General features: G+C 34.6%; 2 protein-coding genes across 3 annotated transcripts in view; one reads left to right on the top strand and one right to left on the bottom strand.

Moving 5' to 3' along the window:
- Positions 1-3,877: 3,877 nt before the first annotated feature.
- il11ra (interleukin 11 receptor, alpha) lies at positions 3,878-54,916 on the top strand. Its single transcript, XM_051121540.1, has 11 exons — positions 3,878-4,005; positions 26,490-26,586; positions 36,257-36,323; positions 36,738-36,898; positions 39,093-39,207; positions 43,378-43,544; positions 43,728-43,897; positions 48,621-48,768; positions 52,487-52,576; positions 54,615-54,716; positions 54,837-54,916. The coding sequence occupies exons 2-11, from the start codon at positions 26,490-26,492 to the stop codon at positions 54,914-54,916; spliced, it is 1,197 nt and encodes a 398-aa protein (XP_050977497.1). The 5' UTR covers positions 3,878-4,005.
- Positions 54,917-70,601: 15,685 nt separating this feature from the next.
- tmem267 (transmembrane protein 267) overlaps positions 70,602-72,089 on the bottom strand; it is a 4,793-nt gene continuing 3,305 nt past the window's right edge. For both annotated transcript variants that reach the window (XM_051121537.1, XM_051121538.1), the window contains exon 3: positions 70,602-71,920. In XM_051121537.1, the coding sequence (XP_050977494.1) occupies positions 71,585-71,920 (336 nt within the window). In that variant the 3' untranslated portion in view covers positions 70,602-71,584. The remainder of the gene's footprint in view (positions 71,921-72,089) is intronic.

A 72,089-nucleotide genomic window follows, 5' to 3' on the forward strand; every position in this document is an offset into this window, starting at 1 on the left:
CGTGATCAAAGCTGTTCACTGATTTTTAAGTTGTTGTTTTTTTAATCTTTGTTTTCTACAGCTGATTAAAGGATATCCATTAGATTGTATAATGCAGCCAGCAAACAAACAAAAGACCTAAATATCTCACTCCACAAACAAACAGTTTTGTAACCATTCAGTATTTTTATGTGTGCACTATAGACAAAGAAAAAAAAAACATAATGTATAAACTCTATATATATATATATAGATATATAGGGCAATCAAGGTATTCAGGTGTGTTCAAGCAGGATTGTGACTAAAACCTCTTACCACTCCTATTAATTTCTTTAGGTCTGGTATGCAATTTGCAGTCTGCCATTAACACTATTTTATTACGATTATATGTTTTTATTTTCAGCGTAATGCAATAATCCTTATTAAATTGTCATGGTACTGCACTTTGATTCTTTTATTTTATTTTATTTTATTTTTTTCTCTGTGTCCATGAGAGAATTCCTTTGGGGACAATAAAATATATTCAAGATACAAATCAAGCTTCTTGGTACTATTTTTAAAGTATATTCAGGACTTACATTTCCTAAGACTTTATAGTTCACCCCAAAAATGTATAAAAAACATAAATAAATTTTAAAAATCTGAAAACTTACTAACCATCTGGCTATCCAAGATGCAGATGAGTTTGTTTCTTCATTAGATTTGAAGAAATGTAGCATTGCGTCAATTTACCAGTGGATCCTCTGCAGTGAATGGGTGCCGTCAGAATGAGAGTCCAAACAGCTGATAAAAACATCACAATAATCCACAAGTAATCCACAGACTCCATTATCAGTTAACATCCTTTGGGGATTTTGATGGTAAACTGATGCTTCTGGCCCAGATTGTCCATACGAGTCTATAATAATATAATAATATAATAAATAATCCATAATAATGCTTCCTTGCTTTCCTCTCACATCAAAATCCACCCACACATTTGTTTTGAACTGTTTTTGACTGTTTTCTCTTGTAAATGGTGCTTGATCTGTGCATATTTCTCACCTGATTCAGATCAGACGACTTTTTCACTAGAGGAAGCATTATTATGGATTATGGACTTTAGCCAAACGTTTTCACTTTACAAGATGTTAATTGATGGACTCAATCGGACTTTATCATCTGTTTGAACTCTCATTCTGACGGCACCCATTAACTGCAGACGATACATTGGTAAGCAAGTGATTTAATGCTTATTTTCTCCAAATCTGATGAAGAAACAAACTTATCTGCCTCTCAGATGGCTTGAGGGTGAGTACATTCTCAGCAATCATTTCTGGGTGAACTATTCCTTTAAAGGAGAAGTCCACTTCCAGAACAGCAATTTATAAATAATGTACTCACCCTTTTGTCATCCACAATGTTCATGTCTTTCTTTCTTCGGTCGTAAAGAAATTATGTTTTCTGAGGAAAACATTTCTGCATTTTTCTCCAAATATTGGAATGATGGTGCCAAAATACAGTTTAAATGCGGCTTCAAACGATCCCAAATGTGGTTGTAAACAATCCCAGCCAAGAAAGAAGGGTCTTATCTAGTGTAACGATCGGTTATTTTAATAAAAAAATAATACAATTTATATACTTTTTAATGTCAAACGCTTGTCGTGTCTTACTCTACCTGGACTGTTTTTGTTCCGGTTCATGACAGTTAGGGTATGTCGAAAAACTCCCATCTCATGTTCTCCGTCAAATTCAAAATTGTCTTATATCGCTGTTTTACTTTTTCTCTTAAGGGTTCACTATGCAAACACTGTGTCTGTACTTCTGCAGCAATGTAGGATGATTTTGAAATCAAGCTGAGGAAGAAAATATGATTGCAGTTTTTTGACATACCCTAACTTTCTTGAGCCAGAATACACAGATGACTGCAAGGTAAGACAAGCGTTTGAGAATAAAAAAGTATTTAAAATGTATTGTTTTTAATGTAAATAACCGATCGCCTCACACGATAAGACTCTTCTTCCTCGGCTGGGATCGTTTGAAGCTGCATTTTGGAAGTGCAAACTCGGGGCACCATATCAGTTCATTATATGGAGAAAAATCCTGAAAAGTTTTCCTCAAAAAACATAATTTCTTTACGACTGAAGAAAGAAAGACATGAACATTTTGGATGACAAGGGGGTGAGTAAATTCATTGTAAATTGTTGTTTTGGAAGTGGACTTCTCCTTTAATATACCTTTAGTATACCTGATGCTAATTCACAGAGTGTGACGACATGTAAACTGCTATGAGCAAATGATGATATGAAGAAACGCATGATGCATAACAGGATGTGACAACTTTTCATCACATCTGGGTGTTGCTGGCACAGCGACTTATTAGAATAATTATTTGTGGATTACACTTAAGTGCCATCATCAAAACTGCATCATTGTCACTGCAGTGGCATCTCTGAGAAATGCCTTAAGAATACACGTGATGCCTTCATCAAAAGTTTACCATTTACCACACCTAAAATTTAAATGTCACTTGTCAAACGAGTTGTGAAAACAAAATATGAAATATAACATTTTTTTGAATTGCAAAAACAAACAACAGTGTTGGTGGAATGTTTTATTTAGAATTTAAAATAGCAAAATCTAAGAATTCCGAATACTTCGAAAACAGCGAAAAAACACCAAAATAACACAAGGCCACATTAAATTTCACTGAAAAACAAACATTGCTTACAGTGTAAACAACAGGCAATTTATCACAACTTCCAAACAGTACACCAAAGTGATTATCCATATTCTTTCAGCTTTGTGAATGGAAGAGCTTTTTTCAGTGGCCAAACTGACTGAACAAGTTCATACACAGGAGCCTAACAGGAAACATGTTTTGTGACGTATGACACGTCTACCTCCTGGCAAATTTTAGCTTAACAAAGGTTATAAAATAAGACAGTAATGTAATAATAACATTTAAGAATCTAATTTTATTCAAGCTTATCTGAAGTTAATGTACTCACACATGAGATAAAATAAGATTCCTAAAACTTCACAAAGGAATGTGATAACATCATAATAACATTTTGCAATGATGTGAAATTACATTATGTAAAACGCATCCTGCCATATTCATGGCTAAAGTTACACACTGTATAACTTTGCTTGTTTTTCTTGCTGTTGTGATTGTTCCTTTTGTCAGATTGTGAGAAACGACACCGATGAGATCTTGGGTGCAAGCCAAAACAAACCGTGCAATATCAACTGTATTTCATATGAGACTCTACAATATACAAACGTCTATCTAAAATGCAAAATTAAGATTACCCTACACAAACCCAAACAAATCCTTATGCTAACATGTTGGTTCTGATTGGGAAAACCTCACACTTTTATTAAAAGAAAGAAACCTGCATTGAGATAATATTTATATTAGAAAATGTGTATGTAAATGCAGATATTAATATCACTGGTCAAGCACTTTAAATATAATTGCTCAGCGCTGTACATGAATCATAGCAATACTCATCATGTAGTATTGCTTTCATGGTGGCAAATCACACACAAACACACAAAAGTAATTACTACATTACTCTTACTACTACTACTACAACTGCCACTGCTTATAAACTCATTTAATGAATACAGGGTATTTTATTTGTGGTGGCTACACCGAAGTTTTATAGTAAACCTAGTGGTAACCGTTTTTTGAGTAGGGGAAAAAGAAAAAGAAAATCAAACACAACAACAATGACTTTTTCAGGAATCGTCGGCGTATTCCAGACGTTACAGTAAAATACAGTGCAGAAGACAAACTGCATACTTCAAAAACAGTGCGTAAAGTATGGTCGTATGCCATTGGAAACACCGCCCAGGATTCTTCGGTGACAGGAAATGCTGGCGCGAACGCGCGTGTACTGACAGAGCTGTTCTCCAATGGGAACGGCGGAGGGGAAGTCGCAGCTAAATCCTCTGACTTTACTACGAAGGTGAAGCGCAGCCAAGGCAATGGAGAGGAACCGCGTCAAAATGCTCGTTTAATGTTTGAAGAAAAGTAAGGTAAGGGTTGACAAGAAACTCTTGAAAAGTCGCAGTGTGGGGAGAAGGTTAAATGTGTTAGAAGTGGCATCATCCTGAAAGTGAGAGGAAAGTTTTGGAAATCATAAACTGAGCTCTGGGAGCTGCGCTTGGAAATTTGTCCGCTGTAGGGAAGATAAACAGTTTCTCTCGTTAAAAAATACGTTTTGGGTCTTCACATTTGAAAAACTGAAATAACTTGGAAAGTAACTACAGCTCGGTACCTGTTGAATACGGGATGATGTTTTCCGTACAGTATCGCGGAATAGAGGAACGTAGTAACTTGTGTACGTGAAAAATGTTTATCTTACAGCTGTTAAAAACGGGAACATTTACTCGATTACTGGAAATGAAAAAATAAATATTTTTAAAGAATAAACACCTTTAGAATTTTTTAGATTATTTATTTATTTATTTTTTAATTTTAAAATGTTTTAAGTCTTTAATATACTTTTAATATATTTTTACATTTACATTTTTAACATTTAGAAGTAGTTTTCTGGTAAACTAATGTATACAATTAATTACCAGCTTAAATGTAACAAAAATATCAAAGATTGTGGAAAACCAAACAAATTTACAGTTCACTCAATGAAAAACATATTGATATGTCATAAGTCTGAATGTTGGCGCTGGTTGATGTCCATAGCTAATTTTTATTTATTTATTTTTTTTTACATTGAAACTGGATACTTTTGTTTTATTGAGGTGTTTAGGAAAAAAGTAACTACGCTGACAAAAGCAGGCTGTGCACAGGGCAATGTTGTGTCCAAGCATTAACTGGGCCAGTGTCACATGACTAAATCCCTGCTGCATTATTGAAGAAAGCATGGACTGTAACAGTTTTTGTTTTTTTGTTACTGTAGGATTTTGCCTTGAACAACTTATTAGCAGTCATTACCTGTGTCAATTAAATGCAAAACACACAGTTATACAGTTAAACTAAATGTACACAAAGGCCAGTGTTACGTTTGTAGCGCTAATGTTCTTTAATTGTAATAGAGACTGCGATAAATGTAACAGTGTAACACTTAGTGTTATTGCTCATTTTAAATACTCATTCTAAATTAGATTTCATTCAAAAGTTTAAACAGTCAGAATTCATCCTGCGAGAATCGTTTTGAAATCAGACATTCTGTTACCATGGAAATGCTACTTTAAATCATTTTAGCAGGCTGCCTCCCCTAGTGGGCGGTGCCAAGTGTAATATTAAAAAATTTACTTTAGAATCAAAACTTTTTCTAATCTTGACAAAACACATATGTGACCCTGGACCACAAAACAAAAGTGTATTTTTTATTTTTTTATAATTAAGATTTATACCTGATTTATATCTGAAAATCAGCTGAATAAATAAGCTTTCCACTGATGAATGGTTTGTTATTTGGTTTGTTATTTGGCCAAGATACAACTATTTGAAAATTTGGAATCTGAGGGTGCAAAACAACAAAAAAATCAAAATACTGAGAAAATCACCTTTAAAGTTGTCCAAATGAAGTTCTTAGCAATGCATATTACGAATCAAAAAGTCTTGATATATTTACAGTAGGAAATTTATGAAATATCTTCATGGAACATAATCTTTACTTAATTTAATGTCCTAATGATTTTGGCATAAAATAATTTAAATTTTTAACCCATACAATGTATTTTTGGCTATTGCTACAAATATATCCATGCTACATATGACTAGTTTTGTGGTCCAGGGTCACATATTATTGAAAAGGTCAAGTGTCAAGGTTCCATATGTGATGTTTATATTGTGATAGAAGTAATACTGTGACAGAAATTAATAATACATTTGTGACAGAAAAATGAGTTAATTAAATGGCTATTTTTGGTAAAGCGCCTAAACAAACTCTTGGGAACCTCATTTTTGTAATATCAACTTCAAATTTGGAACATAACTCAGACATATGGCTTTGATTTTTTTTTTTTTAATTATTATTATTTTTTTTAATAGCTGTTTTAGATAACATTTTACAAAATACTTATTAATATGCATTGTAATATTTATTATAAATGTAAAAATAGTACATTTTTATTTACAGTAAACTTAAATGTCTACAACTTTTTTTTTTACACTTTAATTTTATTTGAAATGCTTTCTTGAATTACTACCATGTAAGTTCAGACAGTGCATTTTAAAGTCTAATGGACATATTTTACCATTTAAAAGTTATACGAGACTACGTAAACAAGCAACTTGTTATGGAAAATACTTTACAAAAAGTACTTTTTGCTTTTTTGCTTTCTCTTACTCTACTTTAGTGTGTTTTCATAAGCACAACAGCTTGTCAGTTATGGTGGACTTTTAATATAATTGTTTGTACATGCATAAAACAGAGTGAGACATTTAATGCTTCTAATCTTCGAAAGGTCTTTGTTTTTAAACTGTTTGGGAACAGTGTCTCCAGTCATTTGTGTTGAATCTCATTTGTGTATTTTAACCTTGGATAGAGTGTACACTGGTTGCAACTGCACAGATTACTCTTGAAAAAACTCCTTAAATACAGACCGCTTAGTTTCCGCATGAAGTCTTGCTTTAGCCAGGTATTAGGAACATCAACTTCTCAAGAAGCTGAACCCTACATGGAGAACGTCTGCCCAGATGTGCATTCCTCAGGTCAGGAAGGTTTATATACAGTAAATACTAGAAAGCGGAATGCTAACACGAGAAAAACACGTAAAAAAAACTCTAAATGCAGGAAAGCGATACGCCTGCAAAGTTAGTTTGGCGGTGGAATGTGTGGCTCCAACCCCTCTCGCCAGTCTAGAACTGAATCCTCTCTGGTTTTTCGACTCGCCAAGTTCTGTTCCTCATTCAGCACATTCATTTCCAACGCATATTTCAGCATGCATTATGAGTGGCTGTAATCAATTTCAAATTAAACTTGAGTGCTCTTTGTTTTGTCAGGGGAAAAGGGCCTCAGAGTAGGGGACGTGGTCGACTATCTCGCTGGCACACCGACCGTGTGTTGGCTCTTGGCTGCTCCAAGATTTTGCTTGCTTGAGGCCCTAGATGGGATTCATACATTGTGCTTAGGCTGCCTAAATGTTCTCATATGTATTTGCTAAAGACTCGGTTCCCTATGAATACATTCTATATATATATATATATAGTTACCGGGTGACTAATTATGCAGCATGAAGCTGGAGTTTTTGTCATTTTCCATGAAACTGTAATGTGAGGGCAGTGTGAGTCATTGCAGAAGAGTTCAAGTTCGTTAGGGATTTGTTTGTGAGTTGAAAGTGTCAAGGCCTGGTAAAGCCCTGCAGTTGGGAAATGCTGTAATTGCACTGAAATAGAGGCCGCTCGTCCTGGTCTTTGATGTCCACTTGGTGTAATGCAGGACATGGCACGTTGCGCAACAAGTGCTTTATTCTTGTGTTTTCAATATCAAATTCACGTTTTGTTCTTTCAGTGAACATTTAGTTTTTTCTCTAATGAAACGATCCACATGCTCTGTCCGTGGAAACCACAGAATGACATCAGATATGAGAGTTTTTGCATGTGCGCTCGATGGTCACCTGAAAACATTTCCATCTGTATTTAAATTGCGTAATCTGTAGTGATTGCTCTATATGTTGGATATGTTGTATCACTGTTTCCACAAAAAACATATTAAGTAGCACAGCTTCAACATTGATTATAATCAGAAATGTTTCTTGAGAATCAAATCCGCATATTAAAATGATTTCTGAAGGATCATGTTACACTGAAGACTGGAGTAATGATGCTGAAAATGCAGCTTTGATCACTGGAATAAATTACATCTTAACATAGATTCACATGGAAGACAGTTATTTTAAATTGAAATAATATTTCACAATTTTACTGTTTTTCCCATTGAGTTGACAGTATCTTCTCTCGGTTCTCCAAAGATGTTTTGAATGTGTATATCAGCTTTTGGGAGTGCGCTTTATAGATGGTTTTAAAGCTAACTGAAAGCCTCAAACTGCCAGTCTTTAATAATAGGGTTTATTCTCGCAAATCTTTCGTTCTCCTTTGGCTTCAGTTTGGTTGAAAACAAAAATCATTAATTTAATAGTTGGAATTTTGTTAGGGAATCAAATCTGCAAAACATTTAGTGGTTAAAATAGACCCAACACGCTCCATTTAGTTTGTTGTCCACTGACCGCACATTTTATAATGTATTTCATTTTTCTCCATTTTATATAAAGTCTAAACGCTTTTTAACGAGAGACAGATCTTTTCCCCAAAATGGTATCTGGAGGGACTTTGCTTTTTAAGTTTCGGTTTAACATGCTATCCATGATATTTTTTCTCAAAAGGGAGTAAAACAGCCTTCTAAATATATATATATATATATATATATATATATATTTATTTCAAAATTTCACTGCACTGATCTGACAGAAATTTGATCCACTAAAATAAAAAAAATAAATAAAATAAAATGTAAAATGATGCATTTATGTTTTAAAATATGTTTATAACATTTTCAAATTCTTATAAAGGGTTTGGAAGTCTGGGTGGGGGACAAACACTTCTAAAAATGAGCAAAACAATAGACTCAACAGAGTAAATATATATATATATATATATATATATATATATATACATACAACAGGTAAAATAAGTGTTGAACACGTAACCATTATTCTCAGTAAATATATTTCCAAAGGTGCTGTTCACTTGAACTTTTCACCAGATGTTGGTAACAACCCAGGTGATCCGTATAAGAAAACAAAACAAATAAGTTCATAAATTAAGTTATGTATAATAAAATGGAATGACACGGGGAAAAAGTACTGAACGCATGAAGAAAGGGAGGTGCAAAAAGGCATGGAAAGCCAAGACACTAGCTGAAATCTATAAGGAATCCTGCCCCTTGTCAGTGGAAATTAATATTAGCTGGTTCGGTCCCAACACGTACAGTACTGGGATGAAGAAGATGAAACAAGGGTGGACATTTCAGCAAGACAGTGATCCCAAACACAGCCAAGGAAACTCTCATTTGGTTTCAGAAAAATAAAATGCTGCTAGAATGGGCCAGCCAATCACCTGACTTGAATCCAATAGAAAATAAGAACTAAAGATCAGAGTTTATAAAAGAGGCCCACAGATCCTTGAAGATTTGAAGACTCTGTGGAAGAATGGGCCAAAATCACACTTGAGCAATGTATACAGGAAGCATCTTGAAGCTGTCATTACCAACAAGGCTTTTGTACAAAGTATTAAATAAATTTAAGTAGTTCAATACTTTTCCCCCATGTGATTCAATTTTATTACACATAACCTAATTTCTAAAATGATTTATTTTGTTTTATTTGTATGTATGTATTGCTTGGGTTGTTACAGACATTTGGCGAAAATTTCATGTCAACAGCTATTTTAAAAATATATTTATCGGGAAAAATGGTGATGTGTTTAATACTTATTTTACCCGCTGTATTATATATATCATCCATTTTTTAAAACTAGTATGTTTTTTTTTTACTTGAAGAATTTGTCTCTTAAAATCAAGAGACATAAGGGCTCTAATTACCGCGTAAGTGTTGGCAGTTTGATTTTAGGCGGTAAAAAAGCTCGGGCCTGTCATGGCAACTCGCTTTGATTCCGCTAAAGCCTTTTATCTCTGAGGATCTCTTGCTGCCACTCAGATTTAATAAGGAGTTTCAAATGGTTGTAATCTGTGTGAGGAATGGCCTCACTATGTACACAGTACAAAGATAAATGTTTGGTAGACGTATGACTTCTATCAATAAGGATAGTCAAACAAAGTTCTGTTTGCAGAGGGTTCGATTGTGCTGCAGCGCTTGCGTCTTGATGCTGTACTTTTTTTTTCTTTTTTTTTTCTTTCCTCTCATGCCAAAGACCGGCACTCTATGAGACAAGCATGTTGGAACAGTGGTAACAGAATATGTGTGCCGTTTCCCAGCAGGTGTGAGTCATAGGCACAAAGAAAGTACTTTATCTTCTGGAACGCTACCCTCTGTTTGGGAACCATATACAAATACATATACCTGCAGGCAACATCTGAAACTCTATGCCGTTTGATGCTCGGCAAACCTTTTACCGGCGGATCATCTTCAGTTGTCGTAAGATCATGTGTAGCGGGTCAAGCGGTATCACCTCCGCAGGGAGTAGTGTCAACCTTCAACCCGTCTGAGACCGTCACCCGTTTGATAAACAACACTGGAAAACGTTCAAGAAGCTATTCAGAGCACTTCACAATTCACTCCTGGGGTTTATACTCCCCGTGACTCACTTGGCACTGATTGGACATTGAAATCGAGACTCTGCAGATCCAGTCTCATGTTCCTCATGCCAGATACAGGACTCAAGAAGCAGGCTGCTGGTCTGGGCTTAGTGTCGCTTGACATTTATTTGCTTTTGCTCGTTTGCTGAAATGACATGTTGGCCTTGCGGAGTTTTGCGCCGTTCAAGATGTGGTAGATTGTCAAAGTGAGCTTTGGCTCGTACGGCCTCCATAATTGCATGCAGCGGGACTGTGGCGCCATTTTAAATGCCAAGCAACCCAGGCTGGTGTTGAGCTGTCATTGTCAATAAGGTCTTTCTGCTTGAGAAATCTTCTAATTCCTTGAGCGCAGCGACGGTCTGCTTTCGAAGAGCAGGTAGCGGCTTTCACGTGATGCAGAGGGAGGTTGTTGGGTCAGTGAGCGTTTCCAAGTTTGGTTGTAACCATTACTCACGACTGCGGTACACGGAAACCTCTCGTACAAGGTAAATGACTGGTGTTCTTCTCCGTGAACGCTCCAGAGTGCGACTTCCTTGAAAGGCGCTGCTTCCAAGAGAAAGTTTGTGCCATACCAAGTTGTAATCAAGTCTTCAGGCCATGTTTGGAACTCAGAACTAGGCAATCCGTCAGCTGATGATGCTTTTGTCCTTTTTGTTTAATCCTGTGCTGAGTAAAGTGAGGGTAAGTGTTCACGCACAGTCTACCTTCAAGCAGAACTGGCTGAGGCTGCAGTTCTCCCGGGAAACCAGCCAAACAGCTCAGTGAATAGCTGGCATCTGGTAGCCATCTTATTCTGGCCAGTGCCTGAGGAAATTCCAGCCTTGAGTGGCTATGATAGCTCTTGTGTGGAGGGCTGCTTATCCCCCTTTCGCGTCAAGCTGATGTCTGTTTTCAAAGCAAGGTCCAAGACGTTTGTAATTTGCCTCTTTTGCAAAGACTTTTAGCTGTATCTGTCAAACTTCACAAACATTGACTGTGAGAAGTCCACAAACAGATGCCGTTTTCTTTCTTTGACTTACAGTATTAGATCGGGGGTCTCCAACCTTATTTCATTCAAGAGCTACTTTTTAAAAATGAAAGTGTCTGAGAGCTACCCATTTTGGTACTTAAATCTCTTAAATAATGTATCAATCTGAACTGTTACACAAGGTATTGTTAAAATGTGCTGGAAATGTTCCAGTGCTGATACACACGCAAAAATAATTTCACGTTTCAAGTTTTGTGTCAAAAAAAAGCCTGTTTTCCATCTTTGGTCAGTTTTTTGCATTGGTTTGAATGGAAACAGCAGACAGGCTGAACAAAAATGTAAATCCTCTGTTTAACAGCAGGTGGTGCTTATGGAGCAGTAGAAATACAAATGTTTCCAAGGTAACCACTGTAAACAAAGCAGCTTTGCACTTATAAGCGCTGCTTTACACAGTTGGAAAATGAAAAGCAAATGCCATTTGAATCATACATTCTTTTATATAATTCCCTCAGCAGTCTGCTTTCAGTAATGTTTCCACACTAAACGAAACCTACTCTGCTTGTTGAGCTTGCAGGACACTCTTACTAACTTTGCTTAATGCTGAGCAGTATTTACCATGGGTTTTTCAAATCATTAAATGGTTTAAAGATGATTAAAAAAAACAAAACGGGATAATTACAATAACCTCATGGCCGATATGTCAAAACAATTCATTTGCATTGGAGATTGTGGAACACCTGTCTATATGAGCTCACTCTGATTGGATGAAAAGTTTGTCTTGGCGAACTGCTTCCAATCAGCCCACAAGCTACTGTAGCTCCTGAGCGAAGTGTTGGAGACCCTGGTATTACATCATCAGCTTGCTCCATGTAGAAGGTTGGGCAACTCCAAATATGCATCGGCTCGCTTGTTTATTTGCTCTCTGTGTCGTTACCCAGGCTAAATTTACTTCTCTACTTCCTTAGAGACACTGGAGTACTTGCAGAAAGGTTCATGTCTTTTGAGCATCTTGATGATTACTGCATTGTGGATTTTATCTAGTTTGCCTGGTTCGGCAGAGTTTTTTGCTTGAACGAAATCTCAAAGGATTAGTTTACCAAAAGTTTACAGTTCTGTCATCAGTCACTTGCCTTTCCAAACCTTTAAAACCTACTTTGGGACAAACTTTGAGTTACTAGTCAACCTTTTCTGGGGAATTTACAATGAAAGGTGACTAGAGCTTTCAAGCTTCAGAAAGAGCACAAAAGCAGCAAATTTGATTTCACAAATCTTCAAAAAGTCATTTTTTTTGTGTTTCATAAATAAATTGGAAAATGTTTGGAATTACATAAATGTAAGTAAATAACAATGTACATACAGTAAATTCTGAAAACGGATTGACTGGCTGATTTGTGATAGTCAAAGTTACACCAGGTTTTGCTTCCAGAGCCAGGAGAAGTTAAAGTCATTAAGTCTTTGCCTCAGGCAGGCTGGCAGAACGCACAACATAATTTTAGTGTTGTTCCCATGGTATCAGAAATTCCAGAGCGTCTTTGTAAGCCTGAAATCTACTAGTTGTTGCCCAACTAGACTTCATCTTATATCTAGGCTTTACATCTGGACGAAGCCCATATCTTTCCAACTCGTTCTTCCTGAAATGGGCAACGTTTCAGCAGAGCTCTACCTGTCACCATTCTCCTAGACTAATGCTGTATATTTGGGCTCAGTTTCTGCAAGCCCTGCCAGTCAACTATCTGTAAACCACACCTTTATCTGAAGGACCCTGGGTGGTCTGTGTTCAAGTTACAAAGAGAGAACACAAGCCACGGTCCCCTGTGTATCCACATCCTGGACTGTTTAGCAAACTCTGCCCATCCAAACAACAGGGGAAGATTACTTGCAGCTTTATTTTCCTTGAATCCCTTGAAACTCGTCTCTCGTTGCGAAGATGTGCTTGAACCGATCTCTTTCTTTTTCTGAAGACCTGCAGTGGCCCTGCACCGCAGGCAGCTCTGGGAAAACGCGTCCAGTCATCTCGGACTTACAAGGACACGAGTAGGAATCAAACCGTTTCTTCAAAATGTAGCTAAATGGCTTTTAAGAAGGGTGTGGTTAAACTACGTTAGCCCGGACATTAAAGAAATGTTTGTTTTTATGCATTTCATTTATTTGTTTATGGATTTCTTTGATCTTTCTCGGTTATATTTCAAGAAGCTAAGCTTTGCCAACATAATGCATTAACAATATGTTTAGACATCATTAACTATTCACAAGTGAAAACAAGAGCCACTGCATTATAGTCATGAGGAAGGAGTGTTCTAATAATAATATAATAAATGATTAATCTGCCAACTGAAATAATGTTTTATGGTCTTATTGTTTACTTTTGCTGGTTGGATAGGAATGGGTCAAAGAAAAAAAACAAACAAATCTAATTTAAAATTCTTAGATATGTAATCTTTGTATTTCACATGGTCACAAAAGAAAATATATATATTTTCAAGAAAAGTTTAAATGTAATGCCATGTGGTGTAACCATAACGTGAGAAGTAAAAATGTTTCTTTCACTTAAGGCAGTTTTTGGCCAGTCACACCACATTGTAGAGCCTCAGCTGACCTTGCCTTGATATAAAAAGGTCAAATTATATGATACTTGAGGACAGATTTCCCCAATTTACTGTGAATGCACACACACACACGCACGTACAACAGTTATTTCTGGTTCTCAAATCTGATTGGCTGAGAGGAGTGCAATATTCTAGTGATATCTGAACTCCAAATGTTTCACGGTTTGTATCACTCCGCTTTCAGTATTCCTCACAGTGAGTGTCATGGTAGACGCCCAAATCTACTATCATTTTATAAACAATACAGTTTTGTGTCAGAGAATGTAGTTTTAAGAGTTTTTAGGTGAGAATGTACGTGTTTAGACTTCAAATATGCGGTTTGTTAATAAAGAAAATGTCTTTTTTTAATGTTTTTATTGTGTTTTATTGTGCTAGTTAGTCTGTTTTTGCAAATAAACTCTTCTTATATATAGGGTTGGGTATCGTTAGAATATCGTTAGAATTATTATCAATTCCGATTCCAATTCTGCGTATCGATTCCGATTCTTTTCAATTCCCAGTTTCGATTCCAATGTGAATAAAAGATGATATCAGGCATATTTATTCTGTTTCTTTTTTTGCTTAACATTTCATTGCAGTTGAATACCATGAACAAAAATCAACAAGCTATATAAAAACAAGATTCACTTAAGCCGCGTGATTCTGGATAAATTGGTTTTTTGTTGTTGTTGTTGTTTAAATGGAAGTTATGGTTCTCTTACGATTCTAAAGAAAAACCCATTAGACAACTAAACAAAATCACATGTAGCCTAATGTATTTTTTCCAAGTAAATTCAGCGATTCACTCACGATTTACTTGGCTCATTACTGGATGAATCAGTGTTTCTGAATGAATGATTAAAGACAAATACATTATTAAGAGCCCCGTTTCACCATCTACTGGCATAACAATGTAATCGATAAATCTTTAACATTATTTGGAATGTCAAATTAACTTTCAAAAGGATACCCAACCCTACACATATGTATGTATATATATATATATATATATATATAGTAGAGTTACTATCCATCTGATGTTTTTCTTTAAAATAAGCATTTTTATCAGGCTCCTATTAAACAGTAATTTGCAAAAACAGTTATCTTCTGTAATACTTTTGAAAAATCATATATATTTTTTATTTTGTCATTAGTTTTCAGAATTATTTTACTTCAAAATAACCCAACCGGTCAGTTGTACAGTATCACTGTGACATTTTGACCTTTTTGTCTTTATGCTCCAAAAAAATATAAAAATAAACTTTAATACAGTAATGTGATTCCAGTTCCATTCCTGAAAAATATCAAAGAAGCCAAAGAAAATGCATAAACAAATAAATGAAATGCATCAAAACAAACATTTCTTTAAAATAGCTTAACCACACCCTTCCTAAAAGCCAATTTTGAAAATACATTTTAATGCCGTATTTCAAAACATGGCTTATTTGTTTTGATGTGATTGCAGTGACATTTAGAGGTCTTTATAGTCCTACCTGTATAAACAGCTGTGATACCATTCATTGATTTAGCTGTCTTTAATGCGATTAAGAGCAACTACATTTGTTTTCCGTTCCACTAGTTTCAGCTTCCGACAGGCAGCTGCTGGCAAGTTGAGATGCTGCCAGCTCAAGTGTTAAAGTTCAAAGACATTTTATTTTCCTGTTGACCAGCCTCATTAAGCACAGGAGATTAACCTAAATGTCAGTTTCGTCCAATGCACTATCATCACCGTCAACCCGACGTCAGAGTGTAATTGTGCCCTTTGTAAAGCGATAAATAGAGAAATGTCACTCACACTGATTATTTGTTTAGTCTATTTAGTTCACGGTGAAGTGCCCGTGCATACATGTGGGATAGGAAACGACTGACACAGAAGAATGCATCAAAACCAGGGCAAAAATGCATCGCATTCCTCACGTGAGCGTCTCCATTTGTCAGGCTGTCAATTTTCCATTCAGGCGTGTTGGATGAGCTGGAATGTGCCAAAGAGGGAACACTGTCTATTTGCAGCCGTCCTCTCTGCATTTTCCCTCATAAAAAGGCTGCGTGTTACTTCATGAGTCATCTTTGCGATCGCTGCTCAGACTTGCATGGCTCTGAATGGATCCTAATAATTAGTGCTGGAGAGAAAGACAAACAACCTCAGAAATGAGTGAACTTGTTTCTTGACTTTACAAACAGAAGATGCTGCGAATCACGTTTATGTAGCAAAAAGTGTACGTGGAGTTGGCGAAAGCGTTTCAAGAAGGTATTGTTCTTTTACAAAGCGAATAACAAGGCCACAGGATGTCTTTATTTGTACGCCTTTTATCAACAATGCCTTTTCAATTTTCCATATACAAACATTGGCAGTGGCCGATAAGCTTGTGAAGCAGATGGAGATAGAATTGTCGCTGCTCAGCTGACACTGAAAATGATATTATATCAGAAAAGACTTTCATAGCAGTCTTATCTCTTGTTATCACAGCACTTCTAGAGTCGGCCTCGCTATTGGCAGGCGCAGCAGCCCCAACGGAGCAAACGCTGGAATTCAGTGGAAAGAAACATAAAATGTTGGCGAGACATGCGCATTCCTTCGCATTTTCTTGGCTGTCTTTTCTACTTTGAGGCAACTTGCGTCCCCCGAGGTTCCCCTACCCTTTTTAGCCCTCTTGTTTTCTCTTCTGGTCCATTGTCTTTTCTGTTAAACGATTAGTGACTAAGTACTGAGGACTTCATCTGACCTTTAACAAAGTGTTTTAAGAAATCGCACCAAATAAGTAAGACTTACGTAGTTTTATAGACTATGGTAGTATTGAGTGGTCTGATGGTATATTTTGTGCAACAGAACAGAAGTACCACAGCATTAGCACAGTCAGTTACACATAAGATGGCAAAAAACAAGTCCAAATTGAGGGTTTTTATTAGGAACAATCCAAAAAGGAGTTTAAGTACAGTGCAACTTGCTTCATCTTTTGCTTTTAAACTCAAGTGTTTCATAATGTGAGGTTGTTTTAACAGTGACGCCAAACTGTCATTTGTTTGTTAGGAACAGTCTTTTCTTTTGGTTTACATCCATTAATGGTAATGATGGTGTTTTAACGTCACACCATTCAACACTAGAAACTTAGAAATAACCAGTAAACTAATATACCTTAGAAACTCACTACTCTACCTTGAAAAACTATTGTTCTGTACAAAAATTTAAACCTATTAAATATCATTTGTATCAGTTGAAATCAAGCTTAAATAAAATATAAATACGGTCACACTTTATTTTAAGGTCCAATTCTTGCTGTTAACAAACTATGACTTTTCCATCAATAAACTCATAGTTTGCTGCTTATTAATAGTAAGATAGTTGTTAAGTTTGAGTATTGGCTAACATGAGTTGTGTAGAATATGCTCTTTATAAGTAGTAATAAACAGCCAGTATGTTAATAATATGCATGCTAATAAGCAAATAGTTAATAATGAGAATTTGTTCCTATACTAAAACGATACAATAAATACTACATGAAAAAAGAAATGTATGAAAAATAGAATGTTGTCTTAGCAACTGGTTATAAAATGATACATTTAAAATTCTAAATAAATTTTGTTTAATTTGAAGTGGTACAATTTATGGAAGCCCATTTCTGCTACTGGAAAAAAAAAGAAAAAAGAAAAGGTAATTAAAACTTTTTATCTCACAATTCTGACTTTTTTCTTGTGAGACGTAAACTAGCAATTCTAAGAAATGAAAGATATAAAATTGTGACTTTTTCTCAGAATTGTGAGTTTATATCTCGCAATTCTGACTTTATGACACGCAGTTAAGTCGGAATTGTGAGATATAAACTCGGAATTCTGAGAAAATCCTCCAGGGGAGAACTTGCAATTGTGTTTATATCTCTCAGTTCTGAGGAAACAAGTCTAAATTGTGAGGGGAAAAAAAAAGTCAAAATTGAGAGAGACAAACTCACTTTTGTGAGAAAAAAATTGTGAGTTTATATCTCGCAATTCTGACTGAATTTCTCATATTTTATAACTCCAAATTGCAGGTTTATACAGTATCTCATAATTCTGAGAAAAAAAGTCAGAATTACGAGTTTGTATCATGCAGTGCTGAGAAAAAAAGTCCGAATTTTGAGATATAGTCACAATAACCTTGCAATAAATAAAATATTTTTTATTCAGTGGCAGAAATGGTCTTTCGTGAAAATGACAAAAACTAAAGCTGAAATAAGAATAAATTAAAGATTAAGAGAAATATAAAAATAGTAAACAAAAAACTTTAACTACCAAAAATACACCGCAACAAATGATTTTCTTACTTAGATTTTCTTATATTTTTACTTGTCTAGAAAATCTTTCTTGATTTGAGAATTTTTAGATATCTTTGCTGGAAACAAGACAAAAAATCTAAGTGCCGTGTATAACAATAAAAGCTCATTCAAAATAGTAATAAATACTATAATAGTATATAAATAATACTAAACAAATACTACTCTGTTTCAAAAATTAGTTTGATGACTACTTAGCATTATAAGGTTTTAGAGATGAAAAATGTAAGCAGCAACCATATGGTGCCTTATAAAAAACACTTAATTTGGCCAAATTTTGTATTTTTATGGATATTGAAGTATTGTCATTAACAGCAACATGCTGTTATGTGCCTTAGTCATTCATTCATTCATTCAGTCATTCAGTCATTCAGACATTCATTTACAGTTTTAGTCATTTTAGTAGTTCAACTTAAACTTATTTTGATAACACTTTAGTTTGGGACAAATTTACTCTATTAAATAGTTGTTTATTAGCATGCATATTACTAGCATATTGACTATATCTGATAACTTTATTTCACTTCAGCTTTATTTCAATTAATTTTTTTTCTAAGTTTTAGTTAACAATGACAACACTGTGTTCACTTATAGGATGCTATCTTAGGAGCAGCAGTCTATGTGTGTCGTAGAAAGCAAGGCTGTTCTCTGTGTTTTAGAACAGAGCCGCAGTGTCAGTGAAGATTGGTGGTTGGATTGGTGTGGTGATGAGATGTGAGCCTCATTCTGATGGTTGAGTAGAAGTACATTTGTACATGTGGCTGTTCTGATGAGTCAGTTTTTGGGAAGGTTATCCTAATGTGTGTGCTTGCCTTCCAGAACCTGATATTTGCCATTAATCCTCAGTTTTGCCCTTGCGTTAAAGTCGTAAATTTTCATTTTTTTCACTTGCTCAAATATGCAAACTCAACATCTGGTTGGCATATGTGCGTTTGTGTGTGTATGTGTTTGTTTTGGCGCTGAATATTCATATATGAAATCTTGCGGTTGGAAAAAAAAAATCTCCAAAACCATCAAATTTTCATAAATGGTAATTTTAGGAACATTTGGTACCGCTGTCCTACGGTCTTGTAATGCCGTATAAACAGAATGTGAAACTGTGAATGATAGCCTTTCACACAAGAAGTTTGGCTGGAGGATATTTATAGCAGATACTATCATTATTTTTGTGTAGTATGTATTGTATTTGCACTTAGAGCACAGACAATGGTTATATGTGTGACTAATGTTGGATGTTACTATATGAGTCACTAGTTTTAAAATATGTAAAAGGGTGAAATATATAACCTAAGGTTAAGCACAGCAGTAGTTTGTATTAATTTCTAACAATTTTCTTGTAGTAACTTTTATATTTCTTTATTTAAGGACCATTAAACCTGCGAGAGTAATATCGCGCTGTCATACCAGCCGTATTGTTGGGAAGCGCTGAAGGGTGTTATGGGTACCGAGGGGCTGTTTTTAACGTGGATTAGCAGCTCTATGTTTATCTCCACCAGATGCGCCATCGTTCTGTTGCGTTCGAGCCAGCCGTCCTGAACAACAACAGGCAACAGACTAAATAATATATAAGCATATGGCCCTGATATATAATTTACCACTGGCTTGTGGTCAGCGTTTAGCTCTGGGTTTTTCACGCTGTGGCTTTGACATGTGGAAGGTAGAGGGTTTGTGTGGAGGTGCATTTTTGTGGTTAAGGAAAAGTCGAAGCGTTTAGGTTGGGAGGGGGCTGATGAAGCTGGAATGATAACTCTGCCTCTTTTGGCTCCGTCACAAAGAACCACAGGTGCATCTACTTTGTAAGCGGCTCAAAAGGCAGACGTGTGTTGAGCGTATTGGTATGATTCTGTCTACAATGTAATATCTGTGCCAATGCACTGGGTAAAGCATTTTTATTTGTAGAATTTAGCAATTTAGTATCAATTCGGAATAATTAAACTTTTTTTGCATTTTATATACAATAGCATATGCAATTATTCTTACTGTTATTTATGATTAATATAAATACTATCTCATTTAGCTGTAATTAGCTTATTACAATATTAATTAATAAATCATACATTATACTATCTGAAGTGTAAAACGTAAAGACTGTTTAAGCTGTCTATTACTAGCAAAGCTTAATGACTATCCTAGGATATTGTTAAATCATGCTAGAAAACTAAAATAGGTTAGCAGTGTGGTAATCATGGTAACAATATGTTAAATAGGTTAACAACATGCTAATAATTTTAAAAAGATCCTAACAAAAATGCTAATTGTGCTAAAAACATGGTAACAACATGTTAACCATGTTAGAAACATGTCAGCAACAAGTTAATCACGTTCAAATGTTAACAACATGCTAATCATGCTAAAAATGTTAACATGCTAATAATGTTAGCATTATGTTAACATGTTAATAATTCTAGAAGCATGATTATCAACATGCTAAAACATGCTAACAACATAAATCATGCCAGTCATATTAATCATGTTAGAAACATGATTAGCAACAAGCTAGCAGCATGTTAATCATGCTAAAATATGTTAATTCTGTTAGAAAGATGTCAACGTTAATAAATTCTAGTGACGTGATTAGAAACATGCTAGCAAACCATGTTGATCATGCTAAAAGCATGGTAACAACATGGTAATCATGTTAGAAACATGTCAGCAACAAGTTAATCTTGTTCAAATGTTAGCAACATGTTAATCATGCAAAAAATATGTTAACATGCTAATAATGCTAACGTTATGTTAACATGTTAATAATTCTAGAAGCATGATTAGCATCCTAATCATGTTAAAAACATGATTAGCAACAAGCTAGCAACATGCTAATAATGATAAAATATGTTAATCATCCTAGCAAGATGTTAACATTTTAATGATTCTAGTAACATGATTAGAAACATGCTAACAACATGTTAATAATGCTAGCAACATGTTAAAACATGGTAATCATGCTATAAATGTGATTATCAACATGCTAGTGACATGCAAATCGTAAAACATGCTAACAATGCTAACAACATGTTAATCATGCAAGAAACATGAGTAGCAACATGTTAAGTATGTTAAAAACATGCAGGTCATGCTAAAACATGGTAGCATCATATTAACAACATGGTAATCATGCTATAAACATGTTAACAATATGTAACAACCTATGTTAGATCAGAAGTTAGTTCAGAAACATGATTAGCAACATGTTAGAAACATGCTAATGGTAGTCATGTTTTAAATGTTATTATCAACATGCTACAACATGCTAATCATATTAAAACATGTTAATCACTTTTAAAAAATGCAGACATGTTAATCATGCTAGAAACATGCAAACAATAAGTTAGAAACATGATTAGCAACATATTAATCATGCTACTAGCAACATGATAACATGGTAGTCATGTTTTAAATGTGATTATCAACAAGCTACAACATGCTAATCATCTTAAAACATTAATCACTTTAAAAACATGCAAACAACATGTTAATCATGCTAGAAACATGCTAACAATATGTTAACAACATGTTAATAATGCTAGAAACATGATTAGCAACATGGTAGCATCACGTTAACATGTTAATCATGTTAGAAACATGCTAACAAAATGTCAAAAACATGCTAATCATATTAAGCAACATGCTGGCAACATGCAAATCATGTTAGAGACCTGTTAAAATGTGCTAATCATGTTAGCATCAAGTTAACAACATGCTAATCATGCTAGAAACATGTTAGTAACATCATCATACTAATCATTCTAAAAACATGTTAGCAACATGTTAACAACATGCCAATCATGCTAAATCATGATTAGCAACATTCTACCAACAAGCAAATCATGCTTGAGAGGCTAGAAACATACCAATCATGTTAGCATTATGCTAACAACATGCTAATGCTAGAAACATGTTAGCAAGATGTCAGCAGACTAGCAGCATGCTAATCATTCTAACAACATGTTAGCAACATATTAACAACATGCTAAGGACATGCTAATCATGCTAGCAACATACCAGCAACATGTTAATCATGTTAACAATGTGTTAGCAGCCTCATGCTAGAAGCATCTATCTAATCTATCTAAACGTTCAAACTTCAAGCTTTTATAACTGCTTTAAACTTTAATGCTAGGCTTTAAGCCAGTTTGTTCACAGACTTTACCCTAGTTGTTTATTGTTGTTTAATGTTATTTCACTTAGCAATAATTAGGTTTTTACATTATTTATTAACACATTTTAGTCTAGCGTTGTTGTTGTAGTATTGTACTGGCAGGTAATAGATTTTAAGTACTTTTACATATTGTCAACAGTATATTTTGCTTAAAGCGGACAAAACTGTACAGATTTATACAATAGGTAATAAAATAAAAATAGCTATTATTATTATTATTATTATTATTATTATTATTATTATTATTATTGACCAAAATTTATCCCTGAAACAACTGCTTTACACAGTCCCACCACAGTAGAAATAATCATGCAGCCTTTAAGTGGTTTTAAGGTCAGTGTCCTTTATCAGACCAACAGAAAAACACGACTCGAGCAAGTGCTTGATGATAACATGCAGAAGCTCTTTACTGACTGTGAAAGGAGCTGCACCTCACTGATGAATTTGACAGCCGCTTGAGAGTAGAGAACATGGAGGCCATCCAGATAACAAACTACGTCAAATCAGAGAACAACCACTGCTGCCCTCAGGTTTGGCACTATAAGACACACGTGTACAGAATTGACTTCGCATACTGTGAGATTAAAGTTGAAGCGCACATTATGAGACTTTTAAGAGATTATTAGCCTGTGTTTCAAATTAATAGTAAGCGAAAACCATTACGGACTGCAGCCCTGCTATAAAGCAGCATAAAAACTGGTGCTAACAACTCCAGCATGTGGTTTCGAGAAGTCAAACGCTTTAGACGTTTTGTGATGCAGTGAGGAAAATTCCTATGTTCCCGATTACCAAGAGATGTCAGATAATAATGATGGCTAAACCATGTGGAAATTAAAATCAAGCGTGTATTGACTGCTCTGTAGGTTTCAGACTTTTGCCCTCTGAAAACTGATTTACCGTGGAGGATTGATAATTATACGTGTTGTTTTGACTGGAATATGCGTCCCTTGATTACTACTACACATAATCTTCTACAATCAGGCTACTCAGTTATAGGTTACAGCTGCCCGGAATGTTGACAAACTCTGAGTTTCTCTGAGCACAGCCTCTAAACGTGGAGAAACGCACATCTCAAGATGCTCAAGGAGTTTTTCCATGCAGGGTGCATGTTATTGATAATGATTAAGTACAAACAAAACTTAGAGCTTAACAACCTCAGGGTTAAAGGGATAGTTCACCCAAAGAAAATGAGGAAATTAACTCATGATTTACTCACCCTCAAGGCGTCCTAGGTTTATATGGCTTTTATCTTTCAGACGAATAATATCAGAGCTATATTAAAAATGCCACGCCTCTTCCTATCTTTATAATGGAAGTAAATGGGTGTTGAGATTTTGAAGTCTAATAAAAAGCATCCATCCATCATAAAAAGTGCTCAGCACAGCTCCAAATGGTTAATAAAGGCCTTCTGAAGTGAATCGATGTGTTTGTGTACGTGAACGGACGTACAAAAGTTAGCGTAATCTAGAGGTTACGGTTTATAAAGTTTTAAATATGGATATTTTTCTTACACAAACACATCGATTCACTTCAGAAGGCTTTTATTAAAGGAGAAGTCCACCTCCAGAACAACAATTCACAAATAATTTACTCACCCCCTTGTCATCCAAGATGTTCATGTCTTTTTGTCTTGAGTTGTAAAGAAATTATGGTTTTTGAGGAAAACATTCCAGGAATTTTCTTCATATAATGGACTTCAATTGTGCCCCCAATTTTGAACTTTCCAAAAGTAGTTTAAATGCAGCTTTAAAGGTCTCTAAACGATCCCAGTCGAGGAAGAAGGGTTGTGTATATGGGATGTGTATACTTTTTAAGCACAAAAAGCTGGTGTAGTACAGGTTCTGGCATGCACGTTCACGACACTACATATTGAATCATGTCGAAAGGTCACGCTGAATGTAGGCGGAACTACAGATCCAGTGTTTACAAAGCGAATGCGCAAAGACTAAGGAAGTGCAAGCAAGTCAAACGCTGTTTACTAACAAAAAGGTACAACGTGTCGGACGATTCTGAAGTTGTAGGAGAAAATAAGATGGAGTTTTTCGCCATACTCCACCTTTTTGAGCCGGAGTACACAGACAATGAACGTAGACGTGATTCGTAGTAGTGATGGGCAGTTTGGATCATTTTACCGACTCGGGCCTTTGAGTCTCATTCAGCAAAATGAACAAATCTTTTTTTGAGTCATTTCATTCATTTTATCACGTGACAGCCCAATAAGATGAACGAACAACACGAAAAAGCCGAAGACTCAAAACAGGTGAACTAATTCCAGTACAGAAACTAACAGGATGTTGTGCATGCGCGACTGAATGAATCACTCCCCGAGACTCGTTCTTCGCGAGTCACATTAAAGATTCGTTCAAAATGAACGAAGCATTCAAAATGAACGAATCGTTCAAGAACGACCCATGGACGCACATCCAAGAGCCTGTGCTACCCAAGCTTTTGTGCTTAAAAATTATACAAATTTTTTCGAAAAAAATGACATTTCGAAAAAAATGACACACAAGCTGCATTTAAACTACATTTTGGAAGCACAATTGAGGGCACAATTGAAGTCCATTATATGAAGAAAAATCCTAAAATGCTTTCCTCAAAAACCATAATTTCTTTACGGCTTAAGACAAATAGACATGAACATCTTGGATGACAAGGGGGTGAGTAAATTATTTGTAAATTGTTGTTCTGGAAGTGGACTTCTCCTTTAACCCCCTGGAGCCATTTGGAGTACTTTTTATGATGGATTGATGCACTTTTTTGGCCTTCAAAATCTCAACACCCATTCACTGCCATTATAAAGCTTGGAAGAGCCTGGAGATTTTTTTTTTTTTAATATAACTCTGATTATATTCGTCTGAAAAAAGAAAGTCATATACAGCTAGGATGGCTTGAGGGTGAGTGAATCATGGGGTGATTTTCATTTTTGGGTGGCCCTTTAAAAACATGTTAATTCTTGAACCGCCATTGCTATGTTGAGTAAAACTCAGTTTAAAAGTTTTCTTAACAAAAATGTAAAAAGTTGTCATTTGTTTGTTTTGATTATGTGTCTATCACCAGCACACGTTGTGGTCTTGGTGCAGCACTTGTCCAAACTGACAGCAGTTGATGTGCCATTATGTGTGAGTCATTGAGACAGACTGATTTCATTAACAAATTTATGTTTGGAAGTAAAAAAGTTTTACGGCACTTGTTGATCTTGTTGATACTGTAACTTTATTATAGTTCTTACACAAAACATTTTAGCATCCTTATTTCTTGTTTTTATTTCTTTGAGATGTGTAGTATTTCTGTCATTAATACAGCAATACAGTTGTTAGTCTTTATTAAATAATATAAATAGATACTAGAAAAAAACTTAAAAAAAAAAATAAATAAATGAATAAACACTAACTATTCTTAAGCAATGCTCTAGAAGTATGGTTTATTGTTAGTTTATGTTAACTAATGTAGTATATAATGTAACCTAATTATACAATTTTTCAAACATTTCCTCTCTGTATTTTCCCCCACTTGTTATTGTTTTGTAATGTCATATGAAGTTGAGATTTGTGACTCAGTTACTTAATGGTCATAACTTTCACTTTCATTTTTTTTATTTGCCGATACTTTTCCACTGTTAATGAATTAATGAACTCTCCAGAGTCTTGTTGGGAGGTTTAGTGACTTAACCTTTTGGATTGTGAGGATGTTTCCTGCATTTGCTTTGGTTTTCATCGGGCTTTAGAAGCATCCGCTCGTCATAAAACGATGCCTGCCAGGCAAATCCCAGCTGCACGTATGACAGATGTATCCTGTCAGTTATAGTATTTGTTTAAAATGTTTACAGTCTGTTGATACAAGGCTCCCCAAGGCCATATTTCAGATAGCGGACCTTTTTCATTTGACGTCATCACCCAAAATGTCCTCAGCAGTTAATGAATGCGAACAGACTTGCAAAATAACTTCCCAGAATTCAGCAGAGCTGTTAAAATCAGTTATCATTCATGGGAAGTTTTGAAGAGATGTTGATTCTCTGTGCCGTTTATATGGAAATATCCGAGGCCATGCACGTATTCCCGTTGTGTCTTATTTGCCTATATCTAAATTAGAACGGTTAATTGTTATGTTGCTTCACAACCTGGCTGGTTGCTAAGCAGGTGGACCGTTTACACAGAATGATACTCATTAACTCTTAAAATGGGACTTCCCCTTGAGTAACTCTTGTTTTATTCTCCTTCGCAGATGCCCGGTTTAGTGTCATGCCTTGGCGATCTAATAGTCACTGGAATCATCATCCTCTTCTCTGAGCACGTCACATCAGAGATATGGACCAATGAAGGTACGATCTGATTTTATTCCGGCCAAAGTGCTCCAGGATAGCAGGCCACGTTAGCATTCGCTGCTAGTATGTGGATATGCATTTCAGCATATGGAACTTGTCAGAAGTCTCTGTAGCATGTCTTTGTTTAGACGAAGCAGGATGAAAATATACTGAACAACTACACCCATGTGCAAAGAGATTTGGCATGTGCAAGTTTTATTTTAATGAATGCAAGAACAATAGTGACAATGGAGTAATACAAAAAGCACACTTTTGAAAACACCTGTGTGTATGTGTGTAAATATGTAAACTGATATGTAAATTCATGCCCCGTTTACACTTGTTGTCACATTTCCCTGGTTAAATAAACATTACTTACAGTTACTGTACTTTTTTTTTTTTTTTTTTTTTTTTTTTTGGTCAAATAAATGCAGTCTTGGTGAGCAGAAGAGACTGTTCCCAAAACATTCTTTCATATTTTCAAACAGCTTTCAAATATTCAAAATATTCCAAACCTCCTCAGAAGAAATGGCGCTAAATTAAGATCTCGATTTTCCCACAACTCCAAAGTTTCTGGCATATTAATGTATTTTTGTCAGAACCTCTAGTAAATTACATGCTATTTTGTTTTCATGAAACTTACACAATTTAACAGCAATTTCTTAAAAGTTTAACAAAACGTAAATTTTAAGACCCTATGAAATACGTTTTTATTATTTTTCTCAAATTCAGTTTTATTGTGATCAAATCAAAAATAATTAATTCATTATATTATTTACTTTTTTTTAGAAATTTAGAATGTCTCATAAGCAATGCAGGTGTTTTGTATTTGAATGTAAAACTGAACATAAGAGTCTTCATTTTCTCGTGACATCAGAGCCACTGAAGATGCAGTGGTTTAGTTTTGTTTTTGATGGTAACGCATCACTGAATACATAAAAAATGGAAGAGAGGGGCAGGGTAAGCAGCAGCAGCTCATTATTATTTAAAGAGACATGCACTGAAACGGCTGAAAACAGTGCTGTTATTAACAAGGTAAAGAAGGGTGTTGTTTTACACAACCATTGATGAATTTTAACCAAAGTATGTTGCAGACATTACATGAAAACGCAAAAGAATCATATCAACTTGTGGAAAATAGGTATTCGATGTCTTCTTTAAAAAACTATTTTAATGAATGAGTCGATGTTGCTTTCATAAAGACTTCACTGTTGGGTGAATCAGTGTTTATGAATAAATCTCTTGAGTGATTCATAGTGATTCATTGGCAAATACTTTCTTTAAACAGTCATTTGTTGCCACCTACTGGCATACCGAGCATTGTGATGATCATACTTTCAAAAGTTTAACCAAAATCAATACAGTCTTTGGTACAAAGTCTGTTTCATAGATTTTTGAAAATATTTTGGTAAAGGCAGCATTATGAAATTGTATAACAATTCTGAATAATAGAACTATGAAACGTGGTTTATTCCTGTGATTGATAACTTTAGAATAGCTGGCCCTTTTAGCATTTATTTATTTGGCCCCTTTAATCATTTTAATAAATGAGTTAATGTCTCATTCATAAAGACTTGTTTGTTTATGAATGAATCTTTTGAATGATGCCTTGAATGATTCATGATTCATTGACAAATACTTTCTTTAAACAGTCATTTGTTTCCACCTACTGGCATACCAAGCATTGTGATGATCATACTTTCAATAGTTTAAAGGGGTCCTATTATGCTCTTTTACAAAGTCTTGATTTTGTTTCGGGGCTGTACTAGAACATGCTTTCATGCTTGGTGGTTCAAAAAAATGCATTAATTTTAACATAATTTACATTATTACAATACATTTCTCCCAGCCTGGCACAAATGGCTTGATTAGTTCTGGGTTTAATGAAGGCCCGCCTTCCGAAAAACAAAATGTGTTGTGATTGGTTAGCTGTCCCACTGCGTTGTGATTGGTGAACAGCTTAGACTGTGTTTCAGTACTGACACGCCCCTTGCCAAAGAAGCTCCAGGTACAACAGTTAGCACAGGCTAGATTAAAGTGATTCTTACGTTTTAAATATGGATATTTTTCTTACAAAAATGCATCGATTCACTACAGGAGGCCTTTATTGACCCCCCGGAACCGTGTAAGGCACTTTCTTCTATTATGGATGGATGCACTTTATTAGACTTGTTTTGGACTGATGTAGAGAAACACCCGTCTATGCCGTTCTAAAGCTTGGGAGTGCCAGGATACATTTTAATATAACTCTGATTGCATTCGTCTGAAAGAAGGAAGTCATATAAGTCATATACTAGGATGCATGGAGGGCGAGTAAATAATACACTACAGTAGTGTTGGGTCCTATCGTCAGCCTGTGAGATCGCATATACGTAATATTATTATGTTAATGTTTTTAATTATTTACATATTTAGTTTCTTTGCCTGAAACCAGCTCCAGCATGAGGCTAAAAGCAGCCTAACATTATCAAAGAACATCATCACTGATTAGCCTAGCCTATTCTAGTGCAAGTTCATGAATTTTAAAAAATACTTGCATTATAAGTGAAGCTAACATTATCTACACTGTATGATGAATAAATCACTGCACACATCTGCGGCGCGTTACGGCTCCGACACGGCCACTCTAGTCACTGCTTGTGTTTATATCCGCCGTGCTGCGGCTCATTGAAACGGCTCTCTGCGCTGCGTCACTAAAGTTAGGCTAATCCCCCACCTTGTCCCTACCCTCCCTCCAACAATTCAAATTTATGTAGGCGGGATTTAATTTGATGATATTCTAATGGACCACGTTGTGACATCATTGCATGTGGAAACAAACGTTGTAGTCCTAAGGAGCCGTTCGTTGTAGGTCTTGAAAAGGAATTTTTTTAAAAGCGAAATATCTCCTTTTGGAGTGGACTTTGAGATTTGTAACTTTGTAGATCTTTTTTTTTATGTCGAAACATACACACCACACACTGACTAAAATTCAAAAAGTGAAAAAGCATAATAGCACCCCTTTAAGTCGATAAAATCTTTGGTATAGGGCCTATTTCTTCAGATTTTTTAGCAAAAGTCACCACGACTGCATTTATTGGACTGAAAATGCAGTAAAGCTGCAGTATTGTGAAATTTTATAACAATTTACAAGGACTATTTTCTGTTATGACATCGTTTAAAATGTGACTGATAACTTAATGTGTGGCGCAGCATATGGAGCTCATCAAAAGTCTTTGCAGCGTTTCTTTGTTGACGATGCAGGATGGTATATACAGAACAACTAGAGCAGATAGCATAAAGTTTGATCATGTGAAAATGTGATTTTAATCCAGACCAGGATCATATCCATTTCTTTGTTTTGTAGAACAATAAACATCTCTGTTTAAAGTCCCCAGTTCCCCATTGCCCCATATATGGATTGCTCAATTAATGCATGCAGTTTTGGTCTGTGTGTGTTATGGCTGCAATTTCGCTGGCCAGAGAGGGAGAAATTTGAGAAATGTGGTGGGATTTCAAATAATATGCTTTTGCCAATATTTCCTGAAAGCCGACATTGAGCACGAGTGTTTCTTGAGCGCAGTTAGACTCTGGGCACTGGATCGACGCCACTCGCAGTGTGTGTGTGACTCTGTGCATGTGTGTTTGCTCTTTGTTTAACTCTTGGCAGTAAATGTTTGATATAAATACTGAAATCTGACTAGGCAGAAAAACACAGTAATGTAAGCACCTTGATTCTCACTATAGGTTCACTGCGAGCCTTATAATGATGAACGGATGATGCAGTTTTAAGCGACTCCTGTCAAGCTGCATAGAATTTCAAGTCGTTGAACTATAGTCAAAAAATAATTGCATTATAGTCTCACGTAGCCTGACTTTTAAATGTCAGCACAAAGTCTGCTCCACTTTTCAACTCGTTCTGGCCAAGAACAGGCCTGGCTGTTTTTTGATGTCATCAACCACAGTGTTCCAAATGGGATAAATTCCCGTTAGGGGCACTTTGTAGTGAGAACAATCATGGCCGCCATATTGAAGGGTCGTGCTCAAAACTGGCCACTGCAAAAGAGCTCTTTTAGAATTAAGCATTTTAAAGAGTACAACTGACGGACACTTTTCGCTCCCATGATTCTTTGCACAGGTATTTGACACAGATAATACAAGATGACACAGAAGTGTATTCCAAGTAATAATTAGAACATTTAAAATGTGAAATAACAGTGTATTTTACAAAAAAAATAAAATAAAATAAAAGTAAAACATTTACGAATCTTTTATATCATTAAGATATTTTTATCAATGGTTTTATATAATTTTATCGGTAAGCGATTTAGATTTTTAGACCTCTTAACCTACCCCCAAACCTAAACCTACCTATTTTATAGCAAGTATAAAAAGATATAAAATGTAATAGAACAAAATATGCAAGGAAATGACCATTTTAGTAACAACGTAGCATTAAAAATATATTTTATGGTCGCTAATCCCACTTAACCTTCTGGGCCTCTTCGCTTAGGAGTCACACTACCGAAGCCTTGAAATGTAACTTTTTGTTTTTTTTTCAGGAAAATCTTTGTAAAATATTTTTGTTCAATAATATTTTTTAATTATTATTTAGACTTTTGAGGGGATTTTATGACAATATGCAATATTTATGCAATTTTAATGAGCTATTTTTCCCATTAGAATTATTATTATGTTTAGTTATATAATTATTTTTATTGTTTTTCAATAAATGCAACATTTCATGTTAAAACCATTTTTTTTTTTAAAGTGGTAATTGTGCCATTTGGTGTCATTAAAAAAATAAAAACTTGTGTAATGTCATGTAAGCTCATAAGACTTTTTTTGTGACCCTTTATCATGTCCGAATCATGTCCATGATTTTTTTGTGTGTTCACATAGGTAATGCAACAAAAGTCACCAAGTGTCATCTCATTTTGATAAAGCTATAATTTTTCAAATTTCAAAATATAATTTTTTTCGGTCAAAAATGACTGAAGAGGCCCAGGGGGTTAAATGACTTTTGTAATTATGTTGCATTGTGGTGTATTTTATGGTTCTATTGTCAGTCACAGCATGTCTGAGAAAATGCCTTTTGTATCCCATGGCAAACAAAGAAAATATGATGCAATATGTATTGGTTAAACAATTTCAGAAATGGTATTTATTTTAAGGGCTTTAAAGTGTAGTCTTGTTTAACAGTATGTATACTTTTGAAACGAGTTGGCAGCAGAAAAGTTTTACAGAACAGAACGAAATGTTATCATTTTATATTAAATAAATAAGTAAACTTCATTTAATAAATGGGTCATTTTATGAAAATGTCTATTTTTTTTGTACCTAGCGTTTACAGAAATATTACACTTGAAAAACACTTTAGGGTTACAATTTCTTTATATTTTTAACCCTTTAACTGTCATCGTCCTGCTAGCGGGATGCCTTCACTTTATTACAATTAAATCTAATCATGACTAACTGTATCATTGGAAAGGTCTAAGACTAAGACTAAGAGTGTACCTCAAAAAAATCTACATCATAACAGGAGGCTTTAATTTTATAGCAATTTTGGATTTATAACTATTTTGTAAAATATTTATTTTATATAAAAATATAAAATAGTACAGTACAATTTCTTTACAGTAAATTTAACCTTCTATAACTTTTTTTTTTTTTTATAGTTTCATTTTTTAAATGATTTTTTCTTAATATTCTGCTGATTGTCTTCTTTAAAAAGAGACCAACTTTAGGTATGTATTAAAAAGCATTCATGAATTTAATTTAAGTTTGGATTGTGCACTTTCATGTCAAAAATGGGGGTTGACAGTTAAGGGGTTAAAATTAAACAATGTGTTATGTCATTATGTCTTGAGCCATCAATGGCAATATATATATATATATATATATATATATATATATATATATATATATATATATATATATATATATATATATATATATATATATATATACATATATATATATATATATATATATATATATATATATATATATATATATATATATATATATATATATATATATATATATATATATATATATATATTTTTTTTTTTTTAATTATTAATTATATAAATTCCAAGCACCACAAAACCGCTCGCCCCCACGGACATGTACAGAGGGAACTTTTTTTTTTTTTTTTTTTTTTTTTTTTGAGGTCAAAAACTGTTTTTTCTCCTATTTAAAATGCAATAATGTATTCATAACTATCAAATATATGATATAAATGGCATAAAAACTAAAACAAAATGCTGAATAAATATTATAAAATATATGGAAATAGTGGTCCCCTGGAGTTGTCACTGGTGTTTAACAAAAGCGTTTAACAAAAGTCTTTTATTTTGAAATAAAAATCATCAAAAAAATTAAAAAATTCTATTACCTAAAGCTCTATAAGAAAGGCTCATGATAAGCCCACTGTCTGATTACAGTTACCAGAAATGTTCTCATTTATCTCATGCTTTCATATGAAGCTTTTACTTGAAGTCACTGGTGTGACCTACTTTATTGTTAGGGAATTGTAAAAAGCTAGAATACAAATGGATTAAACTGCTATACCATGATTGATTACATGTGGTTTGATACCTTGCAGCAGCCATTTTCTAAAATGAAAACTGTCACTCGTGTTACTGTTACTGGTGTCACCTTCTTTATGGGTAGCACCAGTGAAGATCAGTATATCAGGTCCCTCAGTTGTCCTCAGTGTGACAATATGGATCTCAAAATCATACGGTCATTGTTGGAAAGGGTTCAAATACATAAAAATGCTAAAAAAAAACAAAAAAAACAATGAATTTGTGGGACTCATAAACAACTATCACTAAACCAAAATGTTTATTAGCCTGCGTGTATGTGAGTCTTTTGTGGTATATGCATATGTAAACTGTATAATGACAGTGTAATTTTACATATCTAAACATAATTACATTTTATGTTTCTAAAGTACACCAAATCATGCAAATCAGCAACAAAAATGCATTTTCCCCACCACTTTTTGATCTTATTTTTACATGTATAAGGGTGTTTATACATGATGAAGATGATGTTTCACTCGTAGGCAATATTTCAGTTGAGACCCTCTGTGAATTAATTATGAATCAATACATGTATAAATGTGACCCTGGACCACAGCCATGAGGGTCAATTTTTCCAAATTGAGATTTATACATCATCTGAAAGGTGAATAAATAAGCTTTCCTTTGATGTATGGTTACATGCTATGATAGGACAATATTTGGACGAGAGACAATTATTTGAAAATCTGCAATCTGAGGGTGCAAAAAAATCAAAATACTGAGAAAATCGCCTTTGGAGTTGTCCAAATAAAGTTCTTAGCAATGAGTATTACTAAGCAAAAATTAAGTTTTGATATATTTACAGTAGGAATTTTACAAAATATCTACATGATCTTAACTTAATTTCCTAATGATTTTTGGCATAAAACAAATATCAATAATTTTGACCCATACAATGTATTTTTAACTATTGCTACAAATAAACCCCAGCGACTTAATACTGGATTTATGGTCCAGGGTCACAAATGTAGGGCCCTATGATTACCGATAAGGAAAACGTGGACGGAGTCTTGGAATCCAGTCATAAAAACGGAATTTACTGAATGATGCGGAGTTTGAATGTTTGAAAGTTTGAATGAATTAATCAAAAGTAGGTCATTACACTGAAACCAAACCGCAATATGGACTAGTATCTGTAAATATTACGCTGCAAAAATACCATTTAAATGTGAATCCTGCACGTTCTGCGTGTCTCTGTTTTAATGAATGGAGCAGACGAGCGGTTTTGTTTACTACACACACTGAAGCGCGCATGACGCTCACAGTGATTTCAGCATCTGTCGTCTCACTAAATGAGGACATAAACACATGAACAACATCTGCTGAGAGTCACTTCATGAGCATTTGACCGTTCCATTTTAGGAAAACTAGCGTCATATCATATTCACAACAAAGACACGACAACCCGTCAAAATAAAAGTCTGGTTTAACTTTGTGCCATAAATATATCACTACTAGGGATGTGATGAGATCTCGTGAACCAGTCGGATCTCGCGACGATATCTCATGTTTACATTAGAGCTGCACGATTAATCATTTTCCTGAATGAAAACGAGTTATCTATGTCTATTAGGACTGTTTCACATCGCCAGTGTCAGTGGAGCGTGGAAAGCAGGTTTTGTCGCTGCTCATGTTAATGAATCAGAGGGTCGGGGTAAATGTGAAAGCAGAAAGAGCAACACAAACAGTCTTTTTTTGTTATTTATATCATGTACCACATTATAATCATTATTTCTGTGTTACAGACATTAAATAATAGAAGTACAGGGATAAAAGTTTATAGTTTGGGTATAAACACTTATTGTCTACAGTAGACATCAAAACAAAAGTATCTTAACACCTGTATGTATTGTAACGCTTATCCAACAACTGCCCGTTTAAAACATGTCATTGAATCATTCATTCAGGAGATTTCAATAGTCAAACAAGTCTTAATGAAGTGAGACACTGACTCCATTGAATGTTTTTTTTTTTTTTTTAATGAATTATGTTTTTAAAAGACTTAAGCAATGAACAGTTTATCAGAACCACTAGTAAATTACGTTATTTTGGTTAGTTTTTTTCTCCAGAATCGTGAGAGAATCATGGTCTCCAATTTATTAAAAACAACTGGGAATCTCAATTTATCCAGAATCGTGAAGCTCTTGTTTAAATGTTGTTTATTACTGCATATAATTCATTAAAATGGAAGTTTAATTTCATAAAGTTCAAAATGCACCTACATTTTTTTGCATTTTGTCTTTTACAGTTGAATAAAAGACTATTTTCCCTATATATTTCATCATTGAGGATTTCTTAAGAAAAGTTTAAAAATCTCTTCTCGTCTCGTGGGATAAGTGTCTCTTGACACCCCTAACTGCTACTACTACTAAAATGAAACAAACATGAATTTTTAGGGTATAATCACACAACGTTTCTTCCATGTTTTAATTTTAATAGTAAATTCTCATTGTTTGCCAAAAAATGCCAATTAATGTTTTATGCCTTCATTTAATAACCAGAACATTTTAAATACACAACACAGAATTTCTGAGGGTAAAAAAAAAAACCTTTCATAAGGCTATTTTAAGAATGCATTTAAATAAATTAAGTATGCATTCAAATAATTACACAGAATTTGATAACAATAAAACATATGGTGAGAAAAAATAAAACCTATCATGGGGCCCTAAACATGTCATTTTTGTCAAACCTTTATTAAATTGATGTGAAATTGTGTAAGTTTCATGATTTTAATTAATTAGACATGCTCTTTGATTAATAAGAAGAATAAAACAAAGTTGAGAAAAAATAACGGAAAAAAACGGAATTTGGGAAAAAATAAAACGGATTTCACACGCTCCTACAAATGGTGTACTGCCATTAAAATGCCAAACTAATACATACATAATAGTAAATTGCATGCGATTAACAAGTTAACATTGATTGCCCTAATTATGTTCTTTTTATTTGACTTATTTTATATAGATTACAGCAGTGCATTGTTTACAAAACCTACTCCTCCAGTGCTCCGTCTAAATCCCAGCACCATTGGCTGGTTGATAACCTAATGACTTGATGAAATGCCTGTTGTCACTTCTGGAATAGCACACAGCTCACATGTCTCCTGCTTTCAGTTTCAGACGTCCAGTTCGGTGGACTGGGCTCCAGGGTCACGCTGACATGCGGAGGTGCTCACGGCGGGTACGTTGTCCAGTCTATATTAAGCCTTGCTGAAGCTCCATTAGACTCCAGGGCTAAGCTTTCCTGTAAAGAGTGATAATAGTGTGCTTAACCACCCTCTGTTGGGGCACGGGGCCAGTCCTTATAGGGTTTGGACACGTCGAGGCTATTTACTGTGGGAAGGGGGGCTCGATTCCCCGGCCTCAGATTTTGGCCAGCCTCGTATTTCATATAAATGCACGTTTCTTGCCAGCAAAAACGCTATCCAAGAGAATCCCAGTGCCAGAAATAAGATTTGCACAACCCACAAATGAGTAACACGATACGCAGGTCCACTTGAGGTTGATAGCGGGTATTTTGCAGGTCTGTTTTTGATTAGAGCAGGTTTGCAGGTGAAGGTGGTTGTTGACTCTGAGTTTTGGATGGGTTCGACAGGTCTCCGGTGGAATGGCGGTTCAATGGGAGCTCAGTACCGACGTGGCAAACGCACAAGGGCTCGCTTACGCTACTGAACTCCACACACTCCATGGAAGGCAACTACAGCTGCCATGATGAACGGGGAACTTTACTGCAGTCCATCAAACTCCGTCTGGGCCGTAAGTCAACTGCAATGATACAAGAGTCCCTTGTTTCGTGTTTTGACTCACAATGTGATTCATTAGATGTAATATTTGAGAATAGGGGTTTAAGGAATTGCGCAAAAGTAGATGCCATATTAAATTTAGTGTTAAGGACAACTATAGGTTACAACATGATGCACCAACCCCCCACAACACAGAAAAAAAAAGAAAAACATACATCATTTATTGTAATGTTTCTGGGGGCCTAACTTTGCCTATTGTGAGAAACAGTGCTTGCTTTTATTGGAAAGGTTTTACTATAACTTTCTTTATTTCTGCATTTCTGCATTTTGCATTTATTTATTTATACTTTTAGTTATTATTTTATTTTATTTTTATTTATATTGGTATTTATGCTTAAGTTTTTATTTATGTTTTGGTGTAATTACACTTTTATTTGCTTATACGTTCTTATTTTTTATTTGTAGTTGTATTTATGCTTTTTATTTATACTTTATTTATTTATAGATTTTTTGTGTAATTATGCTTTTATTTGCTTATTTATTTATGCTATTATTTACGGTTTTGTTTTTATTTGTTATTATTTATTGTTTTTTTTTTCGTTAGTCAATGCATCAATCAATCAATTAATTAATTAAATTTATTTGGCATTTATTTGTTGATACTTTCTTATTTTTATTTATAGTTGTATTTATGCTGTTTACTTATACTTGTAATTATTTAAGCTTTTTATTTAAGGTTTTGTTTAATTATGCTTTTATTTGATTTTTTTTATTTATGCTTTTATTTAAAATTTAGTTTTTTTTTTTATTTAAGATTTTAGTTATTAAAGTTTTTATTTATGTTTTGGTGCAATTATGCTTTTATTTGCATATTTATGCTATTATTTATTGTTTTTATTTTATTAATCAATCAATAATTTAATCAATCAATTAGTTCATTAATTAAACATATGTATTTGTTTATACTTTCTTATTTTTATTTATAGTTGTATTTATGCTTTTTATTTATGCTTTATTTAAGATTGTTATTTAAGTTTTTGTGTAATTATGCTTTTATCTGCTTATTTATACTTTTATTTAAGATTTTGTTTTTATTTATGCTTTTACGCTTTTGAATTCTGCTATTTATTGTTTTTATTGTGTTTTTTTTTATTTAATGATGCTTAATTAATTCATTAAATGTTTTATTTTTATTTATGCTATTATTTATTTTAGTTATAATTTGTGTTTATTTAATGATAGTTATTAATTTTTTATTTACTTATGCTTTTTTATGCTTTTATTTAAGATTTATTTTTAAGGCTTATTTACTTGCATGTGATTCATTATTTTATTTGATTTTTTTGTATGCTCTTGACTGACCTCAAGTCGTATTGAACCAGTCGAATTGAACAGACTGCATGTTTATCCCTCACAACCTCGTTTTTATTATCATTATATTTAATGTGGCATCTACCATGACTAAGTTCAATTACTTCTGATTGAAAATGTCATCTAACGAATGGTTTTGGCTTAAACAAATGACGGTGTTGTAGCAACATAAACATAAAGGATCTGATAAACTTTGACTCAAGCTCTTGACTCATCTTAGATCATACATCCAAGAAGTGCATCTGTGTGCTTGAGGCCTCTAAAATCCTGCTTCTATGCAAACGTATCACATTTTTAATTTAAAGTACATTTTAAATTATTATGTTTCATAATCCTTTATAATGCTTTAAATAAGCACACTCATTCTGATGCATTGACTAACATAGTAAAGAGCTTGAATATAATTGTAACTATATAATTGAGCATTATTGGCATCTGTGTTGAATGTGTCTCACAATCCCTCAGGTTGCCGGTAGTGCTAAAATGGTGAAACGGTGCTGGAAATGGTGGATAGTTCTAGTAAAAAGGAAACACTTTGTACCCTGGGAGATTAAGAAAGTGTGCAGTTGTACGCCCTTTCTGTTTAACTCAAGGCACTTCCTCTGACAGGAAGTCTCCGCATCACAGCTCCACAGTTTCCTGATAGGAAGGGTGAGATTGCTGGTTCTAGAGTGTGTTGAAGTTTAGTCTTCCGCACCACGTTTCCTCATGTCCTAAAAGGCAGTGCTTGAGTTAAACAACTGTCTTGTGCAGTCAGTGCGTTTGGATGTTCACAGATAAATCGTATTGTATCTAAAGTTATCTCATGAGACATTTTTGTCTTCCTCTTCTGTTAGATCCACCTCATTTTGTCAGAGTTTCTTGCCGTGTGCCGAGTCATATGAACATCTACTGCTCCTGGGTACAAACGAAGACAACACACCTGCCCACATTATACAGAACGTCCTACAGGTGCGCTCTCATCTCGTTTTATGTAGAATAAACTGCTTATTCATTTATTTATTTTACAGTGCCTTCAAAAGTATTCATACCTCTTCATTTTTTTTCATGTTTTATGTTGCAAACTGCTTTAAATTACCTTTTTTTTCCCCCCCACAACAATCTACACTTCATAAACCATAATGGCAAAGGTTGTAGATGTTACTACACTTCGAGTGGAGTTAACCTGTGGCGAATTTAATTAAATGTGTATGATTTGGAAAGGCACACGTCTTAATAAAAAACTCTAACAGCTGTAAATACATATCAGAGCAAAAACCAAGCCCTAAGGTCAAAAAAACTGTCTGTAGAGCTGAGAAACAGGATTGCGTCAAGCCACACATCTGGGGAAGATTACAGAAAACATTCTGCTGGATTGAAGGTTCACATAAGCATGTAGTCTCTGTTACCCTTAATGGAAGAAGTTTGAAACAACCAGGACTCTTCCTAGACTTGGCCTGGAAATGTGAGACACCTACAGGACAAACATCACTGATATTAAAAGTTTGTTGCATCCTACCCAAATAGATTTGAGGCTGTAAAGGTGCTTTAGGTATTAAATACTGAGTTAATGGTATAAATTCACATTTTTGAGGTGCTTGAAAACATGAAACTTTGCACACATGCCAAACGTGGTGAAAAATTTCAGAATTTTGAATAGCGCCACTTATAAAACATCAACGAAGGGCCTCTTGAGCTGTGTTTCATATGCATGTATGAAATTTGGTAGACACATGTAACACACCAGTACCTACAAAAAAGTTCCCCGGCACGGGAATTTTCTCTGCAAGATTTGTCATGTTGCAGGTGTTGTATTTAAACAAACTCCTCCTAGAGATTAAAACAGATCAACACCAAATTTGGTCAGTGTAATCTAAAGCCCTTTGTGACATTAAATTGTGAAGATCTTGAGTTTTCGTTAAAGGGCGTGTCCGTGGCCTGACAAATTTCGATGTTATAGCGCCACCTGCTGGCAACAGGAAATGACTTGTTTTACACTAACTTAACGGAGAAGTCCATTTCCAAAACAAAGATTCACATATAATGTACTCACCCCTTTGTCGTCCAAGATGTTCATGTCTTTCTTTCGTCAGTCGTAAACAAAATATGTTTTTTGAGGAAAACATTTCAGCATTTTTCTCCATATAATGGACTGATATGGGGTCCCGATTTTGAACTTCCAAAATGCAGTTTAAATGCGGCTTCAAATGATCCCAAATGCGGTTGTAAACGATCCCAACCGATGAAGAAGGGTCTTATCTAGTGAAACGATTGGTTATTTACATTAAAAAAATACAATTTAAATACTTTTTATTCTCAAACGCTCGTCTTGTCTTTCTCTCCCTGAACTCTGTGTATTCTGGTTCAAGACAGTTAGGGTATGTTGAAAAACTCCAATCGTATTTTTTCCCTCAACTTCAAAAATCATTTCAAAATCATCCTACATCGCTGCAGAAGTACAGACACAGTCTTTGCAAAGTGAACATGCAAAGAAGATCAAACACCCTTAACAAAAAAGGTAAAACAGTGATAAAGGACGATTTTGAAGTTGAGGGAGAACATGAGGAGTTTTTCGACATACACTAACTGTCCTGAACCGGAACAAAAACAGTCCAGGCAGAGTAAGACACGACAAGCGTTTGGCATTAAAAAGTATATAAATTGTATTATTTTTATTAAAATAACTGATTGTTTCGCTAGATAAGACCCTTTTTCCTCGGCTGGGACCGTTTACATTTTGGGATCGTTTGAAGCCGCATTTAAAGCCCATTTGGAAGTTCAAAGTCGGGGCACCATATCAGTCCATTATATGGAGAAAAATGCTGAAATGTTTTCCTCAAAAAACACAATTTCTTTACGACTGAAAAAAGAAAGACATGAACATCGTGGATGACAAGGGGGTGAGTAAATTATTTGTAAATTGTTGTTCTGGAAGTGGAGTTCTGCTTTAGACATGCAATGTCCAATCTGCACCAAACTTCACATGTTTGGTAAGAGTCCTGGCCTGAGCGCCAACTATTGGCAACAATATATGTCATGCTTTACACTACCATGTTCAACATACCATGTTCAATCTGCACCAAACTTCATATGTGGCCCTGTACCACAAAAGCAGTCTTATGTTGCACGGGTATATTTGTAGCAGTAGCCAAAAATACATCGGATGGGTCAAATTTATGGATTTTTATTTTATGCCACAAATCATTAGGATATTAAGTAGATCCATGAAGATATTTTGTAAATTTTCTACCGTAAATATATTAAAACATAATTTTTGATTAGTAATATGCATTGCTATGAACTTCATTTGGACAACTTTAAAGGTGATTTTCTCAATATTTAGATTTTTTTTGCACCATCAGATTCCAGATTTTCAAATAGATGTAAAATTGTCCTATCCTAACAAACCATACATCAATGGAAAGCTTATTTATTCAGCTTTCAGATGATGTATAAATCTCAGTTTTGAGAAATTTACACTTATGACTGGTTTCGTGGTCCAGGGTCACATATGTTTGATAAAAGTGCCGACCTGAAGACATCTACATGCCAATATCCAGTTATAGTTATAGCGCCACGTTAGGCACATATAAATGATATATTCCTTCTATATTTACCACTTTAAATGCATACTGCCCACCATTCGCTGTTTTCCTAAAGCTTCCAGGTGGTGGTGAGCCTGTACGCGACGGCTCTTTCAACGCTACTTGCAAGTTGTGACAGTTCTTTTTTTGCTTTGTTATTATGTTGTATCAGGCGTAGATTGGCACCTGATTTGTTGCAGCCTTGTTAAACTGCTTTCAATTACTTTTTTTCCCCACATCAATCTACACTCCATACACCATAATAACAAAGCACAAATCAGGTTTGTAACAACTGCAAATTTATTAGAAATAAAAAACTGAAATTATTCCATTTCTGGGACACTTGAAATTGCTACACTTTGAGTAGTTAAACTGTGGCAAATTCAGTTGAATGAGTATGATCTGGAAAAGTACACACCTCTCAGAAAAGGTCTAACAGCTGAAAATGCATGTCAGAGCAAAAACCAAGCCCTGAGGTCAAAATAACTGCTTGTAGAGCTCAGAGACAGGATTGCATTAAGGCACACATCTGGAGAAGAGTTCAGAAAAATCTGCTGCATTGGAGGTTCACAGAAGCATGTAGCCTCCATTATCCATAATGGAAGACACTTGGAACAACTAGGACTCTTCCTAGAGCTGGCCTCCTGACCAAACTGAGCAATTGATGGAGAAGGGGCTTGGCTAGACTGGTGACCAAGAAGCTGATGGTCACTCTAGTTGAGCTTCATGATCATATATGCAGATGGGAGAAACCTACAGAAGGACAAACATCACTGCACTGACCTGGGCTTTATGGCGGTGTGGCCAAACCCAGTCTTCTCCTCAGTGAAGACAAGATCGATATTGCAAAAAAAACACCTAAAGGACCCTCAGATCCCCCCAAGCACTGCTCATCACCTGCAGAGTACCATCCCAAACGTAAAGTGTGGTGGTAGCAGCCTCATGCTTTGGGCTGTTTTTCAGCAGCAGGGACTGAGGGACTTGTCAGAGGAGAAAGAAAGCTCATTGCACTAAAATATAGAGATAGCCTTAATAAAAACCCAGTTCAGAGCATTCAGAACCTCAGACTGGACAGAAGGTTCACCTTCCAACAGGACATTGACCGTAAACACAAAGCAAAAGTGGCTTATAGACAACTCTGTGAATGTCCTTGAGTGGCCCAGCCACAGCCTTGGCTTAAACGCAATCAAATACTTCTGGAGAAACCTGAAAATGTCTGCCAGCCCACATCCATGCTGACAGAGCTTGAGAGGTGAAGGGGTGAGAAGAATGGTGGATAATTGCAAAATGCAGATGTGCAATGCTTGTCGCAGCATACCAAGAAAAAACGTGAGGCTGTAAAAGTGCTGAGTTAAGGGTATGAATACTTATGCAGTGTACTTATTTCAGTGTTTATTTTTAATACATTTGCAAAGTTGTCACAAATCTGTTTTTATGCTTTGTCATTATGATGTATGGAGTGTAAACTGATGTGGGGAAAAAAGTTATTTAAAACAGTGTGTATGAATACTTTTGCAAGGCATTGTATTTACTTCCTTCATTCTGCTGCTTTCTACAGAGTTAAAGGCGGAGAAGTGGAGCCCTGTGAGCAGGAGCACATTGGGGTAAATGAGTGTACAATTAATAACCCACCATTCTGGACCTCAAAGCTCCTGGTGAACATCACCGAAATCAACCCACTGGGATCCAACTCCACCATCATCCAGATAGACGCTCATGAACTCTGTGAGTTTATATGCCATCATAATGTTATCAGATCCATTCATCTTTCATATATTTTTGTATTATAATAGAGTTTTGAAATTTGTTTACACATGTCCACTTATCCACCTCAACTTTCTTACAGATTTCTTCAGAGTAGCATTTAGTTAGCAACACAAATTGATGTCTGTAATTCTGTGGTTTCAGTGAAACCAGATCCTCCAGAGAATGTCATAGTTCTTCAGGTGGAAGGTCAGCCCACTCAGTTACTGGTCAAGTGGAGCTGTCCTTCATCCTGGCCGGATGAAATCATGCCCGGTTTTCCTTTAACCTACTTACTACGCTACCGTCCGATCGGCTCCAGCTACTGGTCTGAGGTAAGAACCTTACACAAACAATCAACGTCAATAATAAGTTATTAAAGAGGTCATGAACTTCCCTTTATTATTTTGCACTGTTCCCTGAGGTCCACTTATAATCTCATCAAGATTTTTACATACAAAAACATCAAAACATAGAAGTAATAGGCTATTTTCTGTCCGGTTTTGACCCCTCTCATTTCAACACTGTTTGCATAGGCATGGAGGATCATGGACTCGAACGTAAATGCCCACTGCTATGATTGGCTAATAGTTGTGCATGTTTGCCAGCCTACATCCCTCACAGATGAACACATAAGTACTCAGTACATATCAAACGATTTGTAATAACAGACAAAGCAGTACTGACCATGTAATAAAAACAGTTATTCACACGTGTGTGTTGCAACATTACAGTCGGATCCAATATAGTCGGCACAGCATCGTCTTTTAGTTTCAATCTTTCTGAAAATCCTGTGTCGAATTGTGCCTTGTTTGTAAACGAATCCGTGGTAAAATGAAGTAACAAAGGACCAAGTTCTTACTGACGGTCTCTTTTCTAACATTGGGACCAGAAGGAAGGCGATGCAATGACTGTTTTTCCTCAACCTGGCACTGCATAGCGTCTTGTCGTATTCAGATCTTTATTGTTTGGTTTCTGTGTAGACCTGCCTTCGCTTCTTGTCATTTACACTACGTGTGCAAATTGGTGGGTGGGACTAAACAGTCAGTGATGTCGAATCGGTGGGTGGGACTAAAGGGGTAGTGATGTCGAATCGGTGGGTGGGACTAAACAGGCAGTGATGTCGAATCGGTGGGTGGGACTAAACAGGCAGTGATGTCGAATCGGTGGTTGGGACTAAACAGTGATGTAGAATCGGTGAGTGGGGACTAAACAGGCAGTGATGTAGAATCGGTGGGTGGGGCTAAACAGGCAGTGATGTAGAATCAGTGGGCGGGACTAAACAGGCAGTGATGTAGAATCGGTGGGTGGGGCTAAACAGGCAGTGATGTAGAATCAGTGGGCGGGACTAAACAGGCAGTGATGTAGAATCGGTGGGTGGGGCTAAACAGGCAGTGATGTAGAATCAGTGGGCGGGACTAAACAGGCAGTGATGTAGAATCAGTGGGTGGGACTAAACAGGCAGTGATGTAGAATCAGTGGGCGGGACTAAACAGGCAGTGATGTAGAATCGGTGGGTGGGACTAAACAGGCAGTGATGTAGAATCAGTGGGCGGGACTAAATAGGCAGTGATGTAGAATCGGTGGGTGGGACTAAACAGGCAGTGATGTAGAATCAGTGGGCGGGACTAAACAGGCAGTGATGTAGAATCGGTGGGTGGGACTAAACAGGCAGTGATGTAGAATTGGTGGGCGGGACTAAACAGGCAGTGATGTAGAATCGGTGGGCGGGACTAAACAGGCAGTGATGTCGAATCGGTGGGCGGGACTAAACAGGCAGTGATGTAGAATCGGTGGGCGGGACTAAACAGGCAGTGATGTCGAATCGGTGGGCGGGACTAAACAGGCAGTGATGTAGAATCGGTGGGCGGGACTAAACAGGTTGTGATGTCGAATCGGTGGGTGGGGCTAAACAGGCAGTGATGTAGAATCGGTGGGTGGGGCTAAACAGGCAGTGATGTCGAATCGGTGGGCGGGACTAAACAGGCAGTGATGTAGAATCGGTGGGCGGGGCTAAACAGGCAGTGATGTAGAATCAGTGGGCGGGACTAAACAGGCAGTGATGTAGAATCAGTGGGCGGGACTAAACAGGCAGTGATGTAGAATCAGTGGGCGGGACTAAACAGGCAGTGATGTAGAATCGGCTAAACAGGCAGTGATGTAGAATCAGTGGGTGGGGCTAAACAGGCAGTGATGTAGAATCAGTGGGCGGGACTAAACAGGCAGTGATGTAGAATCGGTGGTTGGGGCTAAACAGGCAGTGATGTAGAATCAGTGGGCGGGACTAAACAGGCAGTGATGTCGAATCGGTGGTTGGGACTAAACAGGCAGTGATGTAGAATCAGTGGGCGGGACTAAACAGGCAGTGATGTCGAATCGGTGGTTGGGACTAAACAGTGATGTAGAATTGGTGAGTGGGGATTAAACAGGCAGTGATGTAGAATCGGTGGGTGGGGCTAAACAGGCAGTGATGTAGAATCGGTGGTTGGGACTAAACAGTGATGTAGAATTGGTGAGTGGGGATTAAACAGGCAGTGATGTAGAATCGGTGGGCGGGACTAAACAGGCAGTGATGTAGAATCGGTGGTTGGGACTAAACAGTGATGTAGAATTGGTGGGCGGGACTAAACAGGCAGTGATGTAGAATCGGTGGGCGGGACTAAACAGGCAGTGATGTAGAATCGGTGGTTGGGACTAAACAGTGATGTAGAATCGGTGGGCGGGACTAAACAGGCAGTGATGTAGAATCGGTGGTTGGGGCTAAACAGGCAGTGATGTAGAATCAGTGGGCGGGACTAAACAGGCAGTGATGTAGAATCGGTGGTTGGGGCTAAACAGGCAGTGATGTAGAATCAGTGGGCGGGACTAAACAGGCAGTGATGTCGAATCGGTGGTTGGGACTAAACAGTGATGTAGAATTGGTGAGTGGGGATTAAACAGGCAGTGATGTAGAATCGGTGGGTGGGGCTAAACAGGCAGTGACATATAATTGGTGGGCATGACTAAGGAGGCAGTGACGTAGAATCAGTGGGTGGGGCTAAACAGGAAGTGATGTAGACTAGGTGGGCGGGGCTAAACAGGCAGTAAAGTAGAATCGGTGGGTGGGGCTAAACAGGCAGTGACATAATTGGTGGGCATGACTAAACAGGCAGTGACGTAGAATTGGTGGGTGGGGCTAAACAGGCAGTGATGTAGACTAGGTGGGTGGGGCTAAACAGGCAACAATGTAGAATCAGTGGGCGGGGCTAAACAGGCAGTGAAGTATAATTGGTGGGTGTGGCTAAGCAGGCAGTGACGTAGAATTGGTGGGCGGGATTAAACAGGCAGTCGTGTAGAATTGGTGGGTGGGGCTAAACAGGCAGCGATGTAGAATCGGTGGGTGGGGCTAAACAGGCAATGATTTATCCACACTATTACATCATAGAGTGGTACATTCCCCAACCTGTCATTTTGTCAGACTGGCTTCAGTATAAGCTGTTTTTAGACTAACGAGAAAGTTCTGAGTTCTGAAACTTGCAGGATGTTTTTATAGTACAATGACCTCTTATATGTCAAAACAGCAAGGCAATTTTGGTTTCTCTGTTCACCACCCCTTTAATTAGATAAAGTGTGTATGTGTGTGTGGCAGAAGATATTTTGAAGAATGTTGGTAACCCAACAGTCGCTCGTAACCATTGACTTCCATAGTATCAAGTCAATAGCTACCGTCAACAGTTTGGTTACCAACATTCTTTAAAATACCTTTTTTTGTGTACAACAGAAAAAAGAAAGTCATACAGGTTTGTAATAACATGAAGATGAGTAAGTGTTGACAGGATTTTAATTTTATGTGTGAATCATCTCATTAAAATTCTGACTAGTACAAGTTCTGTCATCATTTACTCATACTAATATTGTTTAAAACCTCAGTGACTTTCTTTCTTTTCTTTTTTTTTCAACCTAAAATAAACATTTTGTTTGTCCATATAATGAAATTCAATGTGTTCCAAAAGAACACTGTATCTTTTTTGACTTTCATCATATAAGGAAAAGGTCATTCGCAACCAACATACAACCCTCATTATATATGAGCCTTCAATAAACAGTCCTGTCGTCCAGCCCTTTCTGTGTACACACACACACACACAGTGTTGTCTTATCTGAGAGCCCCACAGTCATCTCTGCATGGCCTGATCTTATCTGCTTTCACCAGGCTGCTTGGCCTTTCATCAGACAACCAGATGTTGGCTGTCTCCTGATCTCTCTGTGCGTGTGTGTGTGTGTTTGTAAGGGTTGTTTATGCTTTATCTGACAAGTGAAGAAGCAAGCCAGTTGTAAACATGCTCATTTTTGTTTTTGCTATAATAAAATGAATTAAAAGCAAAACTGCTGCCACTTTGTGTTTCAAAAAGAGAAATGTTAAGAAATTAGTACTTCATTCAGCAAGGAAACATACAAACTGATCAAAAGTGACAGTAAAGCCATTTATGGTTACAAAAGATTTCTATTTATATATATATTTATTATTTTTTTATTATATTTATTTTGTTATCAAAAACATATTTTTAAATTTGGAATAAAATTATTTTCAGTATTTTAATAAGTTGAAATTTAAGGGATTAGGCTTCGGGACAGACACTTCCCAATTGCAAGTAGCCACTAAATGATTATTTTATATATATTAAGCTTACTGATATTTTAAATATTATTATGGGTTTCAATAGATAATAAAATAATCTTGGTAAACATCTAAGATTTGAATGCTTAAATGCTTTTTAAATGTGTTTTTTGGTTGTGGGACAGCAGTTTGCATTAATTCTGTAGAATGGCCCATATATTAAAATGCCAGAGTTTCCATGTAATAGTCACTTTTGGATCACTATATGTGAACGCTTTAGAATGGGAATCTGTTGTGTAAATGTGACACTTACTGTATGCATGAAAATGATTCCTCATTATGCACTAAAACTCCTCAAGTACAGATCAGTTGCAGTACAATTGATGAGCTTTGCCAGTGTTAATATTTGGAGTGATCTGTTGTCCTCCGTTAAGTGTATGTATCTGCTGATCGTTCCTCAGCTGGAGACAGAAGAGAACACCAGTCTAAAGATCATGGACGCTCTAGTGGGTCGCCTGCATCAGATCCAGATCAGAGCTCAGGACGCTCTGATCAACCACAGCCAGTGGAGTGAATGGAGTCACGTGGTGGAGGCCCGGCCGTGGATCGGTGAGTCAAGACACACACACACACACACACACACACACAGGTATTCCTATCATTATGGTAATGGTTTCTCTACTGTACAATAGTGTTGCACAATATACCGGTATTTAAAAAGTATCACGATACCCTGCTTTTAAAAACTGTACGATCCCGCATTTTATTAGTACCGTTACTTTAAGAATCCATTTTAATAAGAGCTGTATTTCTGCTTGTCTTTGTTAGTGAATGGAGCAGAAGCGCAGTTTTGTTTACTACATGCATACACATGACGCTCATGGTGTTTTCAGCCTCTTCCATCTCAATATATGAGTACATGAACACATGAACATAATCTCTGAGAGTCACTGTTTCTTTTACAGAAAACTATCGTCGTATAATATACAAACAGAAACCCTAAAGGTCTTCACAGCAACCCGTCAAAATAAAAGTTCGGTTTAACTTGACAATCAGAAATATATTACTCAATGTAAAGATAGTACTACTAGTACTAATAATAAATATTAATAAAAAAACATTTAAGGATTATTTACCAAAAAATAATATATATATATATATATATTTACAATAATTTATTCACCAGAAAAATGCACAACACAGTATTTCTGAAAAAAGAAATAAATAGCCTCTAATTAATTAAATTTTTATCAAATACAGTTATCCTTCATAAATTCGTTAGAATTTTGACAATTAATGTAATGAAACAATCAAAATAGAATCCAGAAAATGAATGGAAAAACAGATGCACAAACAAAACTGAATCTGAAAAAAAATTGTAAAACGTATTTCATAGAGCTTGTAAATTTTGTTAAATGTTTAATAAACTGCTGTTTAATTATGCAGGTTACATGATTTCAATTAATTATGCATTTTTACTTTTTAAATGTAACTATTAAAAATTAAAATGGAATTTGGGAAAAAATAAAACAGATTGTATTGTGTCTTTGTTTTATTGTAGTTGTCCTTTCGTTTGTTACTTGCATCGAGGTTCTTATTATTAATAACAAAGATAAAATAACAACAAAAATGACTATGTCATATTATAAATTGTCGTTGGAAAATAAACATATTATTTCATGAAATAAGATCTGGCTTTATCCTTTTAGCTAACTTACCAATATCGCAAAGATCTCTACACACCTGTAGACTCGAAAGTTGTTCACCATAATCGTGTTGTGGCACTGGCATGCGATTATTATCATTTTATTATTTTTTTAAAGGTGGCATGAAATGCTTTGTTTTATCAGATAACTATGATCACCATTTGGATCAACTGTTATTCAGTTACTTTTCCTGTTGTGATATTTTAGTCAGGTAAAATTTTGGTATTGTGACAACACTACTGTACATACTGTATTTTCTATCATCTTACACTAACCCTACACCTAAACCTACCCCTTACAGGGAATGTTCTGCTACTTTAGATTTTCAGAACACTTCATTCTGTATGATTTATAAGCTTGTTTCCTCATGGGGACTAAAAAGTGTTCCCAAGAGGTCAAAATTGTGGAATCAAAACATTTGGTTCTCATAATGTAGTGAATACCAGGCACACACACACACACATATTAACTCACACTAACAAACCTAATGAGTGGCATTTAAATATCCAGCCAGAGGCTTTCTGCACCAATTGCAAACCTGACATGGCCAGAAATAGAAAATCATTTATTTTAAACTGCTTAATAGTTATGGTTACGTGTGGAGAAATCTTAGACAACATTTTTCAGTTTGCACTGCATATTAGTTGAGACACTAGATGGAATATTTTCATAACACTTTACAAGAATGTCTCATTACAGGGCTCAAAATTAACTTTTTTACTTGGTAGCTTGGTAGTGCTCCCACATTCAAAAAGTAAGACCAAATAAAATGTAGGAGCACCCAATGAATATTAAGGAGCACCACAACTGCCAACTGAGTGGAACGGCCAGCAACATCCTGATGATTAATAGCTTCACCAGTCAAACCCGATCCTGAATTCTTTACCACACACTTCTTTTTAGTAATGCACTGATCTTGATTCGTCATGGCCAATTCTGATATCCAATGCTTTACAAACAAATGGGCTAATTTAATAATTATGTATTGCCTTAAAGGGGTCATTGGATGCTAAGTTCCCTTTTACATGTTGTTTGAACATTAATGTGTGTTGTCAGTGTATGTACAAATCTACCCTATAATGATAAAAATCCATGCAGTGGTTTTTAATTAATCTGTAGATTGGTTGAAAGAAAACGTTTGGAGCAAAAACCGTCCGGTTCCGAGTTCCAACGGAGCGCAATGTGAATGATTGACGGCTAATACCTAAAATCAGCATTAAAGCTAAGAATGTAAAGATGAAGTTTACTTGGTTATGTAAGCTAATGTTTGATAGAACGGCTCACTGCAGTCATATACTGTACAGTACTTAGTGAAAGTTTTGTCGCACCACAACAATTACATAAATGCTCCCAAATATATATTTGAGGTCGTGCAGATTAAATTCTGGGAGCATGTGCAACCAAAACGACCCCAATTTCGAGCCCTGCATTGGTTAACGTTAGTAAGTGTGTTAATTAACATTTATCAACCATGAGCAATACATTTGTTGCTGTATATATTAATATTTGGGTAACACTTTGCAATAAGATTCATTAGTTAAAAGGGTCCTATTATGCTCTTTTACAAAGTCTTGATTTTGTTTTGGGGGTGTACTAGAACATGCTTTTATGCTCGGTGGTTTGAAAAACGCTTTATTTAAAAAAAAAAAAAAACCTTCTGAAAAACTAAATTTGTTGTGATTGGTTATGAAAAATATGAATTAGCACTACTTTTTTCAACATTAATAATACTCGGAAGTGTTTTTTTTTCTGCAGAATATCAGCATATATATATATATATATATATATATATATATATATATACATATATACATATATACATATATTTACATTGATAAATTTACATCTATTATCACTAAGATTAATAAATGTATTTTGTTAGTTCATGTTGTTAACAAATGTTAACAAATAGAACATTACTGTAAAATGTAAAATTTTCTACTTAAATATTAAAATGTTTAATATTCTAATATTTCTACTTTTTTGTCACAGCGCAAAGGCATTTAAAATAAACGTCCAGTGAAATAAACCATTGATATGCTAATTAATAACTTTTAAAAAAAGAGGCTTTCTGCTCAATGCTTTTAATTTTCTCATGAGCCACACAATTAGTCGCAAATTCGCTGAATATAATTTTTTGGGGAGAGAGAGAAGTGTACTTTATATTACCCATCATCCATCCAATCCTTCAGATAACTAATGTAATAATAACATAAATCTAATTGTGCACAGCTAGCATGATGCTTCAGGATATTGGACTGAGCTCTTTGGCAGATATCTGATAAATCTAATAAGGGAAGATAATCATATTTAGATGTTGGCAACTCATGTTCTTCTGATTGATTTATTTTTTAATCATGCCTTGTGGTTTGTTGAGTAGAACATAATTCACTACAATAGAGCAGAAGCAGAATAATGTTTTGTCCTCGCTGGTTGTCATACAGTAAAAATGCTTGGAGTCCACTGCATAAAAAAAGTAAATGAAAAAATGAGCTTTGGATCGTCAAGAGGAAAACTGTTGAGGAAAACTCACTCTGACATGACTTTTGAGGGGAAACGGTCATGAATAATTAAGGAGCAGTGTAAATATATATGTAATTATATTTGTTTTGGAATTGTAGAGCCTTGGGAAGAGCCGACAGAGGAAACGGATTCTGGCTTTTTACTTTTCAACTTGTCATTTCCAGTGAGGACGACAGACAAGTCTCCAGGTATGTGCTTGAAAGTTCACACTCAGCAAGTTGAAGGAATTCAAAGAATTTTGGTAAAACTGCAACGTCGTTTTTTTGTTAGACAGTTTATCTTTTCACTCGTAGTAACTGTGAGGTTTTGGCAGGGATCGTTTTACGCTTTCCCAGATTAAACACAAAGCATCAGATGCTTTTGAGATCGTAGCCAGTTTTTTTTCACCCCCTAAGCGTTATCCAGATGGTTCGGGCTTGTTTGTGGTGGGCGGAGTTTTCCCCATCATCTGGCTCTGACCAATCAAAGCGTGCCAGTCTTCCCTAATGCAGTCATGTGGCAGACCAGCATGAGTCAGTCTGCTCTTCATTAGCTAACTGTTTCCAGGCCATTTATTTATAACCACTCATCTAGCATGTGAACACGCTGTACGATTGCACGAGTCATATTTATCAGCTCTGACTGGAATGAAGTTTGTGTATTTGACTCATAAGTACTCTAACAAAGACTTTTTGGTTTGTTTGTTTGTTTGTTTGTTTTAATTAATTAATGCGTCAAGGAACATTATGCAATGACCAAAACATCAGACGTTTTTGAGCTTTTTAAAGTAGCCTGTCTTTGGAGCATAAAAGATTTTGCTCACATGGGGATGTCTTCATTTCTTGAGCACTTTATGCTAAAAATAGCAAAAATGAGGATGTTTGTGATTGTAGACGTAACAATTTTAAGGCAAACCAAAAATCAATTCAAATGAAATAACTTTTAATCACCTTAGGAAGTAAATAAAGATGGACATATTATTATTTAAATCAATATTTCTAATATTTCAAGGCTCATTTAGTTTGTTTGTTTCTTTTTCTTTATTCTGAAATTAGTTTTACAAATGCTACAACAGTAATATTTACAAAAAAATTTACAAGCACTAAACAATATTTGACTCACTTTCTTAGTTTTATTTATTTAGTTGTTTTATTTTTTGTTTCTTTTGTGTTGTCTTGATTAATTTTGTCTTGTTCTGCTTTGTTACATTTTGTCTTGTTTTCTTTTTTTGATATTTTGTTGTGTTTTATTGTTTTTGTTTTATTTTTTGTTTAGTATTTTGTTGTTTTTGTGTTTTGTTTATTTGTGTTTTGTGTTGTTTTTGTTGCAGTGTATTGTTTTTTTGTTTTGATTATTTGTATTGCATTTTGTTTTGAATGTGTTTTGTGCTGTTTTTGTTTTGTGTTGTTTTGTTTGAGTTTTGTTTTGTGTTGTTTTTTTGTTGCAGTGTTTTGTTTTTTGTTTTGATTATTTATATTGCGTTTTGTTTATTTGTTTTGTTTTGAATGTGTTTTTGTTTTGTTTTAGTTTTGTTTTGTGTTGTTTTTTGTGTGTTGCTCTGTGTTTTTTATTATTTGTTTTGTTTTGTGTTGTTGCATTGTATTGTTTTTGTTTTTATTATTTGGATTTTGTGTTTTTTAAGTTTTGTGATGTTTTTTTTTTTCCTTTTTTTGTATTTGTGTTGCTTTTTGTTTTGGTTTATTTGTGTGTGTTTGTTGTTTTGTTTTATGTTTTATTTTGTTTGTTTGATTATTAGTTTTTTGTTGTTTTGTGTTTTTTGTATGTTTAGTGTTGTTTTGTTTATTTGTGTTTTGTTTTGCATTGTTGCATTGTATTGTTTTTGTTTTGAGTATTTGTTTTTGTTGTTTTGATTATTTGTGTTTTGTTTTTTTTTGTGTTGTTTTGGGTTTTTGTTTTATTTTTGTTTGTTTGATTATTTGTGTTTAGTTTTTTGTTTGTTTTGTTTATTTGTGATTGTTTTGTGTGTTGTTGTGTTGTTTTTTGTGTTTTGGTGTTTGTGCTGTTTTGTTTGTTTTGTGTTATTTTTCCTTTTTGAGTTGTTTTGTTATATCTTTTGTGTTGTGTTTATTTGTTTTATTTTGTTCGTTTTGTTTTTTGTATTGCTTTTGTGTTTTTATTTGTTTGTTTGTTTTGTGTTGTTGCTTTTTTTTTTTTTGTGTTAGATGTTGTGTTATGTGTGTGCATCCTTTGTTTTGTGTTTCATTTTGTGTTTTGTTTTTTCCTTAGATTCATCATTACACCAGAGCGGAAGCCTCGGACTGGTGATTTTGTTAGGGCTGTTCGCAACAGTCATGGTGGCTGTGTTATTAACTATCATCGCGCACTTCTATGGTACGCATTTTTCTTTATTTACATTTATCTATATTTCATAACCAAATCCATACAAACATGCTGGAACAGTTAGACAGAGGCATGAGACAATCTGATCCTTTAATTGTTCCCTTCATAGGGTCAGACAAAGAAAACAGGACAATGTGAAGAAACAAGAACTGACTTCCATGGTAAAGATGAAGTCCATACCAATCTAAAGTAAGCTGGCGCAGACATGCGACTCCTTTCTTTCATTCCCTCCGTCTGCTGTTTTGGCGATTGGCCCATCTTGGTTTAAACAGTCTGAGAATGCATGCTAAACGATCCATTTATGGCTACTATGTTGATACTTTGAATATACCATTGGTTGGCTGTCCTGTTTTTACTGCACAGAAAACACTCAAGTCAAAAAAAACAACTCTGTGAAAAATGCTGTAAACAAACCAACTAGACTGCAAGACTTTTTCTCAGATTCACGAAAGTCCGTTCTGACTGGAAACCATCAAAAGGCAAAATACACACTGCAGAGTTTTAAGAGTGGGAACAGCATATAAATGTGGGAGTGAATCTCCTGAATGATTGTTTCGGGTGTGTATGGAATATAATAGTCACTCCTGAACTCCTGATGCCTGATATAAGCAATGTTTTGGCATCTTGTGGCCATGAACAAGAAACAGCCTAATCCGATAATTCTGACTAAGTAATATTAGTGACTTGAGATGCTTTATTGTTTGTAAACCACCGTCAACAGGCCAACGTGTTGTTTATGTTTTTGTCGGGTGGCTGTTTTTAAATAGCACACTCTCTCTGTGCTGTAGTTTAATGTGGTTTGCAGATAGACCACACTGGTGCAAGAAACGTCTGGAAACAGTAATTTAAAACGAGTTGAGACAAATACTTCTGTTTCTGTATTTCTCTAGCATCCCACCTTGGACGATTGTTTAAAAGAAACGCACCTATTTTACATGAACATAAATAACTTAATACTAATTGATTTAAATATCGATTCATGTCACGTTTATGCCGACAGCGGCTAAAGAGTTCACTTTATCATGGTGAATGCAGGTTAGAAATGGACTGTTGTGTTTAAGGAAGTAATGTTAATCGAGGGGGCGGAGCTTAGTGATCGACATGGAAATGAATATCTCTTTAAGATAGTCATGTTTACCGAGGGAGCGGAGCTTAGCAATTGACATGATATTGAATTTCTGTTTGTTTAGGGTAGTAATGTTAACTAATGGGGCGGAGCTTAGTGATTGACATGGAACTGAATTTCTGTTTAAGGTAATAATATAATTAATGGGGTGGAGCTTATTGATTGACATGGAACTGAATTTCCATTTGCTTAAAGGGGTCATCGGATGCCCATTTCTGTTTAAGGTAGTAAGGTAGTAATGCTAACTAAGGGGGCGGAGCGTAGCGATTGACATGGAATTAAATTTATTTTAAGGTAGTAATGTTAACAAGGGGGCGGAGCTTAGTGATTGACGAACTGAATTTCTGTTTGTTTAAGGTAGTAATGTAAATCAAAGGGGCGGAGCTTAGTAAGTGACATGGAACTGAATTTCTTTTTGTTTAAGGTAGTAATGTTTACTAAGAGGGCGGAGCTTAGTAATTGACATGGAATTGATTTGCTATTTGTTTAAGGTAGTAATGTGAACCAAAGGGGCGGAGCTTAGTGAGTGACATGGAAATGATTTTCTTTTTGTTTAAGGTAGTAATGTTTACCAAGGGGGCGGAGCTTAGTGATTGACATGGAACTTAATTTCTGTTTAAGTAGTAATGTTAACACAGGGGGCGGAGCTTAGTGACATGGAACTGAATTTCTTTTTAAGGTAGTAATGTGAACCAAAGGGGCGGAGTTTAGTGAGTGACATGGAAATGATTTTCTTTTTGTTTAAGGTTTGTTTAAAGGGGGCGGAGCTTAGTAACATGGAACTTTTTCGGTTTACCAAGGGGGGCGGAGCTTAGTGACATGGAACTGAATTTCTTTTTGTTTAAGGTAGTAATGTGAACCAAAGGGGGCGGAGCTTAGTGATTGATGGAACTTAATTTCGGTTTAAGTAATAACGTTAACACAGGGGGCGGAGCTTAGTGACATGGAACTGAATTTATTTTTGTTTAAGGTAGTAATGTGAACCAAAGGGGCGGAGCTTAGTGATTGACATGGAACTGAATTTCTGTTTAAGGTAGTAATATTTACCAAAGGGGTGGAACTTAATGATTGACAGGAACCAATTTTTGTTTAAGGTAGTAATGTGAACCAAGGGGGTGGAGTTAGTGAGTGAATGGTTTTATCTATGTTTTTGTTTCTTGTTTTTTTTAATCACCAGGTTTTGCTGGTGTTTTATGAATGAGGTTGTATGTGAGTACAGGACCTCTTAAAAGAGGAGTGACAATCATATTTAGCTGCAGTGTTTGGTCATATAAAAACCATGACAAAAACTGTGCTTTATAGTGCATGATTCATTAACAGTAATAGTTAGCTCATAGTCTGTTTTATATAAGCTTTGAATGTTGTAAATTATACTAGCACTGAAGACATCTACGTAAACAGCATCTGCTCACTTTGAACTCTGTGACTTCTCATACGTCTTTAGATATGAATTTATGACTCAAGTGGGAAAACGTGAAGATGTAAACACGATGATTTATGAGAAACGCCTGCTCTATATTAGCCTGTAATCTTCCTAACTCTCCCACATGATGTAATAATTAATAGCTGAATGAAAATTATCTTTGTTATTATTTACTCGCTCTCATATCATTCCAAATATGTATGCTGTTATTTATTTAGCGTACAATTATATTATGATTATACTGTTTTTTATGTAATTCCAAATATGTTTTACTGTTGTTTATTTATTTAGTTAGTTAGTTTAGATATTAAAAACAAAACAGCATTCATTTTTTAAAAGACCTGAGGATGGATAAATGATTATAAAATTTATGTTTAAAAATTAATGATTAAAAAATGTTTTTTTTTTTTTCTATTTTATTTTATTTTTATTTTTATTTTATTCATTTTTATGATTTTTTATTATTATTATTATTATTATTTACTATTTATTATTATTTATTTATATTATTTAAACAGAATATTTAGGACAATATAAAATATCATTTTCAAAGCAAATACAAAATACACAACAAAATACACTACCGTTCAAAGTTTGGGGTTAGTTAGTTTTTTTTTTAATGTTTTTGAAAGAAGTCTCTTATGCTCATCAAAGCTGTATTTATTTTATAAAAAAATGCAATACTATTGTGAAATATTACAATTTGAAATAACAAATTTCTCTGTGAATATATTGTAATGTGTAATTTATTCCTGTGATGTGAAGCTTAATGAAAAAGAAGATTTATTTGACATTTATTTGATATCTTTTGTAACATTATACATGTTTTTACTGTCACTTTTGGTAAACTGAATAGAATAGAATAGAATAGAATAGAATAGAATAAATGAATAAATAAATAAACAATTATTATTATTATTATTATTATTATTATTATTATTATTATTATTATTATTATTATTATTTAAACAAAAATAATATATACTGGCCTCAAAATGAACTATTTTATTTTATTTTATTTTATTTTATTTTATTTTATTTTATTTGGGAAAAAAAAAAAAAAAATTCACATTTGTTACGTAAGTGTTGTTCTAAAACAGTTTAACTTTGCTGTTTACCTCTAGATTTGAGAAGTCGGCCGTCTCCAGTTCAGCCCTCATAGGGCATCAGTATAGGGAATCACCACCACTGACAGACTCCATTACCCACAATCCACCTCTCCTCTAGGCCTCTCAGAGAATGGGCTCTGAGTCCCGTGAACTGTGAACATGTACAGTCTCCAATGTAGCACAATGCAATAGAAAAACACAAGGATTTCCCTCCTATTTTACTTCTCTGTGCTCACAGCGTATTCTTGGACAGTGAAAAAAAAAAAACATATTTTTGTATTGCTCCTTCTTTCCGATACTCCCCACACTCCACTGGACTCCTGACACATGCGATGCTGTGAAAAGGCTCAGCGGCCGCGCGCAGCACACGGGGCATTATGGAGAAAGTGGCGTTTCACTCCTCAATCGCTCGGCTGGTGAAAAAGACACTCTGTAACCTTTAGACAGCTGCTAACGTTGGAAGACAGAAAGCTCGCTGTCCTAGCGCTCCAGGGATGGATCCCGTGGTCCTTCTGCGGAGAGACAGAGACTGCTTTGTCTTTCTTCCTGCGAGATTTCTTCTCAGAAAGCAACGCTCATAACAGGTGAACACATCTGCAGTTGACTGGTTTCGTCTGGTTGGTTTCCAACCAGATGTGGCATCTAAAGCATCAAGTTCTCGGCAATAAAGTGCATTTCATCTTGACGTCAGCCTCGGAGTTCATGTCTTGACAGTAAACGCCAGCAACGGTTACAAACGCAACTTTCGCCGAGCTGGTGTTCGACAAAACAGGACCTTCAATGCAATAAATGCGTTTCATTTCTTCGACTCCTCTGGCATTTTCTCTGCATTGAATCGAGACATGAATGTAAATCAGTCTTACGGTGTCATATATACGCATTTGTAAGGTGATTAAAGCTGATTGTTTCTTTGTTGAAGCTAATAGATATTCACAATATTAAATTCTATTGAAGCTCATCTATAAAATGATATTGTTATACATTTATGCAGTTATATTGTATAATAGTTTGTATACAGCGTACTGCTCTGTTGTACATTGCTCTCCAGTGACATAAAGCTCAATGCATGCGTTTTTGTAAGTCTTTTTAAATATAAGATTTTATTGAATTATAAGATTTTAGTATGCGTATCCTTCCTATAGGTACAAACAAACAAAAATAAGGAACGTTGTCCAAACAAAGACATAAAGTGGTTATCATCTAATTTGGAATATGTATCTATGGAAGCTTGTTTTTTGTCAATTGGATAAAAAAATGAAAACGGTAATTGTGACTTTTTGATAATCTCACAATGCAGTTTTTTTTTTTTTTTTAAATCGCTAATCTGACTTTTTCCCCCCACAATTCTGAGTTTACATTTTCACAATTCTGTGTAAAAAAATAAAAATAAATAATAATAACAAAAAATGAAACAGGTAATTTTGAGTTTATATCTCACGATTACAACTTCTTAGAACTGAAGATATTTTGACTTTTTTTTCCTCAGAATTGGGAGTTTATATCTCTCAATTACTTTTTCCCCTTTTTTCCACAATTCTGAGTTTATGTCTTCACAATTCTGTAATAAGTAAATAAATAAATAAATGATAATTTCGAGCCTATATCTCTCAGTTCCAACTTCTCCGAATTTAAGATATCTCGCAATTTTTATTTTTCTATTATTTTTTATTTTTTCTCAGAAGTGGGAGTGGGACTTTTCCCCCCCACAATTTTGAGTTTACATCTTCATAATTCTGTGTGAAAAAATAAATAAAATGAAAAAAATTAAAGAGGTTATTTCGAGTTTATATCTCACAATTCCAACTTCTTAGCATTGAAGATATCTTGCCATTTTTTTAATGTTTTTGTTCTTTCACAATTCTGAGTTTACATCTTCACAATTCTGTGTAATAAATAAATAAATAAATAAATAAACAAATAAATAAAGTTTGAGTAATTTTAAGTTTATATCTCACAAATCCAACTTCTTATAATTGAAGATATCATTTTTTTTTTTTTTTAATTTTTTTTTTTTTAATTCGGAAGTGGGAGTTTATCTCACAATTATTTTTGTGGGGACTTTTTTCCCCACAATTTTGAGTTAAGAAATAATAATTAAAAAAATAATAATAATAATAATAATACAATAACAATAAAAAGAGGTAGTTTTAAGTTTATATCTCACAATTCCAACTGCTCAGAACAGAAGATATCTCACTTTTTTGTTTTGTTTTTTGTTTTTTTCCCCCACAATTCTGTGTAAAATAAATAAATAAATAAAAAATAACAATAAAAGAAGTAATTTTGAGTTTATACCTCTCAATTCCAACTGCTCAGAATTGGAGATACCTCGCAATTTTTAATTTACTTATTTATTTATTTATTTATTTATTTTCTCAGAAGTGAAAGTTTATATCTCACAACTGTTTTTTCCCCTTACAATTCTGACTTTTTTCTTCCACAGTTTTGAGTTTACATCTTAACAATTCTGAGATAAATAAATAAATAAAAATAAAAGAGGTATTTTTAAGTTTATGCCTCTTTCCAACTGCTCAGAATTGAAGATATCACACAATTTTGTTCTTTGAAGTCTGACCTTTTTTCCCCCACAAAAACAATAAAAGAGCTCATTTTGAGCTTGCATCTGTTCCAGTTCCAACTTCTCAGAACTGAAGATATCTTGCATTTTTTCTCAGAAGTGGGAATTTATATCTCACAGAATTTTGACTTTATACAGCATCATAAGTCAAAATTATGAGGGGGAAAAAAATACAGAATTGTGAGGAAAAAAGTCAGAATAGTGAAAAAAAAAGTTTTTCTTTTCTTTTTTTTTCATCCTTATCCAGTGATGGAAAAACAGCTTCCATATGTATCAGGGTTTAGTTTTTTTTTATCAAATTCTAAAAATACAAATTCCTATTCATTTGGGTTTCTGTTGATAACAGCATGGCTATATAAAGACCAAAAGTGCAACTAAAAATAACTGACCCCATTTTTACAAAAATGTCACTGTGATTATTTCTTGATAACTCTGATAACTGACTGAAGATGTTTGCCAGATGTTTTTTTTTGTACATTTCTTCATGCATTTTTGCACCATTTGCTCATAACCTCTGCCATTCATGTGCATTAATGTTTCTGCCTGCTTCTGTTCCACCAGCAAAATGATTTGTGTTGTCTGTATTATTCATACTGCACGTGGCCTATGGGTTTGGTGCTCAAATGATATAATGATATTTCACTTTAAGACAGACTTTGACTGAACAGTGACTTGCTTATTCATGATATATAGTCCAAAGTACATATGAAAAATGTTGTCAGTCATTATACTCTTGGTTTAGTCGGTCACATTATTCTTCCTTCCCTGCTTTGATTAAAGTCGTCCTGAATGTAGAAAGCATGTAGATTAGCTGATAGGCTAAATTTTGGATTTAAATGACATGATGATCAGCAACATTCGGTAAATCACTGGTTCTCAGCTGGTTTTGTTTCCACAAATAATTATCCCCAAAAAACAAGGTTTTTTGTTTTTTTTTATTTCCCCCCCCCCCCACTCAAAACTGAGCTCAGATCAGCGAGGCCTACCACCAATCAGTTTCAAGAAAGAAAGAAATAGAACACATATGAAATAGAAAACAACAATTGACAGATAATGTACTCACCCCCTTGTCATCCAAGATGTTCATGTCTTTCTTCAGCTGTCAAGAAATTATGTTTGGGTGCCCCCAAAATTAAAATTTTCAAAATGTAGTTTAAATGCAGCTACAAATGGCTCTAAACCTTCCCAGCCGAGGAAGAAGAGTCTTATATAGCAAAACGATGCGTTATTTTATTTTAAAAATGACAATTTATATACTTTTTAACCTCAAACGCACCTCTAGCGCTGTGTGGACTGTGTATTTTTCCGGTCATGACAGTTAGGGTACGTCTAAAAACTCCCATTTCATTTTCTAAACTTCTCAACTTAAAAATCGTCCTACATCACTGCAGAAGTACCAACCCAGAGTTTACAAAGGAAACATGCAAAGAAGATCAAACACCCTTAACAAAAAAGGTAAAAACAGCCATTTAGGATGATTTAGTTAGATGAAAAAAATGAGACGGGAGTTTTACGACGTACCCTAACTGTAATAACCGGAAAACATATCGTTCACACGGCGCTACACAAAACGAGCGTTTGAGGTTAAAAAGTGTATTAATTGTCATGTTTTTAGGCAATAACCGATCTTTTATCCCTTTTTCCTCGAACTGGGATCCTTTAGAGCCGTTTGAAGCCGCATTTAAACTACAGTTTCAAGTTCAAATTTGCGGGCATCATGTAAGTCCGTTACAGTCCATTAACCTCAAGAAATATAATTTCTTCACGACTTAAGAAAGAAAGACGTGTACATCTTGGATAACAAGGGGGTGAGTACATTATCTGTACATTTTTGTTTTGGAAGTGAGCGAATCCTTTAACAAAAAGCATTTAGGTTTTTCAGCACTGCTTTTTTAACATTGTGCTTTGCAATTAGGTGTCTAATTTTGTTGGTCTGTCAAGTAACACGTTTTAACACCGAATGATTGCAGTCAATGATACGCACAGTTGTCCGTTTTCATGTAATTTTGACGTTCGCCATGTTTGGGTCGTGACCAGTTGAGAGCAACTTTAGCGAAAACGCTGTAAGTGTCTGGAAACCTCGTCTTACCGCTGATTTCTGTTTATTTTTAGACCTCTATCGCATTATTCTATCTGTAAAGCGACTCATTAACGGCTGTTTTGGCCTGGCGTGTGTTACAGTCACTCCGCACTGACCATCAAGTCTTGCATCAGAGAAATTCAATTTCACGCTGAAGGAAACTATAATGCACGATTCCAGAAAACCCGACCAAAGCAAACAAGGCGATCGATCAGCAATCATGTTACTGGCAGGACGGAGGGACTTTATACTTCCAGCAGGACAGGTTCTTGGAGAAAAACGTGTATATTTCCCGTTTCCCCTCTGCGTTTTTTTGTAATGTTGCATGCATGATGTCAAATCCAGATGTTTTCGTAACATTGGACTACTGTTGCCTGTCAAATCGGGGAAGGTGAACACAAAGGCGTCCACATTTAATATGTATATAGTATATTTTTTTCTGTACAACATAAGCTGTTTTATTATTCTTCTGTCTATATTTTTGTGAAATAAAAGATATTTTATCTGAATAAAAGGACTGGTATTGTCGTTTTGTTTGTAGGGAAACATTTAGGACTTTGCTTCCAGTCGCTCCGGTTTACAAATATTTAATAATGAAAATCAGGTGAGGGATTTAGTTGCTTGTTGAATTTGTCCAGCTGAGGTGCTGTTACTCGGCCAAGCGTTTGGTGAAATCACATACCTCTAATATTTGAGTGCGGCCATTCGTAGTCTGTGGGGATTTACACGTTATATTGACTTTAAATCGCATAATCCTAATATTTACATGTTCATTTGAATCATTTCATCTGCAGATCAAGATGTTGATTATGCGGTTTCAAACAATGTCAGTGGCTGCATCAGGTTAGTTTTGGCCGGTTACACAAATGGAATAAAGCGAATGGGATAGGAAAAAGGGCTAAGACTACATGTCTTTTTTTTTTTAGTTATTAAAATTATTTATAATTATTTTAATTAATAGTAATCTGACCGTATTAATCTTAATCTTATTTGTGACATTTTGTATTATTATTATTATTATTATTATTATTATTATTATTATTATTATTATTATTATTATTATTATTATTATTATTATTATATTTTAGTGAAACTTTGTGTTAATTAATTAATTCTTGGGATAATAGTGTTGAATTAATAATATTAATCTTAATCATATTAATCTTAACTTTTCAGATGAACACTAACATTTGTAACGTTTTGTGTGTGTGTTAAATTATTATTATTATATTATTATATTTTCTTGAGATAATAATAATCTGAATTAATAATAGTAATCTGACATAGTAATCTTTATTATTATTATTATTTTATTTTCTTGGGATAATCTGAAATAATAATAATAATAATAATAATAATAATTAATAGTAATCTGACCATATTAATCATAATCCTATAATTATGACATTTTTGTATTTATTATTATTATTATTATTATTATTATTATTATATTTTCTTAGGATACTAATAATTTGAATTAATAATAGTAATTAATAGTAATCTGACAATATTAATTTTAATTTTATATTTGTGACATTTTTGTATTGTTTATTATTATTTTTATTATTATTATTTTCTTGGGATAATGGTAATATGAAATTATAATAATAATTAATAGTAATCTGACCATATTAATCTTAATCTTATAATGACAGTTTTGTATTATTATTATTATTATTATTATTATTATTATTATTATTATTATATTTTTCTTGGGATTATAGTAACCTGAAATAATAGTAATTAATAATAATCATATTATTACCATATTAATCTTAATCTTATATTTATGACAGTTTTGTATTATTATTATTGTTATTATTATTTTTTTTTTTTTTATTTATTTATTTTTTTTAATTAATCTGACAATATTAATCTTAATCTTGTATTTGTGACAGTTATTTCTTCTTCTTTTTTTTTTTCTTGGGATAATAGTAATCTGAATTAATTATATCTTATATTTGTGACAGTTTTGTGTTATTTAATTTATTTTTATTCTTATTCTTATATTTTTTCTTGGGATAATAGTAATCTGAATAAATAATAATAATAATTATTATTATTATTACTTTTTCTTATTAATAATTAATTTTGTTTTTGGATAGTATTAATCTGAATCTTTTTTTTTGTGTGTGTGTGCGTGTGTGTGTGTGTGTGTGTGTGTGTGTGTGTTAAAGGGGGATTTGTGGACACAGCAGCATATATTACATAATAAAAGTAATTACTATTATTAAGTTCTACTTCCCTAAATAGTCTTTGAATTGTATTTCAAGTAGTTCACCCAAATATAAAATTCTGTCATCATTTCCTTACCCTTATAGTGTCATATTTTAATAAACGCTCAACAGGTTTATTTCTTTCTTTATTTTAAACATCTTGTCTTTTACAGAAAAAAAAAAAAATCAGGTTTGAAACAACACGGGGTGAGTAAACGGCAGAATTTTCGTCTTTGGACAAACAATCCTTTAATAATATATTGTGTAACGCAGCATCATCCTGTACACACTGAACTCATCTCCACATCTTACAGTTTACCAGTAAACGCACACTGTTCTTAAGGGTGGCATCTTTCCCCATCTCACCCTACTATTACCTTGACTTAACCATGATTTCTTCTTTTTTTAAATGAATGCCTGACAAGTCATGGGAATTCTCAAGTATATCAAATGAAGATGCATTATGGCTTAAAAGAGGAAGGAAACAAGCAACAAATGAAGACAGAAAGCCACTGGAACAGACGGGTACACGTGCACCTTTAGTGTGGCAGTTTTAGAAATAAGCAATGCTTTCAGTCATTTCTTGACTATGCATCAACATCACATTATTGACAAATCCAAAATGATGTGCAAAAAAAGCATATAAACAAAATCAATATTTACATTAACAAAAAACAACCCAAAATGAATATATAAAAAGAAACACATGGCTGGAGTTGGTCTACAGCTCCCTCTGCAGGTTTGAAAAGGCCTTGACAACTGATTTAAGAAGTAGGCAAACCAAAAACATAACTTAACATTGCTTCCCTTATTTCCATAACAAATTATTAAATGCACAATTATATCACTATGTCTTAAAATAAGCATATAAGCACAAAACCCTCCACTGCTGTAATTCAATGCTTCCTGATGCAGTTAAATGCGTTTGGCAAAAAAATGCAGCTGTTTTATATGCACCACCTTGGAGAAAAAAGACAATTTGTACTCTTCAAAATGTTAAAATATTTAAAAAATTTAAGTATAATGACAGAAATTAGTTTGTGCTTAAGCATTTAACAAACAAACATTTTGAGTGGTTGTATACATTATATTGTAAACACTAATATTGAACAATGTCTGATTTAATTATTTAGTCTGAGATCTGTAGTCCAGCAGCAGTCTGTAACAGGTTTTGTTCTTGTGTCTGCTTACTTAATATCAATTTAAAGTATTAAAACAACTACGATGGCACATAACTGAATAAAATATAAAAATAAAGTGATAGTTCACCCAAAGATGGGTTAAAATGTACTCATCCTCAGGCCATCCAAGATGTAGAAGAGTTTGATTCTTCATCAGATTTGGAGAAATGTAGCATTACATCACTTGCTCACCAATGGATGTGAATGGGTGCCGTCAGAATGAGAGTCCAAACTGATGATAAAAACATCACAATAATCCACACCGCTCCAGTCCATCAGTTAACATCTTGTGATGAAAAAAAATCCATAAAGACGTTGTAACTTCAAAATGTTGCTTGTCTGAATCAGGAGAGAAATCTGCACAGATCAAGTACAAGGGAAAACAGTCCAAAACAGTTCAAAATAAATATGTGGGTGGATTTTGATGTGAGAGACAACAGTAGATGGACATTTTCACTGTTATTATGGACTCATATTTTGGTCAGAAGTGACATTTAAAGTTAAAAATGTCTTTACGATGGATTTGTTTCTGGCTTCACAAGATATTAGCTGATGGACTGGAGTGGTGGGCATAACTTGTGGTTTACTGTGATGCTTTTATCAGCTGTTTGGACTCTCATTCTGACGGCACCCATTCGGGATCCACTGGTGAGCAGGTTATGCAATGCTACATTTCTCCAAATCTGATGAAGAAACAAACTCATCTACATCTTGTATGGCTCAGGGTGAGTACATTTTCAGTGTAAACTATTCTTAACTAGTTGGCCTTAATTAATTGCCGAGACGTTAAATTGCAGTGTGTATACAAAGACACTTAATAACAGTTAACTGTTTAAAAGTTGTTTGGAAATAAAGTCAGTGAGTCATATTTACAGTTATTTCAAAGCCTGTGACTAAAAAGGCAGCAGTAATTTTTCTTGTAACAACAGAAAGTATTTCCGTATCATGTTAAAGCCTAAACTAGATCTACCTGTGTTTTCTGCCGTTTAAATACATTACAGAGAGAATAATGTCCTTCAAGTACGCCTACAGTGATCCTCGGCTGCAAATACACAATACAGCACAAAGACCATCAATACGCATCCATTCTCAATGCCTATTTGTGGACACATGACACATCATGACACATCATGAATGCAGCCTTGTGTCTGTGGCTTCCTTTGGAAAACAAAAGCAATATAAATGGCATTATTTGAACAGACAAGTCTATACCACTAAGCTAAATATGACAACACAATGCTGAAGCTTTTAAGTAAGGTTAGTAAAGGTGAATCCAGACCAACTAAACTAGGGCTGGGCGATAATATCTATCATTCACATCCATTTTACTGGCCATATAAATTATAGAACTAGATTTAAAAGCACGTCTAGCTATTAAGTTATTTTGATAGTTTTACAATCCTTACTTTTATTGCAAGCATTACAACAGATGTCTTAATAACATTTACATTTCATTTCAGTAGGAAAGATGGTATTAAGATTTGGCCACTTTCAATTTTCCAGAGAAAATCCCAACACAAAATGTGTATTTTACCCCCTGGAACGCAATTTTTACTGGGGGACCCCCCTCAAAATGCAATTGCGCTAGTTTTGGGCTAGTTTTGAGTAGCAATTGGGTGGGTTTTGTTGTGAAAACCTGGCAACCCTGCTCGCAATTCTGACATTTTCTTTTTCTTAGAATTGCGAGATATAAAGTCAATTCCTACTTCTTTTCTCAGAATTGCATGACATAAACTTACAATTCTGACTTTTTTTTTTTTCCCCACACAATTTTGACTTTTTCTCAGAATTAAAAGAGATAAATCTGTAATCGTGAGTTATGAAGTCTAATTTTGAGGGGGAAAAATAACGTTCTCAGAATTGCTAGTTTATATTTCACAATTCTGACTTAACTCGCAATTGCATGTTAAAAAGTCAGAATTGCGAGATATAAACTGACAGCTCTGAAAAAAAGTGTCACACCTGCAAATCTAAAAAGAAGTCACAATTGTGAGATACAAAAGTCACAATTGAGATATAAACAGAATTGAGAAAAGTCACAATTGCATGATGTAAATTCGCAATTCTGTGAAAAAAGTCACAAAATGTGAGATATAAACTTGCAATTCTGAGAAAAAAAAACAAAAAAAAAAAAAAAAAAAACAGTTGTGAGATATAAACCATTTTAAGAAAAAAAAGTCACAATTGTGTGATATAAACTCGCAAATCTAAAAAAGGTTACAACTGCGAGATAACCTCAATTCCGACTTAACTCACAACTGCATGTTATAAAGTCAGAATTGCAAAAATTGAGGAAAAAAAATTAACAATTGTGAGATATAAACTCGCAATTTTGAGGAAAAAAAGTCACAATTGCGTGATGTAAACTTGCAAATCTAAAAACAAGTCGTCACATTTGCGAGATCTCACAATTCTGAGAAAAAAAGTAACAACTGTTAGATACAATTTAGAATTTTGAGAAAAGTCACAATTGCGTGATTCACAATTCTGAGAAAAAAAAAAGTCACGATTGTGATATATAAACAAAATTGAGAAGTCAAAGAGTTACAAACTCAGAATTTTGAGAAAAAAGTCACAAATCTAAAAAAGGTCACAATTGCAAGATATAACCTCACAATTCCAACTTAACTCGCAATTGCATGTTATAAAGTCTGAATTGCAATATAAACTCACAAATCTAAAAGTCACAATTGCGAGATACAAACTTAGATTTTTGAGAAGAGTCACAACTGAGTGATTCACAATTGTGTAAACAATTGCATAAACTCGAAATTCTGAGAAAAAAAGTCGCAAATGTGAGATATAAACTTGCAATTCTAAGATAAAGTTGTGATTATGAGATATAAACAGAATTTTGAAAAAAAAAAAGTCAATTGTGTGATATAAACTAATAAACTAATAATTCTGATGAAAAGTCAATTGTGATGTATATATAAAAAAAAGAGAAAAGTCATAATTGTGTGATATAAACTCGCAAATCTAAAAAAGGTCACAACTGCAAGATATAACCTCACAATTCTGACTTAACTCGCAATTGCATGTTGTAAAGTAAATAATGAAAAAAGTCACAATTGTGATATATAAACAACATTTTTAGAAGTCACAATTAAGAGATACAAACTCTTGTTTGTAAATTTTGAGAAAAAAGTCAGAATTGCATGATACAAACTCACAATTCTAAAAATAAATCAATAATAAATAGTCACATTTGTGAGATATAAACTCAATTCTGAGAAAAAAAGTCACAATTGCAAGATATAAAGGGATGCACTATATTGGATTTTTGCTGATATCCGTTATGCCGATAATTTTCAATGCATTTTGGACACAGTTTTTTAAATGTTAATTTTTAACAAGGACTTCTATCTAGTTATCTATTTAATTGTTAGAATTAAATAGATAATGAAATTCTTTTATAATGACAGTACAATGAATCTTTGAAAATAATTATAAATAAACATATATATATATATATATATATATATTTTAAACCGCTGCATTTTTTTCCCCAGAAAAATGATGTGGTAACTTTAACATTTTAAGATTTAACATTTGTAGATGGTCTAAAGCAAAAGAACTGTAAAAATTCTGAAAATCTTTTAGAGCTCATAATTTAAAAAAATAATAATAATAATAACATATTACACATTAATGAATAAACCAGTATATATAAAATTATTTAATTTACAAGTGTCATATTTATTTATTTTTATTTTTGTTTAATTCATGTAAGTCATAGGTTCTGACTTTTGAATCAAAACATACTCATGTTCTTATGATATCAATTACTGCTTTATTTAGTCAGAAATAGTTTAAATGATATTTGAGTATTTTACTTTCATTTTGTTAGAAGTAGGCCAACAGCGCCCCCTACAGAATAGGGGGTGGCTACTGTTTACTCCATTCTGTACATGCATTCTCAGATTAATGCAGCGATCCAAAACACTAAAAACGAATCTAATCGTCATTCAGACAAAACTTCAAGAATGAGCCACACTGTTGCAGGATCTAATCACTAAAACAGCCTGAGTACATGAGAGTTATTCCTTTTATCGGCAAGACATATCGGCATGATTTTTCATATTGGGCTGATGCCGATGTTTACATTTAAAGCCATTATCGGCCAATAATATTGTGCATCCCTACTCGCAACTCTGAGAAAAAAAAAAAAGTCAGAACTGAGAACTATACTGCACATTTTTTTTGTATTTATTTTTCAGAACTGAAAGTTTGTCTTGCAATTCTGACTTTATAACTTAAAAATGTTAGTTAATATCATGCAATTCTCAGCAAAAAGTCAGAACTGCGAGTTTGCATCATGCAATTCTCTGAAAAAAAGGCAGAGTTGTGAGATGTAAACTCACAATTGCAGATTTTGCGGACCAAATAAAAAGTATTGACAATTGACCTTTTTTTGCCATTTTCACCAAAATTTCACTAATATGATGCACAGTTTTAACTATGCAACTATAAATTAGCAATTTGTTTGTTCATCACTCAAATTTCTCATCAACATCTTTGTGTGTTGTTTTAATATATATAGGTAAATGCTGTTTATTAGTTACAGTTTTTATATTGATGCATAATAATAAATTATTAAGCATTATCAATCATTAAATATTCTCTACTTGGCAAAAATGAGAATCTAAATCCAGATCAGCAAATATAGAAATTATATTTTCTAAATGAACTCTATTTTGAACTTTCTGACCATATTTCATACATAGAAAACTAACTACTTTAGAGATTTATTGTTTTTATTAATAAATACTGCATGAAATGTTGATAATATAATTTCTCTATTTGCTCTGCAATGGATTTTATATCAAATATAGCATATCGTATAAAAGGCTGCAAAATAGAGCTGTTATTTTGTTTTTAATCGCCCAACCCTAATCTAAATCATACATATTAAAATATTCACAGTCTTCACAGTAAATACAACCTGATTTCACACTGATACCTGAATGACCACAGTAGTTAAAAGTATCAAACGTACTGAAAATCTCTCAAGGAAGGAGGACGAATTATGTCGGAATGGCGATGAAGCGGACAAGAGCGAATGGAAACATTTCCAGTGCCGTGTTTTTGCTGGGAAAAGTAAATATTCGAATAAATAAACCCCCACAATCAAGCCAGTGTTTCAGACGTCGATGGCGACTCCGTGTTTGGTGGAGATCATGTCTCTGGTGCCGGTCAGATACATGAGCACCGAGCACAGGTGAGGGAGAGTGGCCGTGATGGTGACGTACAGCCAGTAAGAGATGGGCGCCGTGTTTCCGAACGGACACACCCAGAGGCCGTGCCGGACGCCGTCGCGGATGTGGTGCGACGTCAGCGAGATGAACAGCATCCAGGGCAGGGAGCACCAGGAGTCCTTGAGCCGGCAGGCCCACATGAGGAGGCGCAGGGAGAAGCACAGCGCTGGGATCAGGGTGGAGCAGTGCAGCGGAGGCCTGTGCGGCAGATTCACAGCATCCTGCGTCAACACAAACAAAAACTTGCTGTTAACAACAACGGGATTAAATCCAATTTATTTGTTTATTTTTAGACTTATTTTTATTTGAAATTCATTGAAATTTTACAGTCAGTGTTCTTGGATATGGAAGGCATTTTCTCCCCTTTTTTAAAATATGTAATCTGTCTAA

Source organism: Labeo rohita, chromosome 10 (genome assembly GCF_022985175.1).
Source record: "Labeo rohita strain BAU-BD-2019 chromosome 10, IGBB_LRoh.1.0, whole genome shotgun sequence".
Taxonomy (NCBI): Eukaryota; Metazoa; Chordata; class Actinopteri; order Cypriniformes; family Cyprinidae; genus Labeo; species Labeo rohita.

Bases quoted from the DNA above. Each gene is read 5' to 3' on its own strand.
- il11ra (XM_051121540.1), top strand. From the start codon at position 26,490: ATGCCCGGTTTAGTGTCATGCCTTGGCGATCTAATAGTCACTGGAATC. The intron at 36,899-39,092 runs GTAAGTCAACTG...CTCTTCTGTTAG, and splicing joins CATCAAACTCCGTCTGGGCC to ATCCACCTCATTTTGTCAGA. The intron at 52,577-54,614 runs GTATGTGCTTGA...TTTTTTCCTTAG, and splicing joins GACGACAGACAAGTCTCCAG to ATTCATCATTACACCAGAGC.